Genomic DNA, 63,410 nt, shown 5'->3' on the forward strand with positions numbered 1-63,410 from the left:
CAGCCTTTTGTTTCCAGAAGAGGAAAAGCTCAAACCTAAATCACGTTTTCATAAAACCAAAAATACAGAAGTCTCCCTAGGAAAACCTTTAGTGAAACAAATACACTAAGTTTACAAAACTAGAGACTCCCACACCTCTTTGCAATTGTGTTAAGTACACATTGCGGCTATTTCTACAAGACAACTTTAACCTTGGCAAAATAGATCTGCAGCATAAATGCTGCCCTGAAAGGCTTGTGCAAATGTGTACATAAACTGGTAAAGACAGCATCTATAAAAGTCCATATAAACCGATTTGTCATCATTTTGTACGGACCTTATTTCAATTCAGATTTCCTCATTCATGAGTAAGAAAGCAGCAATATGAAAGGACTCAGATGTTTCAATTTTTTTATTGCAAATCCTTTGCCTCACAGTGTTTCATAACTATTTTAATTAAGGCAAATTAATGTTAATGTAAACATTCTTCACCCTCATTAGCTGTAGTGTTGATATACGAGTAGTCACATAAGCTTCAAATGTGCAGCCTCATTTTATCGCCGTCCAGCTCTATGCTTCAATGCTTGCAAAGTCTTCCTCATGATTGGACCAACTTCTTCAATAACAACCAAAAGAAACAACCAGTTAGGATTACAGCAGTGCATGCTAATACCATTTTAAGTCATAATACTAAGCATGTATTACTAGACAGCAAGTTAAAACAATTATCTTTATAATCTTAGGAAAATCCATTTACTTTTGATAGGCTTCTTTCCCTCTTGACTCATTACACTTGACCTAGAGTTTCCATTGTTGCTAGTATGGATCAGATCTGACGCCGTGTTATTTCTGTCTCCACCTTCTGGAATCCTTGTTCTTTTAAAATAAGAAAATAAGAAAAGTTAGCTTTTGATACAAAACTACCATTTGCTCTGACTCATTTGGGAGAGAAAAAAACCTGATCAAACATTTAAGACCTTACATCTCATAGACAGTATTTTAACAAGTCATAGGATAATTCAGGGACCTCAGGTGAACATTTAGGCCATTACCATTGTTGAACAAATTTTCCATTTATTATTAGGTTTGATGCATCTTATTTGTCTTTAAAATTAAATATTCAGAATTTGTAAGAAATCAAAATGTTTAGCAATGCCACCGTGATTCATCATGTCCTGTGTTCTACTTTGGTCTTTGTGTTTCTTAGTTAGCAGCTGAACTGCTAACCAGCTTTCTGCCAGAAAGTGAGGGCTAATTTACACAAGTTTGGCTTATTTAAAGAAGTGGAAATGTCTATGAAAAAGCATAACTAACCCTAAGTACAAGGTTGGGATTCTCAAACAACATGCCAAGGACTGAAGTCATTAGAGTTGATGCTTACTGCTCAAGACAGTTAAACCAATACAGCATTATTGGCATCCTGGGATGCATCAAGAAGAGTGCGGCCAACAGGTCAAGGGAGGTTCTTCTCCCTTTCTACTCTGCCCTGGTGAGGCCTCACCTGGAGTCCTGTGTCCAGTTTTGGGCTCCTCAGCTCAAGAGGGACAGGGAACTGCTGGAGAGAGTCCAGCGCAGGGCCACCAAGATGATCAGGGGAATGGAACATCTTTCATATGAGGAAAGGCTGCGGGAACTGGGGCTGTTTAGTCTGGAGAAGAGGAGACTGAGGGGGGATCTTTTTAACATTTATAAATATCTAAAGAGTGGGTGTCAGGATGTTGGGACATCCCTTTTTTCTATAGTAGCTAGCAATAGGACAAGGATCCAACATGTCCAAATGGATCGCCTGGACATGTTCCTATGTGACCTGATCTAGGTGGAGCTGCTTCTGCAGGGGGGTTGGACTAGATCTCTAAAGGTCCCTTCCAACGCCTACCATTCTATGATTCTATGATTCTAAACTGTCAGCATGATGTCAGCAACCTTGGCTGGCTGGGAAGCCTTAGAGCTTGTCACTGATGTCTGCTGACAGTTATTGTATACCACTGCATGCTGAACCACAAATGGCAGCCTGCTTAGGGATACTCTGCTCTATGACCTTTTCAGCTCCTGCAAAACCCAGCTTCCTCAGTGAAGACTCCAGCTGTAAAAAACTAAAACCTGCAAAATCAACAGGTTTACAGAGAGCACGGTCAAAGAAGTGAAGTTTAACTCACTGTGCCTAAACAAACTCTCATTCCTCAAGAAAACAAAGCAACAACCCTCTTACAACTTTTTTCACACAAGAGCAGCTCTTCCTAATTTACCGTGCCTGAGAAAAAAACATGCAGAGCTTTGAGCACCTCATTCAGCTACTAGTCTGGACATTACCAAAGCAAAAAGGACATTACACTACCAAACTTGAAGCATCTAAGCTGGAAGGTTGGTCTGTCACAACAGATACAGCCTCTCACACGGCAACCAAAAGCAAAAGCCTCACTCAAATTGCCTTAAGCTACTGACTTAGTGGAGGACTATCTTTTCATTCAAACAGCAACAGTGTGGAAAGAAGCTTTATAATTTCATCAGCTAAAGGTGCATCTACAGAAACATCATATCTGGCAAAAAAGCTGATTTTAAGAAGTTCATACGTCTAGGCTGTCATTCTTGCCCCATACCATCACTATCCTAAGCAGCAAGTTAAGGTTGCTTGACTAAGTCAAACTCCTGAAATACACAGAAAACACTTTCCCATGGTTTTGTAGGGGTTCTCCACACCCAGTAAATCCATCTCAGTTCACTTAACTGCTCATCTGTCAAGACTGAACTCTGCACAATTGCAAACACTGCAGCATTGTAACATAAACAACTTAAAATGACTCTCCTGACATGTTCAGCTATACTCAGTCTTGCATCACATTTACAACAGACTTTTATCCTCCCTATTCCCAGCTGCCACTATCCTCTCATATATTGGTCAACCTGCATAACTGTTCCCTAATTCAGATTAATGAGAAACGTTCCACCTGCCACTCCCCCAAAGGGATAGTTGAGAGAGCTATTTGAACAGCAGTTATGCCAACAAGGGAACAGCCACAGGCAACAGAGGGAGGGCACCACACTCACCAGCAGCCACAGCAGAGTGATGACAGTTTTAAGTAAAGATACCCATATTCAGGCGGTATGAATACTCTCCGGTAACTTTTAAAGTTCAGCTGCTGGCACACAGACTCATCAACCCATGGGGTGCTTCTGAATCAATCTGCTGCTTTTTTTTTTCTGACAAGAATAGCTACTCAAACAGTAAAAAACCAGCAGTTTGTTTCCACACAGTGGAGAAGGGAAAAAGAGGCAGAAGCTAGAGCTAGTTTATCTCCCTGTTGCAGCCATCCTCTTGGATATAAGGAAGTTGATTAGGCTGGCGGGAACAGTAGGACAAAACCACATCTCAACTGTACTTCTCACGGCTTTTGAGCAACTCTGGACCAAGATGTCACTAAAAAATTGGCTGTATGCTTTTCAAAGGAAACATCTGTGGAATTCCAGTTTTCTGTTCCTCCAATGATTAGTCTTGGCTACTGCTAAAGGACTGACTGTTTCAGACACTTTAAGTTGCCAAAGCAGAAACCCGTCATCAAAAATATTAGAAGTTGTGGAGATTCATTCTAATCAGCTCTGTCACTCCAGACAGCTGACTGGGATTCTATGAAAGCAAAAGAATGTATGATGTTTCCAGGCAGATTTATAAACAAGAAACATCAACACTGGAATCTGTACAGGATGTCAAGCATTGATAGTGAAAAAACTAGAGAAAAACTACAGCATCCACTCACTCTACAGCTGGGAGAGTGAATTCACCACTGGCACCTTGGAGAAACGTGCAATGCCAAAGCATACGCAGCAGCAGAGCACACAAGACTTAAAAGGCAAGTTAGCATCTAGCCACTAGCTGCTTAAAAAAGCAGCTATTTGTAACTTTAAAGATATTTTGCCAGCAAGCTTCTGTGCTGATAAAGACACCTAAACTCCAAAGCACAGCACAGAAAACTTACTTGTACTTTGCTATGGCATGAAGTTGGGTGACAGGTTCTGCTGTGCCGTGGATCTCCTGCTGCCGGCGAATGTTCCTGGGTGGTTTTGCTGCACTGGTCATGTACGCCATTTTTACTTGCCTACCTAACATAGAAGCAAGGAACAGAGGATATGTGACTTGCTTTGCCCTTTATGTTCAAATCTCAGTCAATAATATGGTTGTGTGGCAATTTCTAGGTTTAAATTGGGAAAAGCAGAATCCAGTACCAAAACAGTAACTGAACAATGGCAAATCACAGACCGACTGCATGCAGTAGTTCTTCATATTAACTTCAGTATTTCTAACTACATTTGTATTATTTGCATTGTTGCTTAGAGTTCTCAGTCTAACCAGCAAGGTAAGATTTATCTACTGTATGCTGCAAGTATTATGCATTCATGTATTGTATTAATGCATATGTTTTTTGAGAAACTTGTAAGTTAAAAGGAACTGTGTCCATTTTTCATGACTTCTAGAAGTACACTGTTAGTGCTCACTGCAAATAAATCACTAAACCTTACACATTAAGTGCCAAGAATAGCAGAAGACACTGGGTTTTGCAAGGGGAAAAAAGCTACCCACGGATTTTACCTTTTGGTTTCTCAGACTGAGATGAAAGAATACTTCGCGTCAGCAACTTCAGCTTTTCTTCTCTCTGATTAAATAGTCTCAAGTACATTTCACGCCAAGACTCATATTCCAGGAGGTTGTCATTTTTAAAGTCTCTCTGGCAGTGTTTTTTCCACAAGTGGTCAGACTCTTCTGTAAACGTCTAATTTGAACACAAAGTATTTTAAATCAAAGATTTTTAAAATCACATTTTTGAGAGTAACTGCAGACAAAGCAGACAAAGCCCAATTCCCTGGTGGAGAAAGGTAAAGAAAGGTGCAGAACAAATCCCACCACACATGCTGTGACAGGTACCCCCAACACGGAGTGTGGCAATACCATGCAGACATAATGATTTCAGCCTAGAAATCACACAGTTGAATTCAAATAGCAGAGCTTTATATTTGAGTTAATGAGCCATGTTTACAGGTTAGACTTGTTTCCAGCACAAGCTCAGGCCACACCAGCTCTCAACTTTAGGCATGAAGAAAAATGGCCAACTTGCACTACAAAGTGCTGCACACTCAGAATTTTAACATCCAAACACATCAAGGAGCTGAAGTCCTAACAGCGTAAGAAATCTACCACACACACATGAAATCTCATCCTAAGTACCTTTCAACTGGCATGCTTTACAGCCTTAACAGCTTGTAACTTGAAAACAGTTCTATTATGACTTCCTCAGCTACTCAAGTGGTAAATATAGAATCACAGAATTGTTTAGGTTGGAAAAGACCTTTAACATCATAGAATCCAATCATTAACCTAACACTGCCACATTCACCACTAAACTACATCCTTAAGTGCCGCATCTACATGTCTTTTAAAGACTTCAGGGATGATAACTCCACCATTTACCTCCCTGGGCAGCTTGTTCCAATGCTTGATAAATCCTTCCATGAACAAGTTTTTCCTAATATGCAAACTAAACCTCCCCTGCCACAACTGGAGACCATTTCCTCTTGTCCTACTGCTTGTGACTTGGGAGAAGAGGCCAACCCCCACCTCACTACAACCTCCTTTCAGGTAGTTGTAGAGAGTGATCATGTCTCTTCCTCAGCCTCCTCTTCTCTAGACTAAACAATTCCAATTCCCTCATCTGCTCTTCATAAGACTTGTTCTCCCGATCCTTCACCAGCTCTGTTGCCTGTCTCTGGATACGCTCCAGCACCTCCATGTCCTTCTTGTAGTGAGGGGCCCAGAACTGAATACAGTATTCAAGGTGAAGCCTCACCAGGGCCAAGTACAGAGAGAGAATCGCTTCCCTGCTCCTTCTGGCCACTATTTCTGACACAAGCCAGGATGCCATTGGCCTTCCTGGCCATCTGGGCACACTGCTGGTTCATACTGAGGGGGCTGTTAACCAGCATCCCTAGATCCTTCTCTGATGTGCAGCTTTCCAGCCACTCATCCCCAAGCCTGTAGCACTGCCTGGGGTTGTTTTGGCCCAAGTGCAGCACCCACCACTTAGCCTTGTTAAAACCTCATACCTCTCCCTCTGTAGAGCCTTTCTGCCCTCAGAAAGGCAGATCAACATTCCCACTTAACTTGATGGTCTGCTGTGGTCTTTTTTTCCCCTTATTTTCATAAGCAGCGATACTTTTCTATTGATATTGGCTTTCACTTCATCAGGAGTATTAATTCTCCCAAATGCTTTCAATCCTGCCACTCGAGAAAGGGAAACTCAACAATGACAGCTGAATTGAATGAAGTGAGTATGCAAGACAGAAAACCAGTGTGATCTGTGGAGAATATAAAAAAAGGTGCATGGAAGAAAGAAACAGATGCCTCGTGTCCTTTGTGGTTCCCTGACTTGAACAAGGCAGAATTTACCGGATTACATTCCTCTATTCGAAACAACTGCTCTGGTGTGCAACGTGTTAGCACAGGCTCAAGAATTTCAAAGGGCACACCTCCTACTTCACGTAACACTACAAGAAAGGATAGTACTTTCAGTACATCATTTATTTCACTCAATGAATAAACACCACTCACTAGCTGAAAAATTTAAATACAAGTTAATTTTAGCAAGCATTATACAGAACACATGTTTTGAAGTCAGACTACTAAAATATTTATAAATCGGCAGTTCCATACCGACTGGCCGCTATATTCGAGGTTGGAGAAAGCATCTTTGAACAGCTATTGCCCCACCTTTACTGATGTGCATTACTCCCTTCTCTGTCTACACAAGGGAATGAACTCTTGATCATGAATTCTAATTTACAGTAAACAAATATCTTTGAGAGTAAACAAATTAGCAGGCTTTTTGATATATAATTTATAGGACATTAGAAGTTAACTAGAATTGGAACTTTAAATAAAGGTAAGCTTTCAAAAAACCCCTATATCTTAGCACAGCCGTAAATCCATTTTTTAAGTACCTTTCAACCTGCTTTGAGTTACTGAAGGTAAGACAGTATCTTCTAGTAGGCCAGTTGCTGGCATGGAGGAAAAAAAGAAACTTGCCACACTTTCAGGCACCGCCTGCTACAAATGTCTTAAAGTACTCACAATCAATATTATTTTGAAGCTCACGGATGCACAGTTCATACAGTGTAAGCATCTTTGAAAGGCAAGCTGTTTTAGAGCCAGAGTAAACTTGCATTTTATTGTTCAGTCTCCGTCCTGTGAATGGAACTGTCTCACTGACTTGCTGAGGTGCTGCTACATCAGCTGCTAGGGAAGCTGCAAACAAAATGTCACGCATGGTTCCCTTTCCCTTCTGACATTTTACAATGCTTTAAAACATTCAGGTTTGAGAGAAACCCAGCTAGCGGGACACATATATATCCATTTATCTTGAAATATCAAGTTACTGAATTATAGTTTGGGACTCTTACACACATTACACATCACAGAAGTCCATTTATCATCACGTAAAACTAAGACACAGCGTACACTGCAGGTGAGCTGCACCAACTCAAACCATCCTCACTTTATTTGGCTTGGGTCTACACAAGCTGTATTCATATCGAGATTACTCTGTTACCAGCCTACAGCATACTATTCATCTTCCTGAATTATCCCAGAGAAACCAGAAGCTGCAATAGCAGTGAAGTTTCAAGTTCAGAGTGATATATCACTGAAACCTCACAAGAGCTGCTTGAGGAACCACTGGCACTTTATGTCACTAACTTACAAAGGTGCTAGCAAGTTCCAATGCCAAAATTAGGCCTAGTGCTTCCTAGATTTGCCCTACCCAAGATAATTTCTCCTAAGGCTTTGCCTGCTATAAGGTACAGACAGGAGTAAAGATAAATGGAGTATGTAGAGCTCCACCTGATCCAAGGCTTCTCTACACCTGTGGTAACCTTCCACAGTAACTCTTTATTCACCAAGTCCTAAGAGGGAAGTCTTTATAACCCCCTTCAGCTTCAGCATGATTTCTACAGATCAGAAAGCAAAGGTGAGGCATTTCCTTGTCATAGATCTAATAGTTTATTAGGAAAAGGGATAAAGACTTCTCTGCATAGAGCTGTAAAAACCTGCATCGCTTCACATTTATCACCCTTCCACCCTACTTACCTTTAAAGTCTGCAACATATGGGGGAGATGAGATTGAGAGGCCTGTCAGAAATTTAGGCAGAGGAGTATTAAGAAGATCTTGAAGGGATGCCACCTTGGCCTGTAAACAGTCAGGGAAACATTGCTTCAATATTACAAATTTGGGTTTACCAAGGCTTAAAATTAGCTACAAAAAACAAATCACCTTAATCAAACTCCAAAGTTAGCTAGGATAACTAGAATTCATGCTCTTCTGCATTAAAATTTACTCACTGGGTTACTCTTTAGCATACCCTTTCACACTCTACTTATCAACACCACATCACAAAACAAACTTAGCGGGATATCTGCAATCAGTACAGAAAAAGAGATTCAAGAACAGAGTAGATGTGATTTATCTGTAAGCCTGTTAGCTGAACACTACTGAGGTTAAAAGCATGCAGTGAATGAGAAAACTGCAGCATGACAAACCCACAATTAAATATTTGAAGGCAAACTAAATGCCATACTCAAAGATAAGAAACAGCTTTATACCTGCTCCTATCAAGTCTCTTATATTGTGCTGGATAAGCCATTTAGCCTAAAATTTTCAAAGATAACCCCTTAAAAGGGGATTTAAAGATGCAGCAGTCTGATAAGTACAGGTCCCTATATATGCTCTGCATCATGTGTAGCATATAAATTGGGTATTAGGCGTCCTCCTTTTCTAAGGCAGGCATTTACAGGCCAAAAGAAGTTCATCTCAATGTCTTTAATAACTCTTCACAACCCCTTGAACATCCTAGATTTCTCCTCAAATGTTTTATGTTTTTAGTATCATACACAAGTCTCTACATAAATATTTCTCCATCTGGGCAGAAAAACATCGCATTTGACTGCAGATCTCCCACAATAAAGCATGGAGCTTTCACATCACAGTAAAGATAAAAGACTGAAGAGACCTCTAATTCCCAGTGCACAAAAAGGAAATTAAAAGGTCTAATTAATACACATGTTTAGATCTACCTTGTCTCAGAAGGAAGTACTTAAGCTTCTTCCACTTCAGGGGACTGGAACAGTTCACATCACAAACAAGTACAGCTATTTTTATAAGTAGCACTACGGTTTACTTCAGTGCAGTACAAAAAAGTTTAGTTCCTCTTCAGACCTCAAAATTCACTATTAGAGAACCACTGTCCCTGACAAAATTACTGCCCTATACACAAACACCTGCTACAAGTTACAAATCAGACTGGTCAAAAAAGGAAGGAGAGAACACCTTTACTTTGCAAGTAAAAAGCAGATCAGTTGCTACAGATCAAAGACTACTGGAAATCATCCCAAAAAACACAAGACTATTGTAAGCTGGCAGTATGCAATAAACAAGGGGTTTTTTTTTTCTCCAATTACTGCAGCTATTGGCAATTGCAATGCAGCTGATGTCAGAGCCACAAAACTTGTTGCTTAAAATAAATACAGCCGAATTTCACTGAAAGTTAGACTCCAGAGCACTTCCTCATCTACAGTTCATTCGCTGTTATCTCAACCATGGAGTGGTTTACCTTTTTAGTGGGAGTTTCTGATTGATCACCTTCACATCTTTTTACAGCCTCTTCTTCCTCTTTTGCATGAGAAAATTGTGAAGGCTTGTGTGGCAATGAGCTGTCCTCCTGCTGTTCACTGCACTTCTTTGGGCGCTCACCTGTAGAACAAGTCTTCCTCTTCCTTTTTTTTGTAATTTGATCATAATTAAGATAATATTCAAAAGATTTAGTAGGGGGCTCAAATTCCTCATCACTAGATAATCTGGCTTTTTGTTTTATGAAAAGCTTTTGGCTTGGTTTCTTCCCCTGCTTAGTGTTTTTCTGTTTGGAAACACCCTTACTGCACTTTTCTTTCAGGAGTGACAAGTCTTTATTGGCTGCAGAGGAACGCTGCTTCTCTGAAACTTTCTTATTGCCTGTAGAGGTTCTGTCTTTGAAGTTGCTTTCTTTAGCTTGAGGACTGGTACCCTCTGAAGCATGCTTAGAAACAGTGTTGCTACATTCTCTATTATCACATTCTTTTTGAGACTCAGTATCTCTATTTTGGGAGGTCTTTTCACTACAAGCACGCTGCTTATTCAACTTTTTATAAGTGGCAGCACTATTGGAACTTCCGCAGGCCAGTACAGATGTTTCAGGCTTCTCTGAAGGTTTAATATCCTTAGAAACAGAAGATTTTATCTCATCTTTCTCAGTATCTTGTTTTCTTCCTCTGTGACCACTGCAACATTAAAAAGTCATCCCATGCTACATCTGATGCCAATTTCTTGAACAATCAATCCTTTTACATATATTAGTAAAGCTAAAAGCATTAAATCATACCATGTGTCAATTTTATAAGACCCAGAACTGTGCTCTGCTGTGCTCTTATTCATCCATTATCAGTACAAAATACCACAGAAGCAGCTCAAGGGTCCAGCACCACTAAATATCTCAACAAGAACTGACAACAAAACAAGCAGGGAGTAGGGACATAACTATCAGTAGGAAAACATGCCTGACAATACTACTTGCTTGTAACATGTTGGTCACCACTTTTTACAGAAGATTCCCTGCATGCTTTATAACACAGACATGCTTGTTGAAATAGCTATGCTCTGTATGTGACAAATCAGATGCAGGTCAGCCTTTATGTTTTGATTGTCACATATGCCAGTATTTCACTTTCCTGTTGTTTGAACAGCTTCAGATTTAAAAAGCACTACTTAAGTCAATCTAAACCTTTGGCTTTCTCAGCAAAACTGCCTCAAATTGTCAGAGGTCTGCAAAACACCTAAAGCACAATCAGCCTGGCCACAACAGTGGTGGCCACTACATTCTGAGAAATCACATCTCTTCAATGTGACTCCTCAAATACTGGAAGCCCCTCTCCATCCACAAGAACCTTGTAGAAAAGACCTATAACCAAATCACTGGAGAGCTGCCTCACTTAGGCACCACCTCTGGGAAGAAAGAGCAAGCTTCCCACGTCCCTGAAGTGAAAAGCAGTGGCCAACACTGGCTTAGTCCTGCTTGACTCAGGTGGGACCTAAGAACTTGTATGAGTCAAAAAAAAGCAGTTGAAGTCTGAGTGCTAGCTGCCTAATTGACCAATATTGGCCACTCAGACTAATTTCTTCCATTCAATTTACGCATTTGTCATTCCAAACACTTTCCTAAGCTTTGTAAGACACATTATATAAAACTTACACTACAGTATAATTAACACTTAGAAAAAAGTTAGTTCACACCTACCTTTTCTTTTCTGCAGAAGTAAGTTTTTTCCATTCTTTTACCAGGGTTTTAGCTACATTCCCAGCAGCTGCATGTTTCCTAAAACTGTTAACTGTTTTGCCTATGCCAGTTTCCTGCCAAAGACAGTACAAGAAAGATGGGTAGAATAAATCATTACTAACAACCCAAATAAAACCTCTAAAGCTGCTGCTAACAGCAATAGCCTAGTAGTCAGAGTAGTCACACGGCAGCTAAAGAAATACATGCACTCTTTACACTGCAAACAGAACCGAAGGAAAGGTAGACATTTATAATCAAATATGGGGAATAAAATGCAGTCTTAATTCATAAATCCAAGAGAAGCCATTTTCCTTTATTAAATGTACGTATTTCAGGAATTTCACTCAGCTCAAATACTTATGCCCACAAAATGCATACTGCTCCAGTGAATAACATTAATCAAGTCAAATTCCCTCTAGGCTTATGCAGGTACATTTAGCATGTGGAGAGCATATATGATGCACATATTGTCATCTAAAACACATCTGAAGAGGAGTAGTTTAGGATAGCAGGGTCAGAGGAGCAGAGTTCACATGACTAAATTCAGTCCACAGTTTCAGCCACAGGAAAAAGAGAAACTTGACATTTAAAATCTGTCCTTAGCTGTTTCCCCCCTGTACCATTATTTTCACGTTACTATTGTGCCTTAAAGTCTTGCTTTAGGAAGTTTTATGTTGTTTAAGTACAACTCTCTTGCAGACTTTAAGTGTATATAGAATCACAGGTGTGTTTTTTTAATCCTGTATTATCAGTAAGTGCCTCTGATTCATGAACTCTCAACTTTTAAGATACAAAGCCCAGAATTCACTAAGTTAGCAGCAACCAGTTAATGCTCTAACTAACTAGTGAAATGATACATCTGTCAACTTTGAGCAAAAACTATACACATGCTATTCTCACATAATCAGCCCATCACACCTTAGAAAGGACTTCCTTAAACTCACTTTAAGGATATTTAGCTTTTGTATAATTTGAGCAATCCTGGGTTGTATTGTGGGATTATTTCCAAAAGCTGTTTATGTTCTTCAAATGCATTAAAATATGGGGAATCATCAGTTTTAAGACATCTCTTTTCCTCTACTTGACTTGATAGCTTCTATCGACTTCTGTCACATTATAAAACATGCAAGTTTCCTGGGAACATGAATTGTCTGCAGAAACCCTTTGTCACTATGAACTACTAATTGTGATATGATATGAACCTGCTTCTGCAGGGGAGTTGGACTACATGATCTCTAAAGGTCCCTTCCAACCCCTACCATTCTATGATTCTATGATTATTTTCTCTTCCATTAAAAATACATAAATATTGCTGTGTTCCAGCATAAGTTCACCTGTGTTTAGGCAGGCAAGTGTCTTAACCTGAATAGGCCAGACAGTTATCACCATATTTTTCTCTAACTCTTCAAAGAACTCTCTCTGAACAAAACATTTTTTTCTTCCCACAATAGAGACACATTGCTTATAAAAACTAGAAGCTTCACAAACCAGTGTGAGAATTTCTAATATAACATTTGATAGCTTGGATAAGAATAAAAGTCACAAATAGCCTTACTTGGATGCTTGTTCTTTAAATGCAAGAAATTAACCTTAAGCTGCTACCAAAAGAGCAGACTTAGATAACTGACCTAAAGAATGGTTCACTCATATTTGTTCTACCTTAAGCACTGACTTGAAAACAGTTTTACAACGTGCAGGAACCAATGCTGAGTAGCAAAGGATTCTCTATATGCTCAGGTTCCTGTTCCTACATTACTCAAATTATATGCCTAGCTTCCAGGCAACTATTGGAAAAGGGTCCATGGTTCCTTGTCCAGTGCTCTAAACAAATCATGACTCAGTCAAAAAAAAAACCACCACAAATCACATGGTCACTGTGTCTGTGACTGCAGATCCATAACATTTACACAGTAATTCACTATGGAAGATCCTATATATTACTGGTCACTTACCACTAGAATATCCAGTGATACATCCAAATCCTGTAGCATCTTAAGTGTTTTTATGATCTGGAAGGAAGCATTATATAGTTTTTTTAAACAAATATTCATAAATTCCATTCTGTTTTCCTCGTGCTTATTCACATGTTAAATGCAAAAACACTCAACAGTGCTAAGAGAAATATCCAGTAACTCCAGGAAAATGTAAGTGCTCCTTCACATCCTCACTGCATATCAGGGTTGTGCTTGAAGTCTGCATTGTGAACCAGTACAGTTCTGCCAACCCCTCAATTCCAGTAACACCAGAAAATCCAATAGGTATGAATTTACCACTACACAGATTACATTAAAGGTCAGCAATACAAACCACGTCTGCATGCCCACAATCCTCATGTAGCAGTGACCCTTATTTGTCACAAATTGAATAGAAAAGCTGCATTATGCAGAACCACCATGCAAAAATCAGCAACTCTCCCAGCAGGTCTCCCCATCAGCAGCACCACTTCAACAGCTTGGGCCAAGTAAAGACAATAGAGATGGTGGGAGCCAAGTTTAAAAGAAAAAAGTAAGGTTTTTGAAAACTTGACTGTAACTTCTATGTTAACAAAACAGGTACAAGCTAGAACTGGATATTTTGTACTGGCAAAGCATACACCTGTTACAAAACTCAACATTTCCATCAAAGCAGGAAATAATTTTTCAAATACAAAATGCTCACCTTTCTATGAGAAGTGTTTAATAACACAGAAGTCTCATTTATAAGCAGAGCATAAATTTCCTCAGCAATAAAACACAGCTTCTTTGGTAATGAATATATGGCACCTCAGAGTCTTGCAGTTGACCACGCACAAGCAGTTCGCTTTATCTTTCACAAACCTCCATGATGCCATATTATGCAGATGACAGAATCAATGTGCAACTGAAGTAACAGCATATTCAGGCTTTCACAAAGCCTGGAACACTAGCCAAGTGTCTCAGATCATTGCCACTTCTAAATGCCACAGCAGGAACACAAAAGTGACTACCAAGAATGTTTTTAATAACAGGTATCTCAACTTAAATAACTGATAAACTGTCCTTTATCCTATTGGATACTGTTTCTGAAATGGTGTTGCAGAAGGTGGGAAAGGTATTAAAATAAGTCAGTACATTTACAAATTGCACTGGGGGATATTTTTCTCTATTGCTGTTCTAATTTGCACTGTTCCTGTAATGCATTAGTAGTGGAATCCTAGGTTTGATGCCGAATTTCACCGTTTACAGTGGGCTCTATCAACATGCCTAGCGTGCAGCTCTTCCTGTGAGTAGTTCAACACGTGCAACTGTTTCTGAGACCTAGAGAAGTACAGGAGAAATGCTTTGCAGCCTGGGAAAAGGAGAAACACTGCAACAATAAGACATACACCTAACAACACAGATAACAAATCAACTCTCAAAAAGTTCACCAAACTATAAAAAAATCACAGGACACATACCTCTGTAAGGTTCCTGACCAGAATTTCAGAATCAGTACAAAAGCCATGTGAAGTTCTGCTTATCTCCTCTTTAAGAGTAGGATGCTCCTTGAGCCAGCAAATCGTGTTAAGAATATAAACAACGACGTTAAAAACAATTTTGTATCCTACAAGAGCTACTCTTCCTTCTGAAAACAATATAGGTTTAACATTTAACTTCTTCCAGAGGCTTCACAAGTATAGGCTACATACTTCACAAGCTGAAGAACTTTTGTAAATAATCAATCAGGGGAAAAAAAATGTGTTGCAAAGATACTCGTGTAGAAAGAAATAATAAATAATTGCTCACAATACTAATCACAAGCATTAGAAACTATGATAGTGGCAGATTAGTTCAGCAATTAAATGAATGGGCACATGTTTCTAAATTAATTTATTTTGCAACTAAAAAAGAAAGTACTCATTACTCACAGGTCTGATTTTGCTCTACAGGATGACAGTGCGAACTACTGGGAAAAAAAACCAAAAAAAGCCCACAGGCCAGAAACATTAGCACTGAAGAACTGAATGCTGAAGTTGAAGAGTACTAAAAGATATTTTCACCAAGCTACAAAGATTAAGAGTTTCCTCTTGATTGCTTTTGGACTAAGTTAATGAATAAGCCGAGTTCATTTCAGAACAGATCCAGGAAGCAGGCAATTACCATTCATACAACTTCAAACCACTAGGCTAAATGACAAAAATACCTGGATGACAAGCACCTCCAAATGTAGCCAACACATGTTAATGAAAGATAAAACTTCCAAAGTTTTCTAAATCAAAGACCACACTGTTCATTTTGCGTTCCTGAAATGTGTATAACATTTGTCAAATTAAGACAAACAAGAGAGTCTCATTAAAAGGGAAACAGAAAGCCTTGATTAAACACTTTGACAAGCCTTTTAGGAGAAGCGATTCTGATCTCTAGAAAGCAGAGAGCAGCTCAGACTGAAGTGAGATCAGCGGCGATGTCTATAAAGGACTACCAAGTGAGAGAGAGCTCCATTTGCCTTGTACTGTAACTGGGCCAAGAAAACAACAGTCCCTACCTGCAGGTAGGAACCATCCATCTTCAAGCCCTTGGCATTCAGAGCCGAACTTACAGACAGAATTAGGAAAAAAAGCAATTTTAATTTGCAGCAAACATCAGTAATAGAGAAACTTTGTATTTACTCTATTTACTACAGAGTTCTCATTTCTCTATCAAAGACTAGGAGAGACTATTTGCTTTTAAAACACAAAACCCAAGCTCCAGTATCTATCGGACTTTGCTGAAAGCTACAGAAAGGTTTACCGTGAAGCACAAGATACAGCAAAGCCTATCACTGAAACTAACTCTCCTTAGAAAAACAAACTTTGGAGTCATGATATTTATGTCATAGAATCATAGAATGGTAGGGGTTGGAAGGGACATTTAGAGATCATCTAGTCCAACCCCCCTGCAGAAGCAGGGTCACCTAGATCAGGTCACATAGAAACATGTCCAGGCAGGTCATTGAAGACCTCCAAGGAAGGAGACTCCACAACCCCTCTGGGCAGCCTGTGCCAGGGCTCCCTCACCTGAACAGTAAAATAGATTTTTCTTATGTTTAAATGCAACTTTTTGTGTTCCAGCTTCATCCCATTACCCCTTGTCCTGTTGCTGGCTACTATAGAAAAAAGGGATGTCCCAACCTCCTGACATCCACCCTTTAGATATTTATAAATGTTAATAATATCTCCTCTCAGTCTCCTCCAGACTAAACAATCCCAGTTCCCGCAGCCTTTCCTCATCTGAAAGATGTTCCAGTCCCCTAGTCATCTTGGTGGCCGCGTGCTGGACTCTCTCCAGAAGTTCTCTGTCCCTCTTGAGCTGAGGTGCACCACTACAGCTACTCCATAAAATAAGTCATAAAGAGAAAGTTATTTATCTGCAGCCTGTTCTTGCTCTAACCATATCTTACCATAGCATGTGTAGGACATCTGACTTATCTCACTGGACTGTACACAGGAACCGTTTCCCCCAGGTTCTTCCATATGCACAATGCTTATGTAACCCTGCACTGGTTTTCAGACTATTTTACCTTTATCCCGCATACCACAATCAGCTACCCTCATGGAGAAACTCTATTGACTTTAAAAGAGATGGTAAACTTTAAAGAAAAAAAAATATATTAAGAACATAAAAGTTACCTCTACATACCACTCAAAATATTCTGTGTAAATCCTAAATACTGAAAGATGATCCAGTCTAAAGAATGATCCAAAGCCTTTAGGATTGAGGGATTTTTTTCCAATAAATGACATTCCAAAGCAAGCTCAAAAGATGGGTCTCCATGCAACAAACAGACAACAGAAACAGTACCTTATGGACAAACATAGAGATGGTCCACCACTGGTGTGACACAAGTAAAATCAAAACTGAAAGCAAAGAGACTGTAAGAACAGATTCTAGGCCCACTGAGTTTGGTCTCTTCTCCCTGCACCAGTGTTGCTCCATAAAAGTGTTTGTACAGTCCCCTCATTCCTTCTAGTAGAGGCTGGGCTCTCAGGAAGGATGGAACCGTTAAGAAGTCTTCAGGCCATCTCTGGTCAAGTGACCAACTCAACATTTCACCCCAGTAGCTTTCCTGCTTTCTCTCCTTCCCTCCTCACTAACTAGCTGCATTTCTCTTTGAAAAGGGATCCCTCTGATTGTTTAGCTCACTCTCTTCTGTGAGAGAGACCATGACATTTCACCAAGTCTCTAACTTCTGGCAGAGATAGACACCTTATTTGATAGAGCACTAAGACTCTGAAGATGTATTATAAAAATAACTCAATGGATTCTCAAGCAAGGAATTCCTAGGGTCTCAGTAAAAAAAAAAAAACAAACCTGTTTGTCTGAAAATATTTATCTAGTTTTGTTTTCAGCTACTGAATCTAATGATCTCTTTCTGCTAATTCAAGGAGTTTTCTTTCAAACATCTTACACAACACAGAAATGTAAACACTAATCACACACTTCACCTTGGTTCTTTAGTAAGTTATGTTCCGCAGAGCTACAGCCATTCTCTGGCTGCCTTTTTACCTTTCAAGCTTGGCCATGTTGTTTAAAAACAGTCCCTAGAACAGGACACAATATTCCTGTAATTGTCCCTCTAATACTATATAACGGTAATAACATAACCTTGCTAAGCTACCCAAAGATAGCATTTATTCCATAAGCCACTACATTGTGCTGCAATTTCATGCTCAACTGGTCATACATCAGAGCTCCAAATCATTTTCTGAGTCACTGCTTTCCAAAATACAGCCTCCTATCCTAAGTGACCTATATTCACAGCTCCTAGCTGTGACTTTCCACTAAGCCATGTTAAAATGCATGTTGCTCAAACTTGGTTTATAGAAGAGTCTATTTAACACAAATTATTTCACTATTTGTAGTATTTCCCTACAATGCTTGCTATCTTCTAAATCAAGAAAGATTTGAGTAGTATCAAGAACAGATGCATAATTACCCTCCCACCCCAAAATAAAATACCACAAACCCGCAACCAAAACCACAAATGAACAGTATTTTCTGATGAGGTCTGGCACTTATTTTTGGTCAGTGCAATTGAAACTCATTTTATATATTGCATCAGGCCCGTAACACTGCTACTGTAATTAGCATCATACAGAAGCATACCTTAAGAGACTCGCATACATTTATAACAGTGTCAGCTGAATATGATTTAACATAAATTTGGCAGCAGATATCTACCTAAAGCCTCACCAAGTGGCACAGACCATGGCATCATCTTTTAATTCTACATCAGTCACATCTCATGTGCAACATCATACAGCTAGCTGTTCAACACAATCCTTCATAATCAACATCAATGAAGACCACTTCATTTTAATGCATGAAAAATAGCACAGTATCTTTTTCCTGTCCTGCTGAAACTTCCCTAGTACCTTGAGCACCACTCAATACCTAAATCATTAGTTCTGTTCATTTTTTGGTCAATTTTCTGAAAGCTCACTGGTGTGACTATCAGTCCTCACACATTAAGAAGCCTTTTGACGTGAACAATCACTGATCCACATCTTCCCTGGTTACTATCAGATCAAGGCATACTTAGAAATTATTATGTAGTGCCAGAACAAATATTATTCTCAAGCCTGGAACAGAAACATTCGATGCCACCAACACTCACCTACATGCACACTGTAATACTGATTTATTGTTACTTTCCCATATACCTAAAACTTTCCTCTTTGCCTTTAAACATAATAACCATATTTTTTCCATTTTATTAGCAGTGCATTTCATGACTGCCAATTTATGGCTATCAGTTTCTCACTTCCCCTACCCCTCCTTAGCCTCTGTTATCCGTTTATACTTCTATTTCACTAGACAGTTTTGTCAAGGACAGTAAAGTGCTGCAGCACCACCCTTAGTCCCATTTTATGCAGCACCTCCTTGCAGTCATGACACACAAAAACTGTGCATCCCCTTCCTTAACAGAGCCAAATCTGCCATGGCAGATTTTTCACTTGAGCTGGATGTCATTTGAAACTTACTGGTTTTGGAGTCACTTAAAAATTAATTACCTCCTAAATCTCTTGTCAGATTATCATATCAACACCATCCCCAAGTATTAAAAATAAATAAATCTCAAACACTAGAATATCTGATCAAACCACCTGAAAAAAAAATTAGGCTCACTGACCTGCAAATTAAAATATGTGAAGAAACACCTGCACAGGGGTTTGAATTTTTGACAAAGCCCACACCACTGGCACTCAGGAAGATAAACCATTAGCGGCTCAGAAAATCAGTATTTCCTACATATGCATACACACACACGCTGAAAACACACTGTAGACATGATTAATAACTATGCCTTTAAAGCTGATTAACTACCACACACAATGCAACTTCACTGACGCCCTCTGCCTGCAAATACTTCCACAAACTTGTGACAAATTTTAACATCTTGGAACACTATCACAGCAAATGAGCTGTACTTTCAAATTGAATTTAACCCTCAAAAACCCTACACGATTTTGAATACACATTCCTCAGTCAAATGCCATTTATTACTTTGTAAAACACTAAAGCTAAGTGGGCATCTCCTGCTTTGCTTCCATTTCTGCTGCTCAGAAAACTGAGGATGTCTTCTTCCCCCCTCCACCCTGGAGTCTCTGCTTATCTCCCCGTCTGCCTCTGAGAACCTCAAGTGTCAAGCACAGCTTCCATAGGCAGTTCTGATGCATCCCTCACTGATGTTTGCTTGCTTCCTTATCTAGCCCTTGCAGCTACTGAGCAGTCCCACTGTCCTACAGAGGTTAATTCCTTCCAGAGATAAGAGTAGCTTTGTTCTTTATGCACAAGGAATAGCAAGGTGTGACAGCTCCCGTATCTCGTTAAAACAAAGCAGAAACACCTATTTCACGAAGAAAATGTCTTACAAACATAAGAGACTGGCACCCCAGCTGATGCTGCTGTGTTCTGACCTTGGCCTGGCTGATTCCACTTTATTCAACCAGGGTTACTTGTTAGATATAACAACATATCTGGCTTTGCTTGCTCTTCTTCTCCTCATCTAACTACACGCAGGGGCTCTCAGCCACCCACACCAAGCTTCGGCCCACACCCACTCGGGAAATAGCCATGCATAACCAAGCCCTCCTTCAGCCCCTCCCGGTCACGGCAAGGGAGGGAAATAAAATCGAGGCCCAGCGCCAGAGTTTCACACTGAGGTTCCCCTGCGCGGCCCAGCAGGCTGCGCCAGCTCAAACCCCTCTCTCGCTGCTCGTCAGGGCCGGCAGCCTGCGGCGGGGCGGGAGGAACACAACAGCGAGGGAAGGCAGCGCGGGCGCGGCCAGGCTCCCCACCGGGCTTGTCTAGGCAGCAGCACCGCAACCCAAGGCCTCTCCCCCGCCGCTACGTTACATGTGTGCACGGAATCATAGCTCGTATACGTTAAGAGAGCGAGCAGCTTCCTAACGCCCCCGGATGCACCGCCGCCGCGGAGACGGCGGGGCCGCAGGGAGAGTACCTGCGCCGAATCCTGGGCACACCCTAGTCGCTCCTTCAGCTCCAGCACCCTCTGCGCCACGCTCCGCCCCTCCGCCATGGCAGCGGATCCGACTGCTGGCCTGGGCCGCCGCGGCCCTTCGTCCTCCTCCCGCCTCTCTTGTAGCCGCGCCCGCCGCGCCATTGGCGGTGTTGCGGACCCGCGCCGCTGCACCCCGCGGTCTTTCCCCGTGCCTGCCGGCGGCTGCCGGTGCCCTCAGCTCCCCCTGCTGCCTCTCTGCCCCTCACGGAGCCACCGGGCCTTCCGAGCACTTGCGCACCTCAGCCGGAGCTTTCCGCGGGGTTGTCAGGAACTGGAGCGCTCCTGTCGCTGCCCAGGCCCGAGCTCTGGCCTCCGGTATTGTGAAGGCAGGCACGGCCAACGGGGCCCGACTAGAAGTGGCCCTTCCCTGTCAGGCTGTTTGCCGTTAGGTGCGGCTGTTTGCTACCAAACTATCAGCAATAATAAAATCTATGTGCTTTTCTTTGTTCTGCCACTTTCAGCTGTATTTAAATGTGCAGTACTGAACAAGCACAGCTATAATTGCAGTAGGACCATGGAGTGGGTGGGGAGACAGCGGGAGCAATGCCGTGGGATATACACTCATCCAGCAAGGGCAGACCATCAGTTAAGCCAAGCCAGCCCCTGGAGAAGCCTAGAGAGGTCTCTGTCTTCTGGGTGCACCAGGTGGGAAGGACACTGTTAGCATAGAATCATAGAATGGTAGGGTTGGAAGGGACCGTTAGAGATGCACTTAGTTCAACCCCCGAGCCATCAGAGCCATTTGCTCACGCAAACTTGTTCAGTTACTTGCAAGCAATCATAAGGTGTGTGGCACTTCTGTTGACCCTACCTGTCTCTAAGGATGTGTAGGTGTAGCAAGGCCAAGCCTATGAAGATGTGGCTGGCACCAGCTGGCACCTTGCTGCTGTCCTAACTTGCAGCAGGCAGTACTCAGGCTGAAGAGGACTTTTCCTTCAGTCCTGCCTTATTACAGGTGGCTAATGCTTTTTTAAATTTAATTTTCAGAGGGGAACAGCGCTTTTGGGCACTACAACTTTTAGCATGGCTCCTGCCTGGTTTACCAAAGGTTACAGAAAACATGGGGCAGGGAATTGATCCTTGGTGCTGTATGAACCACGCAGCTGAAACAGGATCTCTGCCGCAGAGCGTGCTGAGGCTGAGCACGCGCTTGAAAGATTCCAAGCTGTATGAGTCCCTCCTTTAAAAAAATCTACAGGTTTGCAATATTTCCCTGGAAGTTCATGTAGATAAAATTAAAACAGATATATAGAACACCTTTCACTCTTTAAAGCCATGGTTGGGGGAAGTGTTAAAAAGAGCATACCCAATCTGAATTATAGGGGAAGGATTAGAGTTACGTTAGGGTTACTAGTCTTGCAAAATAGATCTTATTACAGCTTGGCACAGCACATAGCAAATTTATCAGGAGAGAAACCAAAATAGCTGGTAGGTAGAGTGCTCAGGTTGGGTATTGAAAAAAGCAAATGTAGGTCTCTGTTGCAGACCGACTCTCCAGTTCTCATGCTCGACTTTTCTTTAACAGAATAACTCATTTTCAAAGTGCATAGAGACTTCATCAACCCTACCTTAAAATCGGCCATCTGCAACTAGTTACTTTTCCTTTATTTTTCTGGCCGTAATAGTATGAAATTATTTCTACAAAGTGGCATTTATGCAGAGAGAAAACTTGGAAGAGATTCAGCCTGCACCAACATTATAGTGAAAGTCATCTTTGAGCAGGGACGTTGACGCTCAGACTGTCGTTTGGATTATGTGGTTGAAGCTAGGTTTCCCATATGTTGTTTAAAAGCCTTAATTTTCAAGTTACTGGGTTTCCTGGGATGAGGGAAATCTCCTTACTGCACTTCTGCCCATATTCTGAATCATCATTATTTCATGCCAATGAAGAGGAAGAAAGTGCTTAAACTCTCAGAAAACTTTACTAGAGCAAGAGAACTGTTTCTAACCCAGATTTAGCTTCAGCATTTCTCGTATCACCTGTCATAACTTTGGCAGAGGAACTTGGCCCTTCAAAACTGATGGCCAGTGCTGATTGTTACACGGATTTGGTTTTTTATTAGGACTTCTATTAGGAAAAAGCAGAGTTGCCACACACAAAAATACAGCTCCAATAATTGCTCTGTTACTATGTTCTTGAGAGCTGTCTTTTTCCATCAGCTCTGCTCTGAGGCTTGCAAGCTCTCATCTCATCCCTAGGGTCTCCATGCCCTACTGCCAGTGCTCATTGAGTTTCCAAGGAATGACTAAAACCAGAAAGACAAATAGGCTTTGTATGAGCTAAGGCGAAGAGCTAGGTGAGAGTTTCTAGGTCTGGATCCATGTGAGAATCTTGGCTGGGCAAAATTCAGCAATAAACTGGGAGTGAGTGATTGAGCATCAGGGGAGGTCTGCCTCATGGAGGAGGTCGGAGTGACCTACCTGGGGCTGGGAACACAGTTCCACAAAGCCACCTTCAGAGAAATCAAGACCTGTGTATTTGATCCTAGAGAGTTGTAGTTCACACATTTATTGAGCAGCTATTGAAAAGACTGCAGATCCCACTGAAATTCAGTATGCTTTCAGTTATCTCCAATCTGCATGAGGAGCTCCAGGCTTCCTAAAGGCATTACTAATATAATTACTCAATACCTTCAGATTAATGCATTTAAAGATATTTTTGTAAATATTATAGCAAATTAAATATGGGCTTTGAGGGAGGTTCACAGTGTCTGGCTGAGTATACAGAAAAGGCTCAGAGCAAACAAAGCAGTCACAATCTAAAGTTGAGGCTGCGTTTTGGTAACATCTGTAGTTGACCAAGGTAGATCTTGATGTGGTCATGGCCGTGACACTCGTGTTCCACCACCAAATCAAAGTATACTGACTTCAAAGAAAAAGCTTTACATTTTCCAGAAAGAGTGCAGAAATGGTTGTACATGGAAAGATGGTTGTTGTTGCCTTAAGGCCTGTCTCTGCTGATACAAGAGCTTTCCTTATTGCTGATTCTGACTTACACGCTTGGAACAAATAATAACAATAATCCTTGTTTATTGGGCTAAGAATAAATCTCTTGAAATGTTTGGGCTTTTTTTCTCTCTAAAATTCTTAGAACATTACTACTTGACCTGCTACTGCTGCATAGATTTATAGTATTTTCCTTAGTCACTCACATAGATGAGTTCATCGTGGAGCAAATCCAATATTTTTTCCCCGAAATTCACTTGTACCTAAAAGGATACATCTTGAGAGGCTTAAGGTGTTGCCAAAAAATGTACTACCTGTGCTTTTGACTAAAAAGATAATTCAAGACTTGATTGCAAGGATTTCACCAGCACAAAATATTTTATAGTAATTAATTTATATGCCATTAAAAAGGAATAAGCAGAAAGACTATTTTTTTTTTCAAGATATAAGGGGGGAAAAAGTTAATAATATCTGAAAATTTTTTACAAAAAAGTTTTATTTCTTAAAAAAAATTATAACTTTTAGCTTATCCTGGTACTGGTTATGTTTTAAAAGACTTTGTTATGTGCAAATTAATAGAAAATGAAAATTAATAGTTCCAAAGACCAGTTTGCATGCCACATATATGCTATCAGTTGTCCTCTGTCTGATGTTACGTTGAGCTGTGTATTTGAGGCAGAAAAAATTCTACATGAGGAAAAAAAATATAGTAAGAACTTCCAAAAATATGTCTTTAAATAAGGCTTCATCTTTATGTTTTTCACAGCTATGGCACTATTTTTCATAAGGAAAGCTATTAGGAGGGTTTGGCTTTACTTCTGCCTCCTTCACTCTTTTTTCACATGCTTGATCACCTCTTAATTCCCTATTCTGTTTTTTCATTATTATCTTGTAACTTTTTGTAATTCCACTAGTATAGCAATGCCCTTTTGTTCAAAACAAGAAGTGTTGTTTTGCAGCAGTTGTTGTAATAGCCCATCCAAGCCTGGAGGCAATCAACTAAATCTACCAAATGAAGCATTACACAAAGTCGAGCCAAGAGAATATCTTCCCTTCTTCTGACTTCCACCTCCCCCAACATCCTTCCCTTCCCATGCATTCAGTTGCATCCTGGGATGAAGTTCTCCAGGGATGTGGAGGTTTGGCTTTGTATTATTCCTGATAGTGACTTGGACAAGACGCGGAGGTAAACTATTCTGGTGTATGGTATAACCCACAAGTTAGGATGGTGATTATTTTAGATCATCAAATAATGTAGTAACAGAAGAGTTTGGGTTGGAAGGGACCTTCAAAGATCATACAGTTCAATTCCCTTGCCATGGATTCCACTAAGAATCAGGGGACTGGAGCATCTTCCTTATGAGGAAAGGCTGCAGGAACTGGGGCTGTTTAGTCTAGAGAAGAGAAGACTGAGGGGAGATCTCATTAATATTTACAAATATCTAAATGATGGGTATCAAGAGGTTGGGGCATCCCTTTTTTCTGTTGTATCTAGTGACAAGACAAGGGGTAATGGAAGGAAGCTGAAACATAAAAAGTTCCACTTCAGGAAAAACTTCTTTACTGTAAGGGTGAAGGAAGCCCTGGCACAGGCTGCCCAGGGACATTGTGGGTCTCCTTCTCTGGAGGTCTTCAAACCCCACCTGGTTGCATTACTGAGTGATCTGATCTAGGTGAACTTGTTTCTGCAAAGCAGTTGGACTAGATGATCTCTAAAGATCCCTTCCAACCCCTACCATTCTATGATTCTATGATCTTCAACTAGGTCAGGTTGCTGAAAGCCCCATCCAACCTGACCTTGAACATTTCCAGGGATGGGGCATCCACAACTTCTCTGGGCAACCTGTTCTAGTGTATTACCACCCTCATAATAAAAAATATCTTCCTTATTTCCTGTCTAAACCTGTCACCCTCCCCAAGCATACTGGTTTTCACCTAAGCACCCAGCTTTGAAATGAAGAATCCAATGATCCACTCTATACTTACCTAGGACAATTAGATCTGCTGTGGACCTACCATCTTCACCTTCCCTTCTCTTTCCTCCCTTGTACCTGTGCATTTGGAGGGTTTGGGATTATCCTCCTGTTTTCTGGAGGCCAGATAGCCTCAGGAAGCTGAGCTTCCGTGGCAGGGCAGAGGCAGGGAGTGAGGCACGGAGAGGAGGGGTCATTTTAAAGAGCACTCGAGTGCAGGCTCCGGTCTCTTTCGCTCGCTGTGGCAGCAAAGTGTCACACTGAAAACCACAAGCTGGGACTAGTGGCCTCTGATCTTTCTCTCTCTTTTTTACTACATTTTCCCTCTTTTTGTCGTCTCATTTTCCAAGGAAGAGGCATTTGCACTGACAGCTTCTGGGACAGCTCTGGGACAACATTTTTCTGAGGAGGGTAAGGGGGTTTTAACTCCTCACTTTAATAGTGTTTTGAAGAGAATTTTTTTTTTGTGATGGGGGGAGGGTGTTGAATGCATTGTTTAGGGTTCTCCAGGGGTCCTTTAGACCTTTGACATGAGTTATTCTTAAGCTAAAATAAATTAGATGAAAGCAAACAGGTATAGAAAACCAAATCATCCAGTGCTTTCAATGTCCAGAAACTTGGATTTACTATAGTATCATTTGATTTGTTTCACTGGTTTTGCATGTCCTGTCACTTACGTGCTTGTACACTAACCTAACAGGTGACATTTCTGCTGATGGAAAAGTGTTTTCCAGGAGAAAATTTTGGAGAGTGGCCATTTTTGAGCAGAACTGTCATATATTTAAATGAGCTCTGCAATGTGAGGCAATGAACATTAAATGCTGCATGTATTAAGGTTTTTAAGTTACGGGTCTCTAATAATATTTAGAATCAGAAATATGACTGCCAAAAGAACATGCCCTTGCCAGCTGTAAAGTTGTGGCTATTAATATGCAAACCTTTAACTACATAGATAATATACAAAGGCATCCACAAGTTCATTTGTGCTTTTATTCTATGCCAACAAATATACATGACACTTGCAAAATCATACGGTTTTTTGCAACAGAAGTTGTGTTAAACAAGCAAATATACTAAAACACCAGCTATACCTCCAATTGAACCTGTCTTAAAATGGCAAGCTGCTGGGAGGTTGCTATTCTGGGAGGTGACTCTGATAGTTCTCAACAGATGCATCTCCTGGAATGCAGCCGGAGCGGGGGGAGCCGGGCAGCAGCTGACCCTCGTTCTACCACACCAACATTTTAGGGCTCGCAGCTCACGTCAGCACGGGCTGACACTGACACTGAGGCACACATGGCCCTTTCCCTCGACTGCTCTGCACATGGTCATCACCCAGCAGCGGCAAAAAAAAAAAATTCTGATGCCCACAGGCAGCAACCATTCCTTTCTATAATTAAATTATTATTTTGTGACATTCTATGTGCTTCAGGAAAAACTGATGTGCTGAGATTCGAGACAGAAATATTACTAAAGTCTTTTTATTAAGTTATCTGAAAGAATCCAGGGTTTTTTTGTCATTTCTTCATGTTCTGTTTTTTATGAGCAGAAGGATCACAAAGGAAATTTGCATGTAGAAATTGTTTTAAAATCAATGGATATAATACTGGACATAAATGGTATGATTGACTTTGAATGCTGGTCTCAGCAATTCTGGTTAACTATGTTATTGAAGATAAGTGCTTTCCTTCAAGGCATATTAGCATATTTGAAATAGCTCGTTTGAAAACTGCTTAGGGGCTGTCTCATCTTGCATTTAACAAAAACATGGCCCTTCATTTCAGCAAGAGCTGGAACTTGCCTAGAGATGATACATGTAATTCAAGTATCTGTTCTAATGTAGCTGTATGGGAAGAATTCTTACCTTCACACACGAAGAACTCGTTTAAAGTTCTTTCCTAGAGTTTGCATGACATTTTTTCTCAAATAAAAGTTAGACATCTTCTCTCTACATCTTCACAATATCCTGAAAGTAGGATTATAAATTTAAAATTCCTGATATTAAACAGCACAGAAAATGTGCTATGAATAGAAAGTATTTGCAACTCTGACATGGGAAATAGAATGTCATCAGTCTGGAAAATCAAAAGTTGCAAAAATCTGGACATAGTTTGGAGCAGATCTTACATATTAATATGACATCATACTAAAATTCAGGGGGGTTTTATGTCTTATCTTGTTGAGTTGCTTTTCTTTTCTTTAAGAATCATTTCCATTCTTAGTATTTCCTGGTGAAATTCTGAACTCACCTGTAAGTCTATACAAGCCCTGGATTAATAAAGTTGGGGGCCTATATATTTCCTAGGCCTCAGACTAAAGAACTCTGGTCTAGAACCTGGCTGATTTAAATATATTTTTACAAAATTTTGCACTCTCAAACTCATTCAGAGAATTTAACTCTTTGAATATGGTGATAATGGGTGAATGTTAATTTATTACCTTGTTATTTTTTTTAAAAGGAATTACTTGTAGATGAATTCTTCACAGTTTGAGTATCAATTGTTATTAATCTAGGAGAGTATAATAGTTCTTATGAAGACAGATTATCATATATGTGGAATGTTTTTGTGTCTGTGTATTGACAAAGGTTAGATTTGTTGCATAATCACATAGCTATTAAATTTCACAACTGCAGCGTAGCTCTAAACATTTTCATTTTATTTTTAGCAAGCCCTTGGCTGTAGTATTTCATTGCAGTCATGGCCCCTAAGAAGAAGAATGTGAAAAAGAACAAAGCAGATATCAATGAAATGACCATCATTGTGGAAGATGGCCCCCTCAGTAAACTGAATGGCTTGAATGGACTCTTAGATGGAGGAAATGGCTTCAGCTGCATCTCATCTGAAGTTTCTGATCCATTATATAGCCCAAACCTCTTGGAAGGTCTGAGCAGAATGAGGCAAGAAAATTTTCTTTGTGACTTGACTATCAGTACCAAAACCAAATCCTTCAATGTTCACAAGGTAGTGATGGCTTCAAGCAGTGACTACTTCCACAACATCTTAAAGAAAGATCCATCCACTCAAAGAGTAGACCTCAATGATGTATCCCCATTGGGTCTAGCTACTGTTATCGCTTATGCTTACACTGGAAAACTTACTCTCTCACTTTATACAATAGGTAGTATTATTTCCACAGCAATTTATTTACAGATTCACACTCTTGTAAAGATGTGCTGTGATTTTCTAATCCAAGAAATCAGTGTTGAGAATTGTATGTATGTTGCCAATATTGCAGAAACGTACGGACTGAAAACAACCAAGGAAGCAGCGCACAAGTTTATTAGGGACAACTTCATTGAGTTTTCAGAAACGGATCAGTTCTTAAAACTTACATTTGATCAGATTAATGAACTTCTTGCAGATGATGACTTACAGTTGCCTTCTGAAATTGTTGCATTCCAGATTGCAATAAAATGGCTGGAATTTGACCAAAAAAGAGTAAAGTTTGCTGCCGATCTCTTAGGTAACATCCGTTTTGGTACCATCTCAGCCCAAGACCTTGTCAATTACGTTCAAACTGTGCCAAGAATGATGCAAGATGCAGAGTGCCATAAGCTCCTAGTGGATGCCATGAACTATCATTTGCTTCCCTATCACCAGAACACACTTCAGTCCAGAAGAACAAGGATTCGTGGAGGTTTCAGAGTCTTAGTTACTGTTGGGGGACGCCCTGCTCTAACAGAAAAGTCTCTTAGCAGAGACATCTTATACAGAGACCCCGAAAGCGGATGGAAGAAGCTGAGTGAAATGCCTGCTAAAAGTTTTAATCAGTGTGTCACCGTGATGGATGGATTTCTCTATGTGGCTGGTGGGGAAGACCAGAACGATGCCAGGAACCAAGCCAAGCATGCAGTCAGCAATTTCTGCAGGTAACTGGTTATTTATTTCAAAGGAATGGAGAAATCTGTTCCACACAGTGCAGGTAGATAGACTACGCTGGTTTGTGACATGCAGCATGAACTGCTCAGATAAATAGAAACGGGACAGGGTGCAGAAGGTATGGATGGTATTCTGTACTAAAGTTTGAACGAAGAGAAATATGCAACTGAAGTTATGCAGAAACTTCAGCATGGTTACACATGCACTATGAGAAGTGAGAGAAACTGAAAAAACTTCCTCTGAGTGGAGGAGGTAAATAGCAATATAACTAGTAAGTTCTGGTGTGTCCTAAGATATCATTAAAATGTACCAAATCAGACAAGGTGAAACTTTTTACATTTCAAGAGCTTCTGATGCCTCACAGAAAGTTCTGAAAAACACCTTTTAGGTATTCTAATCTTGACTTTCTATGCACCAGCCACCGTGTTCTCAATAGCTATTACACTGTTTTTCATATCCTTTAGCTTTTTCATTTATCATGAGTTTAGAAACAATGTCACCATCTCTTGAAGGCTATATTTGTCTCCTAGAGTGTGCTCCAAATAATACCACACTTCTGAAATATTACAATCATCCAAGGACTGCACTAACGATAGCAAGGTTAGAAGAGCACATAGGCTAACATGCAAGAGCTACATGAGTGGTACTCATTTTTAGGTCGTTCCACCTAAAAGCTGTCAGCACACAGTAGCTTGAAGCAAAGGCTGGAGGTGAGAGAACTCAGCTTTTTACTCACTAACAGACTATGGACATGCAATGGCAATGCATAGCTGCAGCTCTACCAATGCTTTCCTTTTCTGCATCCTGAAGGAATATTCAAGTAACTTTCCCTGAGGACATCAACCATCATACAAAGTGAATGAGGTTTAGCCTTTGCTGGGTGCCAGGTGCCCACCAAGTCGTTCTATCACTCCCCCTCCTCAACTGGACAGGGGAGAGAAAAAGAAATGTAACAAGAGCTTCCCTGTGTCAAGATAAAGACAGGGAGATCACTCAGCAATTAGCATCATGGGCAAAACAGACTCAACTTGGGTAGAAATGGTTTGATTTATTAATAAACAATCAAAACAGAGCAGGGAAAATGAGAAATAAAAACAAACTCTTAAAACACCTCCCTCCACCCCTTCTTCTACCCAGGACTCAGTGGTGCAGGTGAATGGGGGATGGAGGTTACAGCCAGTTCATTACAGATGGACTTTGCGACCGCTTCTTCTCAGGGGTAGGCCTCCTCACACTTCCCACTGCCACAGTGTGGGGACCCTCCCATGGGAGATAGTCCCTCACAAACTTCTCCAACGTGGGTCCTTCCCATGGGCTGCAGCTCCTCACAAACTGCTCCAGCATGGGGCCTCCCATGGGGACAGCTTCCCCAACGTGGGTCATCCATCAGGAGAACAGTCCTTCAGGTACTGATTGCTCCAGCCTGAGTCCCTCACAGGATCACCAGTCCTGACAGCAAACCTGGTCCATTGAGGGTTCCTCTCCATGGATTCCCAGGTTCTGTCAGGAACTTGCTCCAACACAGGCTTCCCATAGGGACACAGTCTCTTTCAGGCATCCACCCGCTCCGGCTTGGGGTCCTCCACGGGCTGCGAGTGGATCTCTGCTCTCCCATGGCCTCCATGGACTGCAGGGACAGGGCCTCACCATGGTCTTCACCACAGGTCACAGGGGAATCTCTCTTCCAGTGCCTGGGCACCTCCTCTGCCACCTTCTCCACTGACCTTGGTGTCTGTAGAGATGTTGTTACATTCTCACTCCCTTCTGTTGTTGCAGTTTTGCAACTTTACAGCGACTTCTTCCCTTTCTCGAATACATTAATCACAGAGGTGTTACCTCCATCGCTAATTGTCTCAGCCTTGGTCATTATTGGGTCCACCTCAGAGCTGACTGGCACGGGCCCTATCAGATACTGGGGAAGCTTCTGGCAGCTTTTCTAGAAGCCGCCCCTGTAGACTCACTACCAAGACTTGTCCACACAAGACCACTACAATTGTGTAATGTACTTTATCAGAAAAATGTATCATGTAAAGGAGATGCTGCTGTTACTCTCCTGACCTTTTGCCTTCAACCTATGCCTCACAATTTCACAAAAAGCTGTGTACTTGGTGCACATTTTGGTTGTGGGGAGGAGGTGGGAGAATACTTGTGGTCCATGGCTAAATGGGGTCTGCTCCCAGTTCTGCCAGTAAGCTTGAGCACATCAAGTCACATCAGTGTGTCTGTGGACTTGCTTTCAGAGACAATGCTCAATGACAGATAACAATTCATATTTACTTACCTGTAGTCTTTTTCCCATGTGATTCTCGGGTTTCTTTGGCATGCAAGAGGAGAAATGTGTGGGCCTACCAGTGTACCTCGTTCAACTCCTTTAGGACTCATTATTTGCTATTTTCTGTTTCAAAATTGCTTGTTTCAATGTCAAGGACAGAGAGTGCTCTTTCAGATAGCAATGGTGTAAAAAAGAAAGATGTATTTTCCATATAAATCTCACTCCATACAAGCATCACAGAAAAAATACTGTTTAGAAAGTATTAAAAAGATGCAGGTGTAAAACATCTAACATTTTTTTGTGTCTTTGAGTAAATTTTGACACACTTGTTATAGGCATAAACAGGAAAAAACCTCACACAATTTCTATTGTGTGTTGAAGGTATATCTTCTCAGTATTCTAGTGAGGTTATTGTACAAAATCAAATTATGGAAGAGTCAGATTTACTTCACTGAAATAATACCACATTTGAACGACACAGATTTTTCTCCAATCAAATCAGTGTATTTGGAAATTTAGCCAGTAGTATCAGTTTCATTCCACTAACTCCTAATGGGCTGAACAACTTCACAGCTGCAGCAGCAGAGGGACAGAGACGGGACAGCAGGATTTAGCAGAGAAGTATGCAAGACGGTTACCCTCTGTTTCTGTAACGCTTCCAGATACGATCCTCGTTTCAACACCTGGATTCACCTGGCAAGCATGAATCAGCGGCGCACCCACTTCAGCCTGAACGTGTTCAACGGCCTCATTTTTGCAGTGGGTGGTCGTAACTCGGAGGGCTGCCTGTCCTCGGTGGAATGCTACGTGCCTGCAACGAACCAGTGGCAGATGAAGGCCCCGCTGGAGGTGCCCAGGTGCTGCCACGCCAGTGCGGTGGTTGACGGCCGGATCCTGGTCACGGGAGGTTACATTAACAACGCGTACTCTCGCTCGGTGTGCATGTACGACCCCAGCAAGGATAGCTGGCAGGATAAGTCCAGCCTCAGCACCCCGAGGGGGTGGCACTGCGCGGTGTCCCTGCTGGAGAGGGTCTATGTCATGGGTGGGTCTCAGCTAGGGGGACGAGCCGAAAGGGTCGACGTGCTCCCTGTGGAGTGTTACAGTCCTTACACGGGGCAGTGGAGTTACGTGGCACCACTTCAGACCGGGGTTAGCACAGCTGGGGCCTCCACCCTCAATGGGAAAATCTACTTAGTGGGAGGCTGGAATGAAATAGAGAAAAAATACAAGAAGTGCATTCAGTGCTATAACCCGGATCTCAATGAATGGACAGAGGAAGATGAGCTGCCCGAGGCCACTGTGGGCGTATCCTGCTGTACGATATCCATGCCCAACGCCAAGACAAGGGAGTCCAGGGCCAGCTCAGTCTCTTCTGTCCCAGTCAGTATTTAAAAACGGGTCTAACCAGCAGTAAGGAAAAATGTTTACCAGCACAACACAGCACAGCAGTATAATTAACCCTTTAAGTAGCATTTTTGTGATGACATGGAAAAAAACATCGTTTTGCAACAGTTTTAATGGTGCAAATTAGTCAGTTTTCATCATCTTTAATACAGGTGGCATGAAACAGCATGTTAGGGAAAAGGTGAATTTTTTTTTAGCAGGAACAGAGAGTTAACCCATAACTGGGAGTGAAGTCTTTGCTCAACTTGTATTACCTTCCTAATTCTTCCTAATTTCAGCATGCAGTGGGGGAATTAAGCATGAAACCTAATCTTACTCTGTTAGCGAAAGGGAAATGCAGCCCATAATGTCCCCTGAGAATTTGCTACCAGAGGACTGCTCTCAGCACAAAATGTCTACATCCTTTAGTTTAGGAAGGAACTAAAATTTACTACAGCTAAAAGGGCATAAAGTCTCTCATCTTAAATAGTTCACACAGGCTTCACTTGCAGTTTTCTTAAGATTGCCATCTCCATTCAGGCTCCAGTGTGAATGAAAAGGCCTGCTCTTAGCAATGTTTATAAACCAAGTTTTTATCTCATTTGCAAAAGGGAAACACAATAAAATTGTGCAAGTGCACACGTGATAAGGCAAGCTTTTTCAGGACTTATGCTCTGCTCTTTGTAGCTTTGCTGCAGCGACACACTGAGCATCAGCATTAGCGTGACACCGCATTAGAGATGAAGTAATTGCATCTGTCGGTTGGGATTAAACTCCATGGGACTCAGTCCTGTTCGCTAGCTCTAACTTAGAGTTCGTGTCTGTATCCTGACTATACAGTTTTAAACCCCAAGTTCTATTTTGGAGTCTTGCATGATATCAGAATATGTTGCAATGACTTTCAGTAGAAGTAGCAGTCATATAGTTTTGATTAATTAGCATATAGGTATACTTTATCCCGCTTAATTCAGTCAAAGGACAAAACATGAAATTGTGTACCACAGTAAGATTACTTTGTTTTAAACATGAAAATGTTTTTCTTGTCCATTCCAGTCACCAAAAGCTTCTCGTTCATGACAGCAAAATTTCTCTTTTCCCACAGTCGTGACTGTGAGTTCCATATGAAAGTATTTAGGAAGCTCTTTGAAAAATCCATCTGCTTCAATATTTTCCTGTAAAATTGCAATACTATTAGATGAAGTTGCATATTCATCCAGTCCAATGGACACATACACATATGCATACTCTAGTTTTTCAGTGTTTCTCAGGTACCTGTAAGATAGTATTTATGAACTGAAGAAACAGTTATTTTGGCCTCAGATGAACACTGGGTGAAATTGTCATGTGCAAGTGTCTCTTTTTCCCTTCAGGCATTCAGTTTCAAAATGCTATGTGTAGTCAGAAGTTAATTCACGCTTTCCTCTTTGTGAGCCAACCCTTTCTCTACATCCACAGCCGTCTTCTGGTTTTGAGTAGCAAGTTATTTGTGAATGATAGGCTAAGTGCAATCAAACTATTCTCTTACTACTTAAAGGGTTAAAAACTTTGGGGGCCAAATCCTTTTCATCTTACTCAGCAAAACGTTCCATTGACTCCAGTGGGACTACTGAATAAGATGTACAGGATTTCGAACTCTTGGCCAAATTCTGGGAGAACAGTAGATACAAATGCCTGCCAAAACTGTCGTACCCAGAAGTAAGACTGCTCCTCAGTATCCACTGCCCTTGGCTGTGTTAAATCCATAAAGACATGTCCTAGGACAGCAGCCAAGTACCACTGGCCATGTGTTCCTTCCTTAGCTCAAATTAGGTACGTACCTCAGGCCAAAAATCTTAGGTAGATTAACAAATAGTATTGTTACCAGTATAGCACTTCGGGGCGGCTTTATTCTCTAAACATCTGTTTAGGCTTCAACTGCACATTGAGCCAGGATTTGGCCCTTAATATGCAACAATATCAGCTGGGCTTAATATTATTTTGATGATACCAATGTACTGAGCTATTTGTGACATATTTATGTACAATCTTGTTTTCTTAGAACTGTGAAAAAAAAGGTTTTTACATTGTGTTTTATGGGATGGTATTCTTTGATTGTCAGGAACCGTATTAACAATCTCCAGATGTTTAATTAACAACACCTCAGTTGAATGTGAAATATTGTCTATCTCAAAAAGAAATTTTAAAATGCAGTTTAGGAAATACTGTGTGATAGCATTAAGTGGAACAGAAAGCTTCCAACTGTATGAGGTGCAGATTGTTAAAACACTACAGGAATCTTCTTTAATGCTTTATACTAATAGTTAAAAAAAAAAAAAAGTCAACAAAAAACTAAATGCTGTTCTCTTCAAAATTCCTTATGCCTATGCATTTGATAGTTGACATCCTCTGTCCTTCCAAAGAATTCAAGTCTGAAAATAATCTTTCTTTAGTCTGTGAAAGAAACAGTTTGATAGTGTTTTGTTTTCTTGTTTATTCATGCTTGTGTATGCGCATGGGAGAGTGTGTTACAAGGCTGTGAGGGAGGAACTTACTGTTGGAAAGTTATGCTGAAAGGAAGATGTGTGCTTAGTTCTCAATCACAATTAAATCATGATCATTTAATCTCTTCCTGTGAAGTTAACCCGCAAGACCACCTGTGGATCACTCAAGAGTCCAGTAAGTTTAAGTGCAAACTTCTAGCTAGCCAAAGAACAGGCAAAATTAGCATCAGCCAAAGCTGTGAGGTGTGGAAAAAGGCTTTGGGTTGAGATTTTTAAACAGCAGTTCTTGCAGGAAAAAGTATACAAGGAATGAAATGACTGAATAAGATCATGCTTTATATTATCCTGAAACCTATATTAGTTGGTCTTACAGTTTTAACTGATTCCAAACCCATGCTGGGTTTAGGGGCAGGTTTTCCATAGTAGCAGCTGGGTTTAGTAATTCTAGTTGCAAACACAACACTCACAAAAATAGCTGTGTGAGTACATGTACCTTTTTGAATTTAGTGGGACTTCTCTATCTATATACAGTTATTCTCGTGGGGTTGTGTTCGGGCAATTAAAGCGGGTCGACAAACATCAATGTCTAATAAAGGCCAACATGAAGGTATTAGACTGATCCTTAATAACACCATTCAACTACCCACTTACTTTCATGCAGGCATATGAAATTTTCTTGAGACTAGATTTCCCCATTAGGATTATTTGCTTGGGGATGGATGCTCAATCCAATCCTATGTCCGCAACACAAGGGATGGGAGATGCAAGAGGTTCCACATAATAGAAAGGGGAAGATGGACACCCTCAGAACAGTCAGTAGACTGAGATTTTGTTCCCAGTTCTCACGAATGTTTGAAAAATATTTTCTGGAAAGAAACACCTACTTCAACATGTATCTTTCCATGACCAGCATTGCTTATGTTCCATAACTGAGATGGGCCAGCCTTTCTTGCAAAACACTAGGCTCAATTTTCAATTGCCTGTAACTTGAGTTATCAGTTTCATTGCATTTTCAATCTATTTTAACCCAAATTTATCCAAGCTGGGAGATCTTTTTCAAAGTCTGAATCCACCTGCTTGGAGAATGCAGTTGAAGCCAATAGTCCTGCCATAGTCTCTTGACCTTTTTAAAATGAAGCTTCTCATCATTTTAGTAAAAGATCCACTGTGTATCAGTAATCAAAAACATTATAGTGCACAGATTTCTCTTTTGACCCCCCCATGCAAGAGGAGGATCTCTTCTTCCTTTTGTTTTCTCTTTTCTTATCCATAACTGAGTGATTCAGAGGGCAACAAAGAAGATGCACAGATGTGAACAGTACATAAAAGCTCATCTGTGAATCTAATTGAAAAAATCTTGTCACTGGTGGCCACAAAAAAAAACAAAGGACACATTCTGGAATGGCTGCTCAAAAAAAAACAAAGGTGAAAAGTGAGTTGCTGGTGCTCATTTGCAGGTGTGGTCCTGCTCAGAGCTCTGTTCCTGGAAGTCCTCTAACGAGTAAAAGAAAATACAAGCAATTCTATAGAACTTGTGTGAGAGATTCAGTTAATACCAGATGAGCTTTGCCATGCAAAACATAAGTATGAGTCCATTGTTGTCTCAGTGAAAATTAATTTTTCAATAAAATTATGGGCAATTATTAAACTTGTGAGGAATACACAGTCAATTTCTGTCGGTAGGAACGGGAACACACACATATTCAGACACACTGGACGTGACAGTAGTTGCCACCTTGGCAGCTTTGTTGTCAACAAGAAAAGTTAAAAATATAACTTATTTGTGTAAAGTATTTCCCTGGCTTAAAATTGTTAGACATATTGCTTCTACAGATAGGTTTTCTAATTATACACTTCAAGGATGGACTGTGATAACACAAGGGAACATATTTCAACAGAGAAATAAAGTCTGTAAGTGTAACATGAGACTGTTATTTCTGAAAAATTAAAATCTACAGTGCAGCAGTTGTTGTTAAGAGGAATAACAGCATGTTGGTATTTTTCATTGAATGCTTTAAATAAAACTGTTGGCACACTGGCACAAACAAATTATTCTTATTGCAAAGTTAGTTGGAAAGTGCAAGACTCTTTCTGACAAACTGCCTGGTTGCAGCTGAAATGTGCTTTGTTTTCTGAGCGTCAAGCTGGTCCTTGCTTTGATATCAGCCAACTGGAATGCTTGTTGCACCCAGACTGTCAAACCACCTTCACAATAAGCTACACACAGTGCGACACTGGAGCCACTTTTGTCTTTTTCATTTTGTTACGACAGCAACTTGCTTTTGAACAGTGAATTTCACGGTCATGTGAAATTCATTGCAATCAGAATGCCTAACAAGAAACGATGATAAATCAGATGTCTGATTAGCAATTGAACATGTTTTCGTTTGGATTGAGTGAGTAACAGTATCGCAAATAAAACCATCTGAATTTCAAGGAAAAAAAATTAATCCAAATTATGAAGAGCAATTAAGTTGTGACACAGACTAGAGGCTTTGAGGTGCCAAAAAGCATTCCCTGTGTTTTGAAATCAAGGGCTTCATTTAAAGTGTGATTTGGCATTTGGCAGATCATTGAATCGTAGAATCATTTCTGTTGGAAAAGAACTTTCATACCATTGAGTCCAACCACTAACCTCACACTGCCAAGCCCACCACTAAACCATGTCCCTCAGCATCTCATTTACATGGCTTTTAAATATCTCCAGGGATGGTGACTCCACCACCTCCCTGGGCAGCCTGTGCCAGGGTTTAACAACACTTTCAGATGTCACAACCTGGAAGGTTACACAGCCTGTCATGAATGTGGGTTCCTAGGATTATATAATACACAAGGACACAGAGGCTTTATCCTCTAAACTTCCCTTCTTTACTACAGATTACCACAAAATACCAAAAAATCACCACTAGCAAGTATACAACCACAAAAATCACTGCTGGCAAATATATATATGGCTAATAAAGCTAATACAAACATTAGTAAAGTGAATATGACTGACTACATATCAGGCTATTACAAATTATTATCACCAGTCAGTAATGCAGTATCAATTGACAGCATGGTGTCAATCAATAATGGCGTCAAGCAGCAGGGTAGTACAACCAATGACAGCAACAACCACTACCACATATATCATTATTACAATATTACACACATACTACTATGGATTACTATGACTTGTCATTAGTGAAGCAAACTTATAAACAATAATATAACAGCTGACATACTTTATATATATAATATTTACATGAAGCAACTTAGGCAGATTTCAGAAAGCAAAACCATCCCAAAAGGGAAGAACAAACCAGTCCCAGGAGGGACATCCAACCCTCCCCTAAAAAGGGGAGGACAGACCCAAGCACTAAGATAACAGACAGAGTCTCCTTTCAAAGCAGTTCCCCAACACAGAGTCTGGAATCAGCCAGAGTCCCCAGTGAGAGTCCAAGAGTTTGGGGGAAGTTCATGTGGGGTTCAACCAGGAAGTTCTGAGAGAGAGATTTCATTTTGGATAAAAAATAAGTCCTTTTTATAACAGAAGGACATAGGAGGGTGTAGAAGATCCTACTTAGAGCAGCCAATAGATGCTGTTAATTTCTATTTTTCACCTGTAACAGCCAATACACAAATCTGCTTTCTGTTCTCTCAGAGTAATTTTATTTGTCTGTGCTGTTTTCCACCTTCTCAAGATGGTAAGTTGCCATTACAATCCTTTGGTTTGCACTTATTGGTGGTACCTTGAGATGTTTCTGGGTCCCCAGTTGCACGTTTCAAGGAGGCCTGTGGTTCCCAGGCCTAGTCTCTAGGCTGGCAGTCCCAGGCTGTCCATCATTCCTCTCTCAGTATCTTTTTGGCAGACAATTTCTTCTGTTCATCATTTTTACCCTTCTAACCAGGCTGCCTTTATGGCTGCTCAGGGTCAGGTGAGCCAAGGCCACCAAGTAAGCTTTCTGGCCATGAACCAGGACCCAAGCACATCTAAAGCAGCAGCTGGGCTCTGTAGGGTACTTCAAAAGCTGCTATATGTCCATGGATGTGCTCACCTATGCATCAAGGCTGGAAGTCAGGCCTCAGTTGTCTGAGTGTACCTCATGCAGATGCCCCAGGCATCTCAGACAGCACCAGGTATCAATTTGGGGACTACTAAGTCAAGCCTGGAGGAGGGGATTTATTTGCCACTCTAGCCTGGTAGTGCATGGCTGTCCTGTCAGTATGCTAATCTGTCCACTAGTCCTGACTGTCTAGTACCTACATTGTCTAAAATGTCCTGAAGTCATTGTCCAAAATGTCTGCTAAATGTAAAATCATTGTGTGATTATAATTTACTGTAAATACTCTATATAAACAAATCATCCAAATTTACATTGCTGTTCCCATCTTCCTGTCTCAAATGCTGGTTGCAAGCCACTCAAATGCTAAGCATTAAGCATCATTTCCCTGAGGGAGGAAATCTGCTGGAAGTGATGATGTCTGAATCTGGTCTAGGACAGTAGGATCACATGTTGTTACTACCTGATGACTACTGTCTCCATTTCTGGGCTCCCAAGTACAAGGTGCAGAGCTACTACAGACAGTCCAGTGACGGGCCAAGAAGATGATGGACTGGAAGATTTCCCTTGTGAAGAAAGGCTGAAAAAGCTGAGACTGTTCAGATAGAGAAGAGAAGGGTCAGGGGGATCTCATTAATATATATTTAAATATCTGATGGGAGAGTGCAAGGAGGACAGAGACAGGCTCTGTGGTGGTCCTCAGACTCTTTGATTGTCTCAGATGTGTTGTTGCATGTGAATAATGCTGTTAGAAAAAAAAAGGACAATGTTTCTTTGCTTGGCTTAAAGAAATTTCTTTGTATGGAGACATAAGCTGTAGAAAGAGACCTGGTATAAGCTACATTATTCACTTACTCTAACCAAAATGTTAATGCTTGTAAGGAAACATAGCCAAGATCACAGCAGTATAAGAAGGATTGCAACCTGCTCTTGCTGTGCAGAAAGGGAAAGAGCAGGGCTCTCCATCTCTTGCCAAGGCTAATAACACTCAAGGCCTGACTTCATGGAGGGAGTAAAGCCAATGTGGCCTTGCTGTGTACTCTCCACAAAAAGGCTCAACAATGTGCTACACTAAGTCATTGCTAGATGACTTCTTCTGAAGCCAAAGAGGGGAAGAAGGAAGAAACATTACATTATCAAATCTTCCATAGCAACACAACTATCCATGATAATTCGGGGCTCACTTGTAAAGAAAAAGATAGAAACCACAACAATTTAGGACATGCCTCTAACTGGCAGACCCTTTGTCTTCAAAGTAGTCTTAGTAGCTGGGGTAGGAAGAATAATGTTCAGTAGCATTAAAGTAAAAAAGCAAATAATAATGTATATCAAAGTCAAGGGTTAAAGTAGAGCAGATCAAATTTCAGAGATGATTTTCAGGACAAAAAAAGAGATGATTTTGCTTCAGAATTCAGGGATGATTCCCAGGAACCAAGCCATGAATCAGTGTGCTTGACAGAACTTACAATTAGACTATGATAAAAAGAAAAATTTTAAAAAATAAGCAAGTCTTGAAAAAATTATTATTTGCCAGCATCACTACAGTAAAAAGACATGGATTAAAGTAAAAATTAAAGTAAAAATTAGAGTAAAAATTAGCTGGATCCTTTATTCCTTATAATACTTACCTTCTTACTTAAGGGCCTGAGAAAACTTATTTTTCTGTATTGTAGATACATTTCAGAGCTTATTGCCAGTTTCCTTCAAAATCGGTTAAATAATAGGAGTGAAATATTCATTTAATGAAGACTGTTTCTCCCTAAATTTTCCTTTTAGGTCTTGCATATATTTATGGAGTCCATTACACCAACTTAAACCCAGTATCCAGAGGCCTATACATTCATATATGTCTTTCTTTTGTGAAATACTTGTAAGGTAAATGTTCCCCATGCCTACAGCAACGTGTTCTTTTTTCATTTGAAGGCTGCTGTGTATTCCTTAAGTGGAACCCTCACATAGTGACATGAGAATAGCTGTTAAGGTCAGTAGGGTCAGAATTTGATAATGCTCATTAGAAACAGTCAAATGGAACAGATTGCTTTTATTTTGTCATTTATCCACAAGATTATTCTGAGCCAAATGCTAGATTTGTTGAAGTTACCTAAACAGAGAAAAAATCTGGATAAAAGTCTCACAGTCTGTAGCTTGTGTTCGTATGGGCTGCAGAACAAACTGTGAGTGACTTCTTGTTCTGTGTTTGGTAACGCCGTCCTTTAAAGGGTTAGACAGGGAACATCTCCGGCAAGGCAGCCCTCCAAAGAGCTACTCGGATCACCACGAGGGACGTGTTGCTTTCCTGACCGCGGCAAGGCTAGTCTTTCTCAGCCATCAGCTGGGCGCTTACAGTTCTTACCTTGAGTGAAGGATGACCCAGACAATGGCATTCAAACCTCAATTCGGCGCCCGATCCTCAGGCACCCCGGTGGAGCATCACTCCGGCGGGATCGTCTGTTCCGGGCTTTGCTCTGCGGAGTTGTTTGGGGAAGGAGACGCTGGAGGGCACCCGAAGGCCGGCGCTGGGGCCCGGGCCGGGCGGGGGGGCAGCCGCGGACGGTGGCCTGTGGGAGCGGACGGTGGCCTGTGGGAGCAGCCGGAGCTGAAGGGCTGCGTCGGCCGGGGCACGGTGCTACGCTGCTGCCCTGGCCGCCAGAACCGTGTGGCAATCGAAAGCTGACGGCGGTAGCGAGGGAAAGCCGTAAAACACCGATTTCAGCCAGCAATGCCGGTGGCAGAGGGAAATGGGGAGAAAGAGAGAGAGAACATCAAAGGCAATGGTTATATAATGTAAAAAAAAAAAAGGTGTCAGCAGTGGTCTGCTCACTTTCTCTTGTCTGACGTCTTCCTACTGTCCACCAACGTTAGGAGACGACACTGTAACTTTGGAGGATCGCAACAGACTGGTGCGAGGATCTGGGAAGTGCAGAGTGTGTTTTGGTGAGAATGAGCTGAAAAGTTGTGATTCGCCGAAACCCCAGTGCATGGCAAAGCATGAGGTCTGACAACATTTTCATCAGGAAGAGGCCTCACAGGTCCAGGATGAATTCCAGATCACCACAGGAGAGCATCATCCCTGCAGGTGTAGTGAAAAGGACACAGCCTTGACTGGGGAAAACACATGCCTTTTGATCTCACATCAGGAGCTGTTTTCTTGTTCCAGATACGTGATCTCACCATCAATCTATTTGAAAGTTTCTCAGTCTCTTCTGTTAGAACTGATCCAGTTTGGATAAATAACTTGATATTTACCACCCTCGCAGAGGGAGAGTGAATAGATTTCTTTTCAGCTTCCCAAACCAGTGCCCTGAATGCTGATAGCTCAGCTCAGGACAAGTTCTTGCAAGAACACTTTTTGCTTTCATCCCAGTGCAGTATGAACACATTTTTTAAATTACTGAAGTTTAGCAGATGGGAAAAACAGTTTTTTTCCATGTTGCTGTGAGAATGGTGCAGCCAACAGATTCCTGGCCCAGCTGCTCCTCTGAAGCTGTTATGCTGATATCTGCATACACTTGAGAGTTCTGCCAGTGAATTATAGCTTGCTATAATAAGAATGTTCTGCTTTCCATTAGATCACACTCACTGGAAGAATAGCAAGTTCAATGAAGCAGCCAGTGTGGCCATTGGTGACATTTCAGGGTCTCTTTATTTCATTGGTGGTGTCAAACAAGTTCTGGCAAAAGGACACCTTGGTCACATTGTCAGAAGGAACAGACCAGCTATTCTGACAGAGAAACAGGCCAGGTGAACAGCAAAGCACTTAGACCCAAGGAATCTTAGCAAAAGCTGAAAAAGAAACAAAGAAGAGATCATACATCACATATTAGAACTCAGTACAGAACTCTCCTGTGCTGTTATGTGAGTAATAAATAACACCCTAAGCTGTTAGCAGCAGCCTGAATATTTCTTTATCACACCACCCTTTGAAACAAAAGATAACACTTATCTCCTAGGCTGAAATTGTTGCAAAGAGTTACAAAAAAGAGACTGGTTCACCCAGCAGAGGCAAAGCAGGAAGATATATCAGCTTGGGTCACACTACCAGAAGCTGGATCTGTTCATATAAGAAATAAGTGCTAAAAAAAATCCTGTATGATCATATCTCTTTGGAAGGGCAGATCACGTTAAAAAGACTAGATCAGTCATGCAAGTCATGAAACTATTAGTCCCCGGCACTAGCTGCTGGGTGACCTAAGTGTTTTCATAGCTGCCACTGCTTCTTTGATACTCCCAGGACAACTCAAGGTCAGGAAGGCATCTATATAGGCACTAGGTGTTAAACCTCCAGTTATAGGCAGTACTGCCAATGGTACAGTATCAGCCAATACAGGCATATAAAGTGATTTATTCAGTCACTCGCTGAACAGGTGACTCACAACAGGTCCTAATTTAGAATGATCTGAGTTGCTTCTTAGGTCTTACTGACTATATTGGCTGGGGACAAGATTCACATATAGATGTCCAGCATCATCTGAGCACCGAGAGGGTGTCCTCTCTGGCATCCAGCCATCCCAAAAGGACACGGGCTTCCCTTGTGCTGGAAGTGCCAGCCACGTCTTCAGCTATTTAAATACTTCAAAAGGCACCAATATTTAGGCAAATGATCTCCACTGAGCCATTGTTTTTTATAGTTAAAACACAGCAATATATACCTACATGTAATTTAAAGGCCTCAACCTTGAACTGAATTCCACTCTAGATCACCTGGCTTTCTCTACGCTTTAAGTTTTTGTTGGCTTGTTTTGAGGCTGTTGCGTCTTTTAATCGCGGAATATCTCACACTTTGTTTCACTCACCTGAAATACTGCTCAGCAACAGTTCACATTTTTAAGCCTTACAGGCTGGTGCAGAACAAATACATGAGCATACAGATCCCTCAGAGTTTAGAGACTGCTTTTGAGCCTTCCTAGCTCTGGCTTATCATCATAGAATGGTAGGGTTGGAAAGGACCTTTAGAGATCATGTAGTCCAACCCCTCTGCAGAAGCAGGTTCACCTAGATCAGGTCACGTAGGAACGTGTCCAGGCAGATCTTGAAGACCTCCAAGGAAGGAGACTCCACAACCCCTCTGGGCAGCCTGTGCCAGGGCTCCCTCACCTGAACAGTGAAATAGTTTCTTCTTATGTTTAAGTGGAACTTTTTGTGTTCCAGTTTCATGCCATTACCCCTTGTCCTGTTGCTAGCTACTATAGAAAAAAAAAGGATGTCCCAACCTCCTGACATCCACTGTTTAGATATTTGTAAATATTAATGAGATCCCCCTTCAGTCTCCTCTTCTCCAGACTAAGTAGTCCCAGTTCCCGCAGTCTTTCCTCATATGAAAGATGTTCCAGTCCCCTGATCATCTTCATGGCCCTGTGCTGGACTCTCTCCAACACTTCCCTGTCCCTCTTGAGCTGGGGAGCCCAGAACTAAACACAGGACTCCAGATGAGGCCTCAGCAGGGCAGAGTAGAGGAGGAGTAGAACCTCCCTTGACCTGCTGGCCACAGTCTTCTTGATGCATCCCAGGATGTCACTGGCCTTCTTGGCCATGAGGGCACATTGCTGGCTCATGGTTAGTTTATTGGCAACCAGGACTCCCAGGTCTCTCTCTGTAGAGCTGCTCTCCAGCTTACTTGTGTTTTGCAAGAAAGTCCATGGAAGGCAGCCCTATAGTTCTCTGTAAGAGACAAAGAATAGTTGAGTAGTTATGGGTGAAGGAGGAATAAATGTATGTGAGAAAAGCAGTCAAGTGAAAAAGAAAAGAATGGTCAGTACTGATAACTGAGGACACAAATGGAAGCAGTCAGACCAAAAATGCTGAGGAATTAGTTGTTCATTTACATCAAGACTAGAAGGTCTGTACTCTCTCAGCAAGAAGATGGCACCAAAGATGTCATATGTACCATGTTCCTTCTGCTGTACCACCAGGAAGATGAAGATACCCAAAAAGAGGAATCATGGAAAACAGTCAGCAACCTTACTGGAGATTTATGGAGAACAAAGCTTTTACAGATGAAAAGCACTGACTGTTCACCACTCAGTGTAGGACTCTGAATCAAATTCTTGACAGCATCAGCTCTGGAGTTATTGTTCCTGCTCATTTGTTTTGAAGCTTTTCTCCCAACCTTTATTACTTGTTTTGCTTTTCCTGAAACGAAACACTAACAAAACCTGCCTACCATTTAAACTGCTCTGATGATGAGTCCCTGACTAATGCTATGGCTTTGAGCAAGCAACTAGCTCACTTGCTATCTCAGCTATTACTTCTGAAAAACAGGGTAATGAGTGTATTGCTAGGACAAGGGGTAAGGATTTGAAACTGAAAGAGAGTAGATTTAGGTTAGATATAAGGAGGAAGTTCTTCCCTGTGAGTGTGGTTAGGCACTGGCACAGGTTGCTCAGAGAGGCTGTGGATGTCTCATCCCTGCAAGTGTTCAAGGCCAGGGGCTTTGATGGGGCTTTAAGAGACCTGGATGGGGCTTTAAGAAACATGGTCTAGTGGAAGGTGTCCCTGCCCGAGGCAGGCAGGTTGGAACTAGATGGTCTTGAAGGTTCCTTCCAACTCAAACCATTTACGCCTTGCTGATAATAAAAAGTGAACATAAATGGAATTGTTCCCAGAAAGTAAATTACTAAATAAATATGCATTAGCAAGTGATCCTAAGTTGAGAACATGATTGTGGGAGCACCTGCGTTTGTACTAGGTTTGTACCAGTCTTGAATAATGCCCTGCCTTATGAAATGCTGAGAGTCACCATGACAAAGCACAAATTGTTACTATGGCTATGAAGGTGACTCTCATTTAATATCACAAGGATTAGCACAAGATATGGCTCTTCCTGGGTTTTTGTTTACTCCTGTTGTTGTCCCTGGCTGCCTCTCCTGCAGGTACAGCTCAATCCTGCTACTCAATAACCTTTCACAAGTGACTGAGTTTAAACAAGCAACATTTTAGTGGGGAGTATATTTTAGAGACATTGTCATAACAACTCTCAGACCCTTCATTTTAGAAGGAATATCACCAACATTCACACGTTTGGGACAGAACCAGTATGGTAATGTGTTCTCATTTATTTACTTGCCTTACCATAAATTTTAGAGTCAGGTTTGTTGACTAAGAATTTTACTGTGTGCAATGAAAAACTTGGATAGGGAGTCGTCAGGTGGAAGGCAACAGGAAACAGAGGCAACCAATCCTAAGCATCAGCCACATCATCATCAGGGCTTTAGCCAGCCTGGTGACTTTCAGAAGAAAGAAAAGGTGTTTTTGAGGTGTTTGTAATGACTTCTCTGGATAAGAGAGAGTGGTTGTAGGGAAAACACCTACAGAACATTTTTGAAAATTGGCAACTTGGAAAGAGAAATTTGCATCACAAGCTGATCAGAGGTAGGGCTTGACCTCTAAAAGCTGAGAGTTATTGCAAAAATTGTTTTATCTTAACTGTCACAGCACACAGAGTTGTAGCGAGTTCATTGGAGTAAGCAATTAATTCTGTGAGCAGTAAATCCAGTGAAGGTTGTTTCTTTTGAACAAATGTCTCATGTCCTTACCTACACAACACAATAATGCTGACAGCTCTCCTGACCCTAAGGCTCTGTATGACTTTCCCCTCAGCAGAATTCTCATCTTCTTCTCATGCCTTCTAAATACCAGCTGGTTGAAGAGCAGCGTGAGCTCCTCCACTTCCTGACAAGGGGCATGTTCTGACTGACAGCCTGATACCTGTGGTGAGTGGACCCACCACTGCTGTTCAGCTTTTGTCTTGTTACATATTCTTTCTTATCTAGAGCCAGTCTTCAGAAGTCATGTAGAAAAATCCCTTATTCCACTATTCTTCATCTCAGCTGGCGATGCTAACTAAGGAGTGAAGTGAGAAAGGCACTCCTAGGCCATGATTCATCCCATCTCAAAATAGACATCTAAATCAGGCCACTTGAATCATGGTTTAAAGTGCCAACTGGTCTCCACTAACTGTAAGGTTACCTAAGGTGCACTCTGAGATGAAGACATTGATACTACTGAAGTCTAAACTTAGGTGAAATGAATCCTACTCTATTGCCTTTGAGCTATGTGTCACACTACTGCACAGTGTCAAAGCGTGGCAATTGCTTTAAAAGTTATTAGAGTAGCACAGATGGATGGACATTGTTACCACTGAAGCCCTCCTTTGTCTGGATGCTAGGGAAAAGTCTAAAAGTATTGGGGAAGAGTGAGAAAAAAAATTAATATGTGCATATTTCCACAGAGGAAGATGCTACACTCAATGAATAAATTATTTGCTGTGTCACTCAGTCTGTACTAGATTCCATGCCTGTAGGACAGGTTTAAATGTTTAAAGTCTGATCTCCCACCTAATAAACTGCAGAAAGCTGCACCCAACAGGTCCTGCATAAAATTCACAGCTGGTCATTAAAGCAAAGAATACAGAGAAAAAAACAGCAAATCTCAAATAATTTTTTTCTTTGAAAAAATATATACAGAAAAATGTATTTATCTACTTAATAGCTTAACAAACTGTTTGAATTTCTATACAGCAGGTGTTTAGTCTTTAAGACATTCTCTGCCACATTTTGAGGTCTCTCCATCTGCTCAAGAGTATGTGTGTGTGAGTGCTTAGAGTAAGGCACTCCAGAGCTGGTGTCACCATAGTCTTCACAACAGTTAAAACCACCACACACTGTTTGACAGCAAATACCAATAAGTTGATATATTCTACAAAGGTAAAGTTGGTTCACTTACCTTTTTATCTGTTGCAAGCTTTTCCAGGAATTGACATATTTTTTCCAATCATAGATAAAGAAAGAAGGTGATGAAAGAAAGATGAGAGGAGAAGTCACACAAGACATACAAGTTCCAACAAGATTAGAATATTCAGTTGCTCTGTGTTAGAAAAAACAGCCAATAACTTGCAAAGGACCTTGAAATCTTCTCTTGCATGCCCTCTTTTGAAGACAGCTTGAGTTTCCACAATGCCTCTGTTTCTCCAAGCCTGGAGCTAGCCTGCAAAATCTCCACTAAGGGTTTTTGAAAAATGAAATGGTCAGCTGCCTGCATTGCATGGGACTTCTCCTGGCAGCCCTCAGGGCACACGGGCTGTGCTCTGCTGGGCCTGCCAGACAGAGGGTGAGCACAAGAAGTCCCCCTGGATCTAAGCACAGACCTGTTAAAGCTCCTTGCCAAGCTGGGGACTCCATGCTTTCCACTCTTCCAGCTCTGCTGCAGAAAACCCAACCTGCCAGCTCACAGGGAGACAGCATGGCAAGGCTGTGTCCTGTCCACCACCCCAGCCCAGCAGCTCAGTGACTTTCCACATTCCTGGGGGATCCCTCTAATTTGAAATATTGGTCAAAAGTGGGGTGGTGCCTATGAAACTTTTCCAGTGAGTCTTTCAGATCAGTCTTTCAGCAAATTCTCACAGCTGCATCCCCTAAAGCCCCAGCCTAGGTTTTCTGCTCATGGAGGGATATATAGGAGAGGGAAAGCTTTTCCAGCATCAGAGGGTCACGGTGCCAAAGGAGCATCTTCTGAAGCCTGGGGAACCAACCCACAGAATTCCAGTTAAAGTTGCTGGATCCACTGAAAGTTGCAGAAAACTGCCATTTTGTGGCAATTAAGGATTTTGAAAAGTTTAAACAGAAGGAAGAAATGAAAGAAAGGAAAGAAAGAAAGAAAGAAAGGAAAGAAAGGAAGGAAAGGAAAGAAAGAAAGGGAAGGAAGGAAGGAAGGAAAGGAAGGAAGGGAAGGAAGGAAAGGAAGGAAGGAAGGAAGGAAGGAAGGAAGGAAGGAAGGAAGGAAGGAAGGAAGGAAGGAAGGAAGGAAGGAAGGAAGGAAGGAAGAAAGATGTGAGTGTACTCTTTATCTTGTGTTAGAAAGACACATAGTTTAATAAAATGTAGACTTTCTCTACTGCTTTCAATACTGTTTCTTATTGGCCTGGTGAAGGAGTGTCAGCTTTCTTCTGCTGATAGCACAGCAGAGTTGTGCAATGACAGTCTGTCCCAGTGCTACGTGGCTCTAGGTGTTTCATGCTCAGTATATTGTGCAAATACAAAGTTATTGGTTTGCTAGCAAGTTTGTTCATGTGAAATTGGGCCAACAGAGGATGACTGGACAGAAATTATGGGGAGCTTTCACATTATAGAAGGGCACAGGACACATGAGAAACACCATAGCATACCAGCGACATTCAGCAAATCTTGAATCCTGTTACAAACAAGTTATGTTTTCAAATTGAAATTACCCTGATTTATTTTTTGAGAGGGCTGTTATTACTGTTACTATATGGGCAACAGTATATAGAGCCCTTGGCTCCATTATTTTGATTTTGCTTCAAGTTGGTAGTGACTAAGCAACTTGACACGTTCTCATTCTCCCCTCTGCAAAATGAATTAGTAGATTTGGCTGTATCAGACCATGACATGTGTGAAAGGCATCTATTTGTGTGCCACTCCTTGACATGGACAAGAGAGACCCAGGCAGGCCACGCTTCCCTCGAGAGAGCTCCTGGGCCACCTTGGCCCTGTGCTGGTGGGCTCATGGGAAATGGTGTCGCTACACTCTTCTCCCCATGAATACTTTGAGGGTTCCTGCCTCCTCTGGCTGTACACCCTCTTCTCTCCACAAACAGAAAAGTACTTTGAAAAGAGAGTCACCTAAGCTTAATTCCTGAAACTACTTTTTCTCCTGGAACTATTGTGCAAGCTGTGCTCCCTGGAAGTAAGAAAATTCTGCTTACATCTGCATTTTCCACATGAAACTTTTGGAAATAATTTACAGTACAGGGGATAAAATAAACCAACACACTAGCTGGAAAATACCAGTTATCATGATTATCCCTTTTTCTGTTTTAGATGGCAAGGAAGTTGCAAAATCACTGGCAAATTTAATCTGTTGATGAAATCTTCCTCATTTAGGAAGAACAGGTGCCATCTGGAAAATAACCAGAGAGCTTAAAAATAGCTAAGGCTAAAGGTATTCATTTATTCACATTCCAGAAGGCTGCCCTTTAGACTCTTCTGAAGATAATACATTAATGTTAGAATGAAATGTTGGCATGCTAAGTCACTGATCTTTTTTATAACCTTAGAGAAATAATATGACATTGCTTTATGATGGAGACCAGCCTAAGTTTTATAAAGATAAGAAATGGATTCTTTTCCTCCCTAAAGAAGTTCGTATCTTTGGATATGGGTTTCATTGGGAGATACGTCAGTAGAAAACAAGACCAACTGATAAAATTGATCTGTTCATTTATTAGAAAACAAATATCAATTCTTAAGAAAATGAACTTTAGTCTTAAGAATAAAGAATCTTAAGATTTAAGTCTTAAGAATAGAGAAGATTTTATCCATTTAGATGATTCCACATAGCATCATATTGGGTGTCTGACTACAAAGGAATCGGAGACCTGATTTTCATAGCATAGCTGCCACGTAGTGGGGCAGCTTACCATGATAAAGATGATTATATATAACCATAATATGGCCAAAGATTATATATAACCATAATATGGCCAAAGAACAACTGCAAATAAATGCATCCATAAATTTTAATTGTTCTCAACTCCAGGTGGTCTGAGATGGGAGCAGAAGGCAGAGATTTTAGGGGAGCACAAGAACAGCTATTTAGTTTGTATGGAATTAATCGAGCTGCCAGAAATAACAGTGAACATGGTCAATATTAGCTAAAAGATAGCAGCTTACAGGATTGCTATGAAATAGTGAAGTTAATCTTTCAGAAGCAAAGATCTTACTGATGAGTCAGGAATTAAAGCACAGCTTGATCCAGGAGAGCTCCTCTATTCGGTCAGCACTTGCTGGAAAACCAATGAGTATTTCTGTGAATTTTTAGCAATTACAATTACTTCTGGTACTACCTTGTCAGAATCGCACACAAATGATTTACGTGCCATTACCTGCTTATCTCTGGTGCAGACCTGGGAGGCAGAGGCCTGAGACATCAGCATGAGAAACAGCTGAGGGAGGAAGCCTTGCAGAGGCAAGATGATCCTGTTTTGGCTCGTGGCTGATCGTGGGATCAAGCAGCAAAACAATTTCAAAACAGTTTCAGCAAGGCCACAGTGGGATCATTGCTTCATTAACCATGACATGAATATTGAAGTTAATGCCCCTTTAACAGCCCTAGAAATGAAAATGAACAAAAAGCGGTACATGCTAAATATATATGACTATATTCCTCAACTGTCCACCCAAATCATATTAAATGTCACCCCAGAGAGGGAGCAGAGAAGTTTGGGGTATAAAAGTCCCCAGGGAGAGTGACAGTTTTTTTTAGCTTTTTAGCCTGTTTAGCCTTTAGAGTGCTTTCACCCTGCCTCTTCTCAACTCAGAGAGAGAAAGACACAGCAGGGAGAAAGAGATTGAAGACCCAGACGAGACAGTCAATGGGTTGTACTCCTCCACACAGACAGGGAAGCCTTCTTGGTAAGAATTGTGCCTTTTTGCTCTGTGGTGAGGAATCCCTGGGATAAGCACTGCTGCCATTTTTCTCATATATTAGCACTGCTTAATAAATTCTCATAAATCAAATTCTAATCCTTGACTTTGGGCAACTGTTTTCAGTGAAGGCCCCGGAGAAGGACTTTGACAGGAAATGTCAAGCTCTCACCCTTCATGCAACACATCCCAACAAATCACAATGTTCCATGTCAAAGCTGCATTTTCTACTTGTTGATCTCTTAGTATTTGACAAGGATGAAAATATTTAAAATAGACTGCTTTCTTAGTGCACTCAAGCAAACAAACACTTCCCCATCAACTAGGACAGTTTCCATCTTCTGATTCCTCTCTCAGGTTCAATTTTGTTTTGGATTCCACTACCTGTCAGCTCTGTGGGTCTTGGAGAAGTCGGTGTGCAAGTGAGATAAGTTACTGAATGCAGAAATTTGAGATGCAGAAACTTGCTTCCTTCACAAATACAAGTGCAATATGCTACTGAGTAGCAGTTATTACCTTCATCATACAATAGGGAAAATGAAGTGATATGCCTTAAGGAAAAAGAAATTCAATGATAAAAATAGGACAGAAAACAATTTATTGGGACAGAAAGCAACAATTTCTAACTAAACTCTGTTTAGTGTTTTCTGACAGCTAACATACACAGAACTGACAACAGCATTTACAGGAAAGAGAGTCCCATCATCTTCCATCTGAAGAGCCTCACATGACTTTGTAAAACTTTCACACAGCTGAAAGTTTTCACCCTTGGTATCACTAAGAGTGCCTGCTTGTCATTGACAAAAATGGTTGTTATTGCTGAGAATAAGACAAGACATTAAATATACCTTCTTTTTTTTCAGTTCTGTCACTGTTGAGAACACAACTAGGTGGGAAACATGCCATGTTTCCTAGGTTAACAAAACTACAGTTATCTTTTGGGAAGCTCTTCAGTAGCTATGAATTTGATGGGGAATTTCCCATTTGGAGATGTGGATGTTGCACTATATGAGAAACTCCTTAAACTCCAAGCACATAACAAATGTAGGTTGGAAGTGCTAAGGAGACCCTGCTACTCAAGTCTGTGGGGAAAGTTTCTGAACTTGGCAGGGTCTGCCAGCAGCCACTCCAGCTAGGCAAGCCTCATGCTCTTGTGAGGGTTCTGAGGCAAGGATCAGCACAAGGACTCAACAGACTGCCACAAGACATGAAATGACAAAAGCCAAATAGCCAGATAGTTCTGTGTTCAGTTCCTCTCAACTTCTTACAGAGCCAGGAATGAACAGGTTTCTTTTATCAGCATATAATCTGTGAAAGGCAGTGGGAACACACATGTCTTAGCATCCTTTTGGAAATGACTCTGGGCAGGACAGCCTGTCTCTTAGTGCACAAGTTCAAAGGCAGAGGTCAGTGCCATGAACCAAAAACAACTTGTTGGTGAAGGGCTAAGTGTCAATATGCATGATGTATACACAGGTCTGCATTTTCACCTTCCCTTTTGTAAACGCAGGAAGTTATTCAAACACACACAAAGCAAAAATGGGCCTGCACCGAAATACAATTATTATTGTAAGATCAGTCCATCTAATGTCATGAAATGCCAGAATTAAGCTGGTCTCTAGTGTGACATCTTGTTGTGTACATATTATGATACACTTTGTTAATGACCCAACTGTGTCATGCTCCTTTCAGGAGATCCCTGCATCACTCTGTACCCAGAAACAGCTGGGACTTCTCAATGAGAATCTAGGCAGGACTTTTATTTGCACTGTCTTTCTGCACCCTCTTTTGTTCACTGAACTTGTTCTCAGTACAGCTCTGAATAGAACATTAAAAATGTAATATATTTATGTGATTAAACTGAAAGTTCAACTCAGCTGTAGCTGAGTGCCAAGACCTAGTAGTCCAAGACAGGAAACTAAAAAATGCAGACTAAGCAAGCTGTGAAAATCTAGTTTTCAGGTCTCGTGTCCCCCAGGTTGTGTGACACAGCCATGTCCAGCTGCATTTACTGTGGCACTACTACTCTCCACTTAACCCTAAAAGCCAACCACCTTCTGCAGCAAACACAGCAGAGAAATTCCAGGAAGCAGCATGTTTCGTCCCAACCCAAGAAAAGATACATATTTTTCTCTTGCTGGGCACAGGCACAGCAATATCTTCAGGCTGATTGACTGACCATAGGATATGTTTGCACAGTACAGAATCCTACAGAATACGGAATACTTGAAGGTATCATATGGAAGTATAAAGTTGAAAATGTGAATCTGAATTTCCCCCGATATATCCCAGAATTGACCACTATATCCAAGGCCTACATGCATGCACACAGGAGAACAGACTCCTCTCTTCAAAGGATCCTGAAGGTGGTCAGGTTAATCAAAATTCACAGCATAAGGCAAAGCATCCATTCCTCCTGTTTCCCAGGAGGCACCATAAGCAATGCATTTGTGGCACAAGGAGCACTGGGATGAGAGTTGTCTTGTAAGGCAGTGGCAACTGCAGCACGGGAGCCTCCCTCTTCTCACTGACAAGAGGTCCAACATACTATGCCAAAAGACAAATCAACATAGTCTGTTTCTTAAAAAGAAGCTGAAAAGGAACCCTATAAAATCATAAAATGATAGGGGTTGGAAGAGACCTCCAAATATCATCTAGTCCATCCCCCTTGCAGAAGCAGGTCACTCAGGAACACATTCAGGCAGGTTTTGAAAAGCCCCAGAGAAGGAGACTCCACATCCTCCCCTGGGCAGCCGTGCCAGGGCTCCCTCACCTGAACAGTAAAGATTTTCCTTAAGTTTAAGTAGAACATTTTGTGTTTTAGCTTTTGTTCATTACCCCTAGTCCTGTCATTGGCCACTACAGAAAAATGTGTTGTCTCATCCTCTTGACATCCACATTTCAAATACCTGTATAAATTATATCCCACCTTAGCCTTCTCTTCTCTGGGCTGAACAGCCCCAGATCCCGTAGCCTTTCCTCTATGATAAGGAAGATGATCCAGTCCCCTGATCATCTTGGTGGCCCTGCACTGGACTCTGTCCAGAAGTTCTCTGTCTCTCTTGAACTGGGGAGCTCAGAACTGGACACAGGACTCCGATGAGTCCTCACCAGGGCAGAGTAGAGGGGAAGCAGAACCTCCCTCGACCTGCTGGCCACACTCTTCTTGATGCATCTCATAATCCACTTAAAGATGTCAGAGGACAATCTGTTCAGGAAAACCAGCAAGTATGTTGTCTGTGTAGGTTAGATGTTTTACCCATGACTTCTTAACATACCAGCTCCAGGGCATCTACCACAAAGATGCAGGTTTTCACATGTAGATGCTCTCTTGAGTACTCTGTGATACCCCACCCAAACTCCAGCCACCAAGGCAGAGGGCATAGAGGTCCAGCAGGTCCTATGCTCTATCTGGAGCACTGTGTGGATGCCTTGGCTACCCTCAGCAGCTTATGTCCAGGTGCCTACCCTGCTCCCCAACACCGGAGGCTGTCAGTGTTGTGCCAGTGTTGCTCATCTGCTGCCACACACCTGCCGCTCCCACGTTCCTGCGTGGCCATTGCTGGGTGCCAAAGGCAACAGTAAGTCATTTCAGCGTTCACCTAAAGATGCTGCTGTTCTTATCTTGTTTTTAGGTGGAAAGCTGTACTTCCCACAGAGCTTAAAAATCAGAAAACAAAGCCTGAGATCACTTTTCAAGGGAGGATAGCATGGGAGGTGACTTTTCCTTTAAACTAACTTCAGCAGAAGAATGAGGAAACAGTCAGATAAATGTTAAAATGAAGGATGACTCTACACATCAGATAATTGGCTCAGTGTTGAAACAATATTGTACTTTATTATTTTAGATTAAAAACCAGGACTGTTAAAAACTTAAGAGATTAAAACTGCTCCAGCTGCAGCCAATGGTAATATTGGTTTTGACTTCAGTAGGAAGAGAAAATGTCTGGAGTTAGTCCGCAAAAGCTTTGAAAGGCTGGAGTGATTACTAGTTTCTGGTGATCATTAACCTTCCTCCTTTTCCTCCAACTGAATCTTTCATGGGCAGTACATTTCCTTACCACTTACTTACTTGCTGCCTAGCTTCATAGTTTCTCTGCAGGTTTTTTGAAAGGAAGATGAGCTTATCTGTTTCCAGAACCTATGATAGCAAAAACCCCAGTCAGCCAGATAAAAAGTAAAGAAAGCCTACCTAGGTCCTACGGAGATGGCAAGAGAGATTGCCGTTATCTCTTGGAGGGAGCTGAAAGATGAGTTTACAAAATATGCAGATTTTATTGACCATCTTCCCTTGGAGCAGCCTTGCTGCTGCTGTCTCACTGGCTAATCTGTCATATTGCAGTCCCAGCTTTATCCACTTACACTCACTCTAAGAAAGACAAATCCATAAAATGTGTATGCGGGATGACTCTGCATGGATTGAACTTGGTCACTTATTATTCAGGGGTAGTGGCACTTTATCACAAAGCAGATTAACCAGTTTGCCACTGCTGTAAAAGGTTTCATTTCCTTTTCCACCTTTTCCTTTCCCCAGATACTGACCTAGTCACATACATGGTCCTATGTTATCCTTGCTGTTAGCTTTGGTGTTAGCTTTGGTGTTCCTCAGTACGTTCACGCTTTGAGTAACTCCATATGCCATCACAAATGATTCACTTTTTATACAGTTTAATTGAATTGTTTGATTCTTCTTGATTCCAGTAAATTGAATTGGTTTGGTGCACCATCAGAAAACACAAGCCAGTGCATGTGAGGGGAGGAGGGCCATGGCAGGAGGAGAGCAGGGAGAAGGGCACAGAGCCTCTTCCCTTATGTGGAAATGAGATGTTAGACCATATCAAGTCCAAACGTGTATCTACACCTGTGGCAGCTTTGCTGCAGACACACTAATTCTTTGTTATATGCCCTAAAAGACCTGTCTCAACATCCATGAGCAGCCTGTCAGTAATTATGTATCCTGGCTCAGAGGAGTGCACAATAATGTGATCTGTGGTGTACGTAAAGAACCACGAGAGAAAATTGTGTCAGAGATGAGATATTAAATGTGGTTGGAGGCCTAAAATGTAGAGTAGGATCTACTGAGGTGTTTCCAAAGCACTTATTTATCCCTTGAGAGCTTTCCTGTCTTTCTAGTTGTAGAATCATTGATCTTCAAGAAGCTGGCCCTCACCTCCCACACAAATTCCTTGGTCATTTAGGACCACGGCTTGCTTTCTACAACATATAGTAGCAGCCCACGGCTACTTCTTCCAACAGCAGTGTTTACACAGTGTGTGGGAGCAGTGGTGAGACAACAGCTGGCAAAGCTGTTCCCTCACACAACATGGTTTCTCACAGGGAGAAAGCAGAACTACTGAGCTCATATTCCACCCATTCTTCAGGAACTGAAGCTCTGTCCAGGAATACAAGATGCCAAAGAAAGACACAAGTGGGGTGTAAAATTATTTGAATATCTGAACTACTCAACAGAAGGGCAATGTTTCCTCTTTCTATGTAGTAGATCTATTTGCAAATTGGCATTTCAGCTTCATTGGTATTTGCTGAGCTAGCTAACAGTGTGTTTTACTCTTGAGATGCCTGGAACATGCTTAGGCTTATTAACAAATTTAATCTCCTGCTACATACAGCAATAAGCAGGTTTCTACTTGGGATTTTGGACAACTGTTTCATGATTTAGTTAAAGTCTTTTCCTTGATGGAGTGCCACATAATTATACAGGTCTTATGAAAAGGAAGATTATAGCAGACTGGTGAGACTTGAGTCATGAGTAATTTGAGAAGAACAGAGGTTTCTCAAAGGACAGTCCCTAAGACCAAAACCTGCACACCTGCATATGCTGAAAGGGAGGGTCTAACGTAACATAATTCTTGTATCAGAGCCCAAGAGGAAAATAACTAGCGTTACATTGCATTATTTTGAGCATGGAGTCTTTTGGCTGTCTCTGATGCTTTCTTCCAGCTCTGCTGCTGTACGACTGTAACAGCCTGTGTTGAGTGAACCTTCTCCGCACTGTGTGTGGCCCTGTGCACAGCAGAAACCCCACCAGCAATGCTGCCCTGGTCCTGCTGCTCTGCAGCCATAGCTTTGGAAGGAATCAGCTGGCAGCAGCTAACGACACGGGCCAAACCCAGGAATCCTGGTGTTAGTGCCCTGGAGCCTGGGAGCCCTGCGGGTTTGGCAGGTGGGTGGCTGCATTTTTACATAGCTGTACAAAGTACAGTCCTCCTGATAAAAGATTACAGTATATTTGCAGGTTATTTGGGGCAATGGTTACATCTTCCCTAGTCTTAACTTGGTGCCTGATTCCTTCTTTGGAAGAAATGGAGATTTGGACAAAGATTAAAGAAGATACGGACGTGAACAACTGGGTTACCACATGGAGACTATATTACTGTTACTGCCAGTATCAGCAAGGGTTAGAAATGTGAGGCACATAATCATTTACAGGCATAGGAGAGAAACCAGGCACTTATTTTCTATAAACCTCAAATACTAGAACAATGGAGCCTTGGAGAATTTAGTAATGTAATGCACAGTTTGGGCTCCAACTCCTACCTCACCTGCTCAGCTTTAACTATTTCTTCATACTTTAGGTAAAAATCTTCCTAGGTGCCACATAAAAGGCATTTATATATTACAGAGCCAGAGCTGAGACAGCAAATATAAACAACTGAAACGTGTACCTTGCACAAAGCAAGGTTATAAATGCAGACTCAATTATATAGAGGTGTAGCACTATTTTAAAAGCTTTTTTGCTTACGTTTATTATTTTATGATTGTGGCCTTAGTATCAGTTGTTGAATGGCCAGAAGACTATAGCTTGTCAATCCATCCAGTGTGAGAAGGGGCGAGGACACAGTACGCACCTACCTACAGTCTCCTGTGATCTTCAGCACAAAACAATCAGTAGGTCACCAGCTCTCTCTGAGTCCCACGTTGAGAGGTTTCTAGGGAATACATAGCCTTGAGCAATGGGTCCCTCAGTAGTCCTGACCTTTTTCAACATGTTTCCTTTGACTTGGTGCTTTCCCCTGCACTTCCCAGTCACTGGTGCTTCTGTCTTAAACTCCTTTCTGAGTTACAGCCCTCCAAGGACAGAGTTTCACTGCGCACTTCAAGGTTGGCATATGCCACTAACCAGTTCCTGACTCCAACAGCTACAGCACAAGCAGAAGGGATGGGAGGAAGCAGGACAAGAAACTGGGCCCGCCAAACTACTGCCCAAAGCACTGCCTGGGGGTCCCTGCTGGAAGGGGGCAGGGCTTGGGGGGGAAGCTACTTGCCCTGTCTCTCAGTGCTCTGTAACCAACAGGCTGCCTCTACTCCTGAGGCTCTTACTCAAAGATAACAGGATTAAACCCTAGAGCTGGAGGCCCACAGGTAAGGTAAACAATAATTATTCTAGGTACTTAATTTAAGCTTCTTGGATCCCACCTGAAGCAGCTTGACATGTCTGCTCCTCAGCTTGTCTACCTGTACACTAGACTACCTGCCAGTTCCTCAGAGGTGCTGTAAATAACAGCAACATTGTAAAAAGTGCTATAATTCTAAGTATTAGGCCAACTTTTAAAATTGCATCAATTTGTCCATTTAGAGAAATCTCAAAGTAGGTGTTTTCAGTATCTTCTGTTTGACTTCTCTTTGAAATAGAGTCTCCAAAACATTTCTAACTTCCCTCTGGAAGACGGAGCCTGAGAGGTACTTGTCTGGTGGAAGCACCTGCGAAGTATGAGTGGTGATAACAGTTATCTACAAAGAATGTGTTATATCAAATACCACGTTTCTCTCATGTTCTCCTTTTTCAGGCTTCCCTCTTACTATTTTTATTTAGCACTTATTTCTGTACAAACCCTTTAGAATATCACTGAACAACCAATTTCATCAGAGACAAGGAGGATGTGTTGCAAATACTTTTCAAGATTTCAGTAGAACTTTATACTCCATATAAAGTAGATTATACACAATATACAATATGAAGGAGACGAAATGAAAATAACTTGTAATTAAAGATCTGGAGATAAACTTGCAACTGAGGAAGGCATAACTGATCTCTGGAGGCTATTCACTGTGTTATTACTAATGGACTACTTTTTACACTCCTGATACTTAGTGTATCCTGTTTTTCACTAAATTCCTGAAAAAAAATTCTTTAGTGTAATATTATGCCTGCAGTTAATCTCCACTAGTCATCAAAGCCAGAGGAACCAGGGTATGGCACTCAATAGAAGCTTGAGATTGGATTTCAATAGTTTTATAACAGGCCACTGCAAAGAAGAGTGTGGCCAGCAGGTCAAGGGATGTTCTTCTCCCTCTCTACTCTGCCCTGTTGAGGCCTCATCTGGAGTCCTGTGTCCAGTTTTGGGCAACTCAGCTCAAGAGGGACGGGGAAGTGCTGGAGAGAGTCCAGCGCAGGGCCACCAAGATAATCAGGGGAATGGAACATCTTTCATATGAGGAAAGACTGCGGGAACTGGGGCTGTTTAGTCTGGAGAAGAGGAGATTGAGGGCTGATCTTATTAACATTTATAAATATCTAAAGGGTGTCTGTCAGGAGGTTGGGACATCCCTTTTTTCTACAGTAGCTAGCAACAGGACAAGGGGTAATGGGATGAAGCTGGAACAAAAAAAGTTCCACTTAAACATAAGAAAAACCTATTTCACTGTTCAGGTGAGGGAGCCCTGGCACAGGCTGCCCAGAGGGGTTGTGGAGTCTCCTTCCTTGGAGGTCTTCAGGACCTGCCTGGACATGTTCCTACGCAACCTGATCTAGGTGAACCTGCTTCTGCAGGGGGGTTGGACTAGATGATCTCTAAAGGTCCCTTCCAGCCCCTACCATTCTATGATTCTAAGTGGTGGTAAAACAGTTAAGAGCTTCTACTAATGCATCCTCCTTAGGAATTCTGATCCCTCCCCCCCTCCATATATTAGTACTTTATTCTTAGCTGCTCAACTTCTCTCTAAAAAAACAATGCTACAGTTTGTGTATGGCAAGAAAGATGAGGCAGCTGCAAAGAGAAAAATATTATTTATTTATCCTGCTTTTCAACTAACTTTCAAATGTTCCCACTAAATATTTAACAAATATTTGAGGGCTTGTGGGTTGTTTTCAGGAGAAGCTGATGACGGAGTTAGGACTTCTTGGTATATCCTCTTTCAGTGCAAGAGAAGCACACAGACCTACAGTCTTGCCCATGACGGGGGGGATCCAAGTAACCAAGGAATTCAGTTGCTTTGTGAAGCTGTACACATGTTTGAATTCAGGCCTTTGTAAAGATTAGCCATCAACAAAGTCTCTGGGAGGACTTTGCACATAGCCCCTGTTTAAGATCGTGCCTCTTTTCTTTTTCTTATCTTATTCCTAAAAAGGAAAATTACTTTTTCTGGTAACTCACCATGAACTAAATGATGTGTTAAAGAAAACAACTTGGCATGCAGAGAGGATGAGAACATAGTCTTCTATTTGTTATCTAAAACCTGACATTCTTTTATTTTACACTACACAGTTGTTGTGTACTAAGAAAAAACCAAAACATTAGGTCAGCCTGTGTAAAACAATATAAAGATAATCCTATAGTGTATACTCTGTATCTTAGGAGATGCTGGAAGGAAGATAATCTGGGGAAAAAAAAATGGAAGTTCTTTCTTCGGAAGTACTTTGTGTCTTGTGGGCATCACCACTGAAGACCTTCTTTAGGAGTGATCAGGACACAGTGACAGGTAAATTGGTAGGAGAGGGCATCTCCAAGAGAACAAGTAATGGCAGGAGAAAAGGTGAGGAGGATGCAATGGGCATCAGTTACTGCACTAGAACTACTCCAAGACATACTGTGTCTCAGCAATGTGCACCCAGAGTAACACACAATACAGCCTCTACTGTTAGCACCAGCAGCATTCATGGCAATATCAGATACATCAGACTCAATCAAGGCACCATGACTATGTATTGTATGCATTCACAGCAGAAGAACCTGGGCTACTAAGAAACTACAACTTCAAGATCTTCACAAAAGTAACTTGCTGACACAGACCAAAGTGATGAAAATATGGGATGATTTTCATTTTACATAAATACATGATACGTTATAAACCTAAATGTACAAGTCATCCTTACTAAAGGAAGTAAACTCCAATCCTCAAAACCAGTTGTATGAATGAGAAAACCCAGAAAAAATACCCCTAGAAATGCACCACTCATCAGACTTGTGACAGCCATCTCTACACATCAGGTGACAGCAAGAAAAAGATGTTTCAAAGCAACACTGAGAAGCTACAACAGTGTCTTTCATACATTAATTGAGAAATTAGCTTGGAGAGTGTCAGTGTTATAACTTTGACTGGAGTAAGTCTGTCAGTCTTTTTCCTCACTGCAGAGCAGGAAGACCTTCACTTGAAGATCCTTCAGAAGACCTTTCACTCAAATCTTTTCAGCGTCGTGACTCCTCCCTCCCCCCTCAACCAGATTATTTAATCTAAATTGCTAGTTGGCAAGAATCGCTGCATCAATAAATAACTGCCTGACCACAGATCTCTCCAGTGCCTCGGGAAATGCCTGGAAGCCTCCTCACTCAAAATGAAGCAGTTAACACATCTGCTGGACACCTGAGTCAATTATAGTGGACAACAGGTGCACATCATAAATTAGAGATCTGCCTGGAAGCATCACAATTTTATAACATTGACAATTTTTTTTCCTACCAAATACACCATTCCAAAACTTTGAATGTGGGTTTTTCTATCTGAATTCTTTTGATTCAGAGAATAACACAACATTCAGCAATGTCAGCTTGACAATCACCTTGAACAATGCTGCTTTAAAAATTTTCACAGATGATTCATGAAGGAAAACAGGCCTTTCTTCCTTCCCTGTAATAACAGCCTCATCACAAGACATCTGCTTTTTACTTATTACCAGTAAAAGAAAGGATTCTGTAGGAGTGGTCTCACACATTAGTCTATTCATCTTTCATCTCTCCCAGCAGGTATATTCTCAAAGTGCCAAGATACTCTATTTAGATTTAGTGGCAGCTGATTTGAAAAGCTTTGTAGATACACAAAAGATGAAGTGAGTTATCCTCTGTGGAGGAGGAACATGAGAACTTTAAGAGC

The 63,410-nt window shown here is 41.4% G+C and overlaps 2 protein-coding genes across 2 annotated transcripts; one reads left to right on the plus strand and one right to left on the minus strand.

Moving 5' to 3' along the window:
- Positions 1-415: 415 nt before the first annotated feature.
- LOC104563389 (elongin-A-like) lies at positions 416-20,902 on the minus strand. Its single transcript, XM_061990859.1, has 11 exons — positions 20,824-20,902; positions 13,335-13,391; positions 11,344-11,456; positions 9,628-10,330; positions 8,108-8,207; positions 7,094-7,258; positions 6,413-6,510; positions 4,562-4,742; positions 3,951-4,074; positions 737-855; positions 416-595 (listed from the first exon to the last, which is right to left on the minus strand). Exons 1-11 carry the CDS (start codon positions 20,899-20,901, stop codon positions 534-536), a joined length of 1,800 nt encoding a protein of 599 aa, XP_061846843.1. The 5' UTR covers position 20,902; the 3' UTR covers positions 416-533.
- A 7,599-nt stretch (positions 20,903-28,501) lies between these two features.
- Positions 28,502-33,350, plus strand: KLHL31 (kelch like family member 31). The gene is made up of 2 exons (XM_010203226.2): positions 28,502-29,673; positions 32,618-33,350. Exons 1-2 carry the CDS (start codon positions 28,502-28,504, stop codon positions 33,348-33,350), a joined length of 1,905 nt encoding a protein of 634 aa, XP_010201528.1.
- The last annotated feature ends 30,060 nt before the right edge of the window (positions 33,351-63,410 follow it).

This window comes from Colius striatus, chromosome 2 (genome assembly GCF_028858725.1).
Source record: "Colius striatus isolate bColStr4 chromosome 2, bColStr4.1.hap1, whole genome shotgun sequence".
Classification (NCBI taxonomy): domain Eukaryota; kingdom Metazoa; phylum Chordata; class Aves; order Coliiformes; family Coliidae; genus Colius; species Colius striatus.

Coding starts and splice junctions, on each gene's coding strand:
- LOC104563389 (XM_061990859.1), bottom strand. CDS start 20,901: ATGGCGGAGGGGCGGAGCGTGGCGCAGAGGGTGCTGGAGCTGAAGGAG. Junction 10,331..11,343: donor ACTTCTGCAGAAAAGAAAAG/GTAGGTGTGAAC, acceptor TTAATGTTGCAG/TGGTCACAGAGGAAGAAAAC. Junction 6,511..7,093: donor GCTTCAAAATAATATTGATT/GTGAGTACTTTA, acceptor CCTTTCTTGTAG/TGTTACGTGAAGTAGGAGGT.
- KLHL31 (XM_010203226.2), top strand. CDS start 28,502: ATGGCCCCTAAGAAGAAGAATGTGAAAAAGAACAAAGCAGATATCAAT. Junction 29,674..32,617: donor GCAGTCAGCAATTTCTGCAG/GTAACTGGTTAT, acceptor TAACGCTTCCAG/ATACGATCCTCGTTTCAACA.